Source organism: Heteronotia binoei, chromosome 18 (genome assembly GCF_032191835.1).
Source record: "Heteronotia binoei isolate CCM8104 ecotype False Entrance Well chromosome 18, APGP_CSIRO_Hbin_v1, whole genome shotgun sequence".
Lineage (NCBI taxonomy): Eukaryota > Metazoa > Chordata > Lepidosauria > Squamata > Gekkonidae > Heteronotia > Heteronotia binoei.
Window position 1 is genome coordinate 400,278 of NC_083240.1, and position 60,948 is coordinate 461,225.

The 60,948-nt window shown below is 57.2% G+C and overlaps 5 protein-coding genes across 6 annotated transcripts in view; all 5 read right to left on the reverse strand.

Annotated features, from left to right (window-relative positions):
• Window positions 1–7,650, reverse strand: part of PLEKHM2 (pleckstrin homology and RUN domain containing M2) — a 34,582-nt gene extending 26,932 nt beyond the window's left edge. For both annotated transcript variants that reach the window (XM_060259282.1, XM_060259281.1), the window contains exons 1-3: window positions 7,563–7,650; window positions 629–735; window positions 128–237 (exon numbers count right to left, since the gene is read on the reverse strand). In XM_060259282.1, coding sequence (XP_060115265.1) covers window positions 128–237; window positions 629–735; window positions 7,563–7,622 — 277 coding nt within the window. In that variant the 5' untranslated portion in view covers window positions 7,623–7,650. The remainder of the gene's footprint in view (window positions 1–127; window positions 238–628; window positions 736–7,562) is intronic.
• Window positions 7,651–11,711: 4,061 nt separating this feature from the next.
• On the reverse strand, window positions 11,712–22,123 carry DDI2 (DNA damage inducible 1 homolog 2). The gene is made up of 9 exons (XM_060259578.1): window positions 21,973–22,123; window positions 21,708–21,831; window positions 21,000–21,242; window positions 19,861–19,987; window positions 19,290–19,417; window positions 18,095–18,223; window positions 17,913–18,016; window positions 16,865–17,054; window positions 11,712–13,695 (listed from the first exon to the last, which is right to left on the reverse strand). Exons 1-9 carry the CDS (start codon window positions 22,108–22,110, stop codon window positions 11,966–11,968), a joined length of 2,913 nt encoding a protein of 970 aa, XP_060115561.1. The 5' UTR covers window positions 22,111–22,123; the 3' UTR covers window positions 11,712–11,965.
• Window positions 22,124–24,537: 2,414 nt separating this feature from the next.
• Window positions 24,538–35,432, reverse strand: DDOST (dolichyl-diphosphooligosaccharide--protein glycosyltransferase non-catalytic subunit). Its single transcript, XM_060259579.1, has 11 exons — window positions 35,279–35,432; window positions 34,250–34,360; window positions 31,778–31,864; window positions 30,801–30,904; window positions 30,508–30,602; window positions 30,191–30,284; window positions 29,574–29,722; window positions 29,220–29,367; window positions 28,990–29,110; window positions 25,537–25,643; window positions 24,538–24,779 (listed from the first exon to the last, which is right to left on the reverse strand). Exons 1-11 carry the CDS (start codon window positions 35,430–35,432, stop codon window positions 24,630–24,632), a joined length of 1,320 nt encoding a protein of 439 aa, XP_060115562.1. The 3' UTR covers window positions 24,538–24,629.
• A 1,303-nt stretch (window positions 35,433–36,735) lies between these two features.
• SH2D5 (SH2 domain containing 5) lies at window positions 36,736–41,184 on the reverse strand. Its single transcript, XM_060259037.1, has 8 exons — window positions 41,090–41,184; window positions 40,507–40,581; window positions 40,160–40,306; window positions 39,482–39,733; window positions 38,979–39,153; window positions 38,272–38,377; window positions 37,912–38,071; window positions 36,736–37,279 (listed from the first exon to the last, which is right to left on the reverse strand). Exons 2-8 carry the CDS (start codon window positions 40,525–40,527, stop codon window positions 37,058–37,060), a joined length of 1,083 nt encoding a protein of 360 aa, XP_060115020.1. The 5' UTR covers window positions 40,528–40,581; window positions 41,090–41,184; the 3' UTR covers window positions 36,736–37,057.
• Window positions 41,185–42,951: 1,767 nt separating this feature from the next.
• HP1BP3 (heterochromatin protein 1 binding protein 3) lies at window positions 42,952–54,397 on the reverse strand. The gene is made up of 12 exons (XM_060259370.1): window positions 54,155–54,397; window positions 53,668–53,770; window positions 52,805–52,955; window positions 51,490–51,649; window positions 47,775–47,918; window positions 47,324–47,404; window positions 46,651–46,805; window positions 45,827–45,917; window positions 45,570–45,729; window positions 44,431–44,542; window positions 44,218–44,349; window positions 42,952–44,012 (listed from the first exon to the last, which is right to left on the reverse strand). The coding sequence occupies exons 1-12, from the start codon at window positions 54,239–54,241 to the stop codon at window positions 43,688–43,690; spliced, it is 1,701 nt and encodes a 566-aa protein (XP_060115353.1). The 5' UTR covers window positions 54,242–54,397; the 3' UTR covers window positions 42,952–43,687.
• Between the last annotated feature and the right edge of the window lie 6,551 nt (window positions 54,398–60,948).

Consider the following 60,948-nt stretch of genomic DNA (forward strand, 5'->3'; position numbering starts at 1 on the left):
TCTGTCAGGGCCCTCCTGAGAAGCCACGCTGCCCCTCCTGAAGCAGCAGAGCGGAAGTGAAGCCTTCCCTCGGGGAGGGCTCAGGGGCGGGGCTCCCCTCATGGCTGCCCTCTGCCCACATGCTTACTGCGTCCCAGGTTGGTCGTCACGTGCTGCAGCAGCTCGATCTGCTCGACGGCTTCTCTGCGGGTGAAGTGGACCACCAAGACCCAGTAGCCCGATGGGAGATCTTGCAGCCTTTGGGAGCAGAGGCACGAGGGGGGAGAGCTCAAAGTCAGGCTCTGCACAGGCAGAGGCCTCTCACCACAGAGGAGCTCCCTCCCCCTCCCCAGGCTCTGATTGGCTCTGTGTTGCCAAGCCCCGCCTCCAAACCAGACCGGCTGGTCCTTCAATGGAGGGCAGGAGCAGGCTGCCTCTAGACCAAAGGGGACTTGACTCTTTTGTGTGCGCCACTCTTTCTGTGGCTTCCCTTTAGGCTTTTGTCCAGATCACCCCTTGTGGCACCCTTCCCCAAGGCTGACAGAGTGCCTAGTCCCAGGGCTTGCAAGGGGGGGGACCTTCCTGTCTGTGGGACCACATCACTTGCCCATTAGCTCAAGACCTCTGTGGTTCTGGGCCTGCTGCTCACCCGTACAGCAGAGCATGGTCAATGTGCTCGCAAAGGCGCTGCAGGACTTTGTCGTGGTTTCGGATGGCCGGTGTCTCGTCTTCACACGCTGCGAAGTAACTCTGCAACTGAGCACAAGAGAAAGAAAAGTGGGCCCGTGAAGAAGAATACTAACAGTGCCAAACTGCTCCACGAGTCACTTGGAGAAACGCAAAGGGCCTGTGGCCCATCCCCTGGGGGGTGTCCTGTCAGCAGGATTCTCCTCCTCCTCCTCCTGGTCATCTTTGCACCACCTGACATGGCACCAGAATACTTCTGCAGGGCACCAGTTCTGCATGGCGACACAGCCAGTTTGATGTAGTGGTTAAGTGAGCGGACTCTTATCTGGGAGAACCGGGTTTGATTCCCCACTCCTCCACTTGCAGCTGCTGGAATGGCCTTGGGTCAGCCATAGTGGTGAAGTGAGCGGACTCTTATCTGGGAGAACCGGGTTTGATTCCCCCCTCCTCGGCTTGAAACTGCTGGAATGGCCTTGGGTCAGCCCTAGTGGTTAAGTGAGCGGATTCTTATCTGGGAGAACCGGGTTTGATTCCCCCCTCCTCCACTTGCACCTGCTGGAATGGCCTTGGGTCAGCCATAGTGGTTAAGTGAGCGGATTCTTATCTGAGAGAACCGGGTTTGATTCCCCACTCCTCCACTTGCAGCTGCTGGAATGGCCTTGGGTCAGCCATAGTGGTTAAGTGAGCAGACTCTTATCTGGGAGAACTGGGTTTGATTCCCCACTCCTCCACTTGCAGCTGCTGGAATGGCCTTGGGTCAGCCATAGTGGTGAAGTGAGCGGACTCTTATGTGGGAGAACCGCGTTTGATTCCCCACTCCTCCACTTGCAGCTGTTGGAATGGCCTTGGGTCAGCCATAGTGGTGAAGTGAGCGGACTCTTATGTGGGAGAACCGCATTTGATTCCCCACTCCTCCACTTGCAGCTGTTGGAATGGCCTTGGGTCAGCCATAGTGGTGAAGTGAGCGGACTCTTATCTAGGAGAACTGGGTTTGATTCCCCACTCCTCCCCTTGCAGCTGCTGGAATGGCTTTGGGTCAGCCATAGTGGTTAAGTGAGCGGACTCTTATCTGGGAGAACTGGGTTTGATTCCCCATTCCTCCACTTGCACCTGCTAGCATGGCCTTGGGTCAGCCATAGCTCTGGCAGAGGTTGTCCTTGAAAGGGCAGCTGCTGTGAAAGCCCTCTCAGCCCCACCCTCCTCACAGGGTGTCTGTTGTGGGGGAGAGAGATAAAGGAGATTGTGAGCCGCTCTGAGTGGAGGGCGGATAATAATTCCACTGTGTTCTTCTTCTTCTGGCTTCTGGGTGGCCCCAAATTTCTGCCATCCACATCCTGCTGCCTGTTCAACAAAAGCCCCACCCTGTCCAAGGTCCTGACTCCCCTGGGACCCTTGGAGAAAGGCCAACTAGACAAACTTATAAACCACAGGCTGGCACCAGTCCATTTTGCCCACCAGAGGAGCCCAGCCTACTCTGCACACGCTCAGAGGAAGAGGCTCTGGCCACTGGAGGAGATGCTGCCTACATGGGGAGGGGAGGGGAGGGGGGCAGGGCTGGGGCCCCGAGGGTCCCACTCTCGCATTTATGTTTCAGAAATCACATTTCTCGGCTTTTAATAAACTTTTATTTGTATCCCGCGCTCCCCGCCGAAGCAGGCTGAAAGAAATGCTGAGAGGCCCATGCAGCCTTTGCTGATGCAGAAATGCAGCAGGGGCTTCCAGGAGGCTCCATCAGGTTTAAAAGCTGCTTGGAGGAAACCTCTCCCAAGCCTCATTCACACTGGAAGAGCAAGGACCAACACCCCCCACAGGGAGAACTGGCAGGGCACAAGAGAGCCCACAGAGCCCAATAACAGGAATGATTCCGGGCTGCTCTGAGTTGTGGGAAAGGAAATCACAAGGACAGATTTAGCTAATTAAATCTCATCCTGATTTTCTAGTTCAGCCTTTGGCTGTGGAATGCATTTTAGTTAAACACCCACCTGGGTCCAACAGAGGGGTGGGCAGTTTTCGGCTCTTCTCCTCCTCCCCCGTGGCCCAAGAGCAGCATTTGGGGGCAGCAGCAAGGGGCCCACAGCCCTCTTCTCTGACCCGCTCCAGCTGCAAACAGCCCGGTCTGGGCGGCCGGCCTGAATCTGCGTTGAAGGCACCCCTGCAGAGGAGGCTGGAGGCTGAGTGTGGGCAGGCCTCAGCGCTGGGCCAACAGTGCCTCTCCGCCAGGATGAGCCAAGAGACGCACCTGCCAAACAGGGCTGGGGCACCGCCCTTGCCTCCCCCTCAGGCACTGGGAGAGTCTCCCCAAACGAATCCCTCACTCTGCACACGGGCAGGGGTGTCCCAAGCATTCTGCAAGAGCGGCCTGGGGGAGCCACAGGGAAAGCCATGCTCAGCACCCAGGCACAGCAGCCGGAGGAGCACTGGTGCCCCACTGATGGGGAAGAGAAGCAGGGCGAGGGGGATGAGGCCACACCTCCGGGCGTGGGCATTGCCACTGGTCAGACACTACAGCGATCCTGGAAGCCTGTGTGGCCAAGCAGCCACATCCCTCCTTAGCTGGGAGATCCCTAAACGTTACTGGGCAGATCCATGATGCTCAGTGGGGAGCTCAGAGGCCAAAAGGACACAGAGGCAAACCCCGAGCCCTCGGGACAGGGTGGGCGTCTCGGTCCACAATCCCAGCTGCCTTCCCTACGCTGCGTCTCACAGTGCACAACTGCCGGGAAGAACAGGCCCCATCAGCAGAAGCGGTCATATGACCCAGCAGTTCAAAGTCACCTGGTGGAGCAGCTCCAATGAGCTCCAAGGGTGCAGGACCATGGCGGCCTATAAGTGCCACCCCCCCCCCCCGGTGACCTGGCAGGATACCTGAGCTGCCTGTTTTGGCCCTCCCGATGACACTGGCAATGCCAACCAAGAATGCGAGGTGGCATCGTATCTCCTGGGGGAATGCTCGCTCAAGTCACAGAGCTATTTATAAACCCTGGACAGGGAAAACAAGGAGGCAGCAGCCCTGTCACTGGCAGAGCTCTCCCACCAGGGGACAGAGGCAGGGCTGCCTGGAGATCCTTCCAGTTCTGCTTCACCTTCACTCATGAGGCCAAAGGCGGTTCTTCATTTGGATGAGCATTGCCTGTCTCTGAGCTGGAGCATTCTCCAGAGTTGGGTGGGCAGAAATCCTGGCTTTGGACTGTCAGCCCCCGCCCCCCCCCCCGCAGTACAAGGTACAGCTACATCACCGGGTCCCTGCTCAGGCCAGAGAAAAGCGATGAACTGCTGGGCCCTGCTCCCAGGTTCTGGGCTGGGGCGCTACAGCTTGCTTTAGCAGCATGTCCTCCTCTGCCTGCTGGAGGCCAGATGGACAAGTCTGGCTCAACCAAAGGGAGCTTCAGATGTTCTCTCTGAGTGCCAGAGGATGTGGCGACAAGCTCGGCTTGAATCACCACACTGCAGTCAGATGGGCGGGCAGGCCCCTCAAGCCCCCCAGAACTGCTCAGACGCACCTTCCAGCAAGGCCAGCTCCCTTGCAGAGTCTGGGGACACATCCACATTGCCCAGAGAGCAAGCTGCCCGCCCAGAGCAGCCCAAGGTTTTGAGGGAAAGCAGGTGACCGCTCCAAGAGAGGAGAGGGTCCAGATCCCTCCTCTGCGCAGAAAGAGAGGAATAAACTGGGCAACCCTGCAGAGGAGGGACTCCCTTCAGGGGCTGGTGTGATCATGGACTCCAGCAAGCGGCTCTTGTGCTGATATGAAACTTCTCTTTAGAGGAAGGAGAAGAAGAAGAAGGGCGCCTGCGCTCACCTCCTCCGGTCATGCTGCAACCGAAGGAAACTCTGATAGGGTCAGAGGACTGGGCCACGGCATCACACTGGGGTCAGCAGGGATTTCTCTCCATCCTGGTTTAGGGAGATGCTCCCACCTGCCCTGCTTCTGGCTGCAGAGGGCAGAACAACTCACTTGGGCTCCTCCCGCCCACGCCACGGAGGAGCTGCCCGCCCGCCTGCATTCCCAACAGCTGCTCAGAGTCATGCTGCTCATGTGACTCTGACACGGGCCTGGCTGCTCCACACGTCATGCTGCTGACTGCCCCCAAGCGCAGAAGAGGGCGATGCGGCTTCCCGGCCTCCTCGGCTGTGGCCCCGCACTGCTGAGCAAAGAAGAGGTGGGGGGAGGGCCGGCAGAAGAGCTGTGCTCCAGGCCTCCCCATCCCGTCTCTCTCTCTCTCTCTCTCTCTCTCCCTGCCTGCCTGCCCCACATCCTCCCTACTGGGAGAGGGAGTGAAGTTTGCCAGGAGGGAGGGAGCAGGCTAAGCGGCTTCAGCCAGTCCTCTCCAGGAGCATGCTGGGAGGGAGGGGGAGTGGGGGGGACATGCACACAGCTTTTGGGCCCCACACTTGTAACTTTGGCAGCCAAACAAAGACTTCTGGGAACTGCCACTCTGTAGAGCAGCTCAGGCTGACTTGCACCCTCTTCTAGAAGTGGCAATTCCCAGGATTCCTTTTTGGAGGGTGGGGGTGGGGCAGAAACACATGGGAGCAAAGCAAGGAGCATCCGTGGCCTCCGAAGCCAAGCAGAGCCTTCTCTAGCAGGTTCAACCCACGCTTCTCCATCCAGGGACCAAGTGCTCCAGTTAACAATTCCCCTTCCATTCAAAACCCATCTTTGACCGCAAAGCTGTGCACAGCCCCTTGCTGGAAGGGAGGCTCTTAGAGCGCCCTGCAGGGGCCACAACCGCCCCTCACAAGACCTCACCCCATGGCGGGGTCCCTCGCCCGCCACTTCGCCTGCTGACACAAGGCACTCGCCGGAGGCTGAAAGAAGCTCCTTCCCAACTGGCGGCGGGAGGGATCAGTGGGGGCCTGGGGAGGGGGAGGCCGGGAGATCGGGCGGGGGGGGGGGGCGGGCCCTGCAGGAGGCAGAGTGGCGGGAGGGCGGGCGGGAGGAGGGCAGGAGGCAGAGTGGCGGGAGGGCGGGAGGAGGGCGGGCCCTGCAGGAGGCAGAGTGGCGGGAGGGGAGGCCAGGGAGGGGGAGGGCAGGAGATCGGGCGGGAGGAGGGCAGGAGGCAGAGTGGCGGGGGGGGGGAGGCCGGGGAGGGGGAGGCCGGGAGATCGGGTGGGGGGGCCCTGCAGGAGGCAGAGTGGCGGGAGGGCGGGAGATCGGGTGGGAGGAGGGCAGGAGGCAGAGTGGCGGGAGGGCAGGAGATCGGGCGGGAGGAGGGCAGGAGGCAGAGTGGCGGGGGGGGGAGGCTGGGGAGGGGGAGGCCGGGAGATCGGGAGGGGGGGGCCCTGCAGGAGGCAGAGTGGCGGGAGGGCGGGAGATCGGGTGGGAGGAGGGCAGGAGGCAGAGTGGTGGGAGGGCAGGAGATCGGGCGGGAGGAGGGCAGGAGGCAGAGTGGCGGGAGATTGGGCGGGAGGAGGGCAGGAGGCAGAGTGGGGGGGGGAGGCCGGGGAGGGGGAGGCCGGGAGATCGGGTGGGGGGGGGCCCTGCAGGAGGCAGAGTGGCGGGAGGGGTGGGGCAGGGGGAGGCCGGGAGATCGGGCGGGAGGAGGGCGGGCCCTGCAGGAGGCAGAGTGGCGGGAGGGGAGGCCAGGGAGGGGGAGGGCAGGAGATCGGGCGGGAGGAGGGCAGGAGGCAGAGTGGCGGGAGGGCGGGAGGTCGGGCGGGAGGAGGGCAGGAGATCGGGCGGGAGGAGGGCAGGAGGCAGAGTGGCGAGGGGGGGGAGGCCGGGGAGGGGGAGGCCGGGAGATCGGGTGGGGGGGGGCCCTGCAGGAGGCAGAGTGGCGGGAGGAGGGCAGGAGGCAGAGTGGCGGGAGGGCAGGAGATCGGGCGGGAGGAGGGCAGGAGGCAGAGTGGCGAGGGGGGGGAGGCCGGGGAGGGGGAGGCCGGGAGATCGGGTGGGGGGGGGCCCTGCAGGAGGCAGAGTGGCGGGAGGGGTGGGGCAGGGGGAGGCCGGGAGATCGGGCGGGAGGAGGGCGGGCCCTGCAGGAGGCAGAGTGGCGGGAGGGGAGGCCAGGGAGGGGGAGGGCAGGAGATCGGGCGGGAGGAGGGCAGGAGGCAGAGTGGCGGGAGGGCGGGAGGTCGGGCGGGAGGAGGGCAGGAGATCGGGCGGGAGGAGGGCAGGAGGCAGAGTGGCGAGGGGGGGGAGGCCGGGGAGGGGGAGGCCGGGAGATCGGGTGGGGGGGGGCCCTGCAGGAGGCAGAGTGGCGGGAGGAGGGCAGGAGGCAGAGTGGCGGGAGGGCAGGAGATCGGGCGGGAGGAGGGCAGGAGGCAGAGTGGCGAGGGGGGGGAGGCCGGGGAGGGGGAGGCCGGGAGATCGGGTGGGGGGGGGCCCTGCAGGAGGCAGAGTGGCGGGAGGGGTGGGGCAGGGGGAGGCCGGGAGATCGGGCGGGAGGAGGGCGGGCCCTGCAGGAGGCAGAGTGGCGGGAGGGGAGGCCAGGGAGGGGGAGGGCAGGAGATCGGGCGGGAGGAGGGCAGGAGGCAGAGTGGCGGGAGGGCGGGAGGTCGGGCGGGAGGAGGGCAGGAGATCGGGCGGGAGGAGGGCAGGAGGCAGAGTGGCGAGGGGGGGGAGGCCGGGGAGGGGGAGGCCGGGAGATCGGGTGGGGGGGGGGCCCTGCAGGAGGCAGAGTGGCGGGAGGAGGGCAGGAGGCAGAGTGGCGGGAGGGCAGGAGATCGGGCGGGAGGAGGGCAGGAGGCAGAGTGGCGAGGGGGGGGAGGCCGGGGAGGGGGAGGCCGGGAGATCGGGTGGGGGGGGGCCCTGCAGGAGGCAGAGTGGCGGGAGGGGTGGGGCAGGGGGAGGCCGGGAGATCGGGCGGGAGGAGGGCGGGCCCTGCAGGAGGCAGAGTGGCGGGGGGGGGAGGCGGGGGGGTGCAATGCGGGCAGGAGGGGGGCGGGGGGCGCTGACCTTCTTGACGGAGAGGGAGATGTTGTGCAGGATGCGGTCCTTGACCTCGCCGGGCTCCATGGCTGCAGCGGGGCCCCTCCCGGGCCAAGGCGGCGCCTCCTCCTCCTCCTCCTCCTCGGGCCCCCCCCGGCGCCGCCCCCTCCGCCGCCTCGCCCGCCGCCCCTCCGTGGTCCCGGTCAGGGCGCCGCCATCGCCCCCGCAGCCCAGCACGGGAGGGCCCGGATCCCGCGACTTGCCGCGGCCTTCCCCCGGCCTCGGGCCTGCTGCTGCTGCTGCTGCGGCTCCTCTGGCGGCTTCAGACCGCCGCCCCGCCCCGCCCGCGCGAGGCACGCCGGGACTTGGAGTCCGCCGAGGGGCTCCTCCCCCGGCAAGGGGAGCGCCCGGGCCCTCTGGGGCGGGGGGGGGGGGGCAGTGGGACGCCTTCGAGGCTCCTGGTGGCGCCCGGGCTTTTGGCCACTGTGGACTCCGTGCTGGACTGGAGGGGCTAGTCTGGCTTCTCTGATGTTCTTATGACTGGGGCAGGGATGCTCCGTCTTCTTGGTGCTTGCGGGGGGGGGGCACAGTGGGAGGGCTTCTAGGGTCCTGGCCCCACTGGCGGACCTCCTGGTGGCGCCCGGGCTTTTGGCCCCTGTGTGACAGAGTGTTGGGCTGGATGGTGCCTCCAGAAAGCTCGATCCATTCCTACACCAGTTCCACGCCCCTAGCCACCAGTCTGAGCCGAAGTACTTGCCTGGGGCAAGAGTTGTCCCTCCCCCCATGAACCGCCTCTACAGCCACTCAAGACAGGAGGCTGCTTCGGGAAGGCCCTCCACCCTTTAGCCAGACCCCCTCCCTGCTGGGTGGGCCAACCTCAAGGGGTCTGAACAGGAAATGAGCGGGGGCGGGAGAGGGGTGACTTAACCAGGAAGCAGCCATGCCCTCCGCCCATGGATGACCCCTCCTTCTCAGAAGGGGCAGCCCCACTGGTGTTGCTTGGCATGCCCGCCCTGCTCTCTCCATGGGGGGCGGAGGGCGCTGAAGAGGTGGAGGCAGCAGACTTCTCCAGCCTCTGGGGACTGCATCCCCCCCCCCCCCATCAGCCAGAGGGAGCTTCCAAAGAGGGAGGGCCAAGGGGGGTGCAGATCACACCTCCCAAAGGAAGAGAGCCAGCCTTTGCAGGGGGCCTGCTACGTTTGGTCATCTCGAGGTTGGATCAACCAAGGACCCCCCCCCCCCCTCTATGAGGAGGAGCCGCTTCTTGGGCCCATTGAAAAGAAGAGGTGGGCCCCCGTGGCGAGAGTCATCCTTCTGCTATGAGCTAGGCACCCCCCCCCCCAATGGCAGCGTGGATTTAGGCCCATGCAACAACGGAAGCTCCCAAGATGAACTTAGATGGGTGACCTCAATCCTCATGGGGGCGGGGGGGGGGGCTATCACTGAATATTCTAGAAGTTTCTCACCAGGGATCTGATCTCAGGAGCACCAGCGGCTGGAGTTGCCACTTTTCTTCTTCTGAGGAAGCGGCCCTAAGAGGCAAAAGCCCTCCCCTTGGCCCGCAATCCCAGTTGAGATCTTGGGGGGGGGGAGCAGGAACTTCCCAGGCAGCACGGGGGAGGGGAGGGGGGTGGCAGGCCACCCTTCAGGGATCCTCACTGAACCTCTCTGGAAAGCAGGAAGTGCTGTGGGCCAGACTGAAAAGGGCAGGGGAGGCAACCAGCAGGCTGCAAGCCCTCGGCTGGCCCTTCTAGCACACCCTTCCCCTTCTTTGCAAGCGGGGGCTGGGGGTAGGGGTGCAGAGTCATCCACTTTAAAAAGATACAGATCCAAACTCCAGCAGGGATTGCTGAGGACGTGCCAGCCAGCTAAGCAAACCAAAGCCTCACATCCGCCATGGTGGGCACAGCTGCCAACCTCTCCTAGCCTACCTGCCCCAACAGCCCCTTGGAGCTAACCTTCCCCCCTCGAAGGCCACCACAAGAGTCCCTTCCCCCCTTTGGCTACCTGGCAGCTGGAGTCCGCAAATGCCAATACCAAGTGGTTCTGAAACATTACCCCCCCCCCCAAGAAGGGGCCCCACTCCCACCGGTCACTTGGTCTCCAATAAGCCCCCTGGAAGGTGGGGTTCTCAAGACCCTTGGAGTTCCCCAAGAGCTGAAGGCTGCGGATCTCTCCTAGGCCAACACGGTCCCACAAACTTTCCACGAGACGTGCTCTCTTGGATCAGCCTGACTGGAAACAGAAGCCACTTCTGGAAAACTCGGACACATCCCAGTTTCACAATGCAAGGCCATCGGTTCACAGTTCCCCCAAAGTGCAGGGGCTTCTAAAAACAGCTTAGCTCTTTCGGCAGGCTTTCAGCTGAGGCAGCAGACGTCACTTGTCACTGGCCTCCCCCCTTCATTCCACCCCAGGGCTACAAGACCACCTGGACCTGGACAACAGGCCATGCTTGGGAGGCAGGAGTTGCCATTTTACTACTTGGCGCTTCTCTGTAATTTTAGATTTTATATATTTTAAAATTGGGGGTTTTTTTACTGTTGTTTTAATGATGTAACCCTCCCTGAACCCGTCCTGCGAGAAGGGCGGGCTAAAAACCCAATGAAATAAATGAATAGGGAAAGACCCCTGCACTGCTCTGGCACTTGGAGCATCCAAATTCCAGAGCCCTAAAAACAAGCATCTGAGCCTGCTTCCCCCCAGGGGGTCTCTGTGCGTCTGCAGAGCCAGCAGCCCGGAAGACCAAAGATCCCATCACCTAAGGAGGCAAACAGCCATCTGCAGAAGTCCTGTGGGAGCGGCCACAAACCTGCCAGCACCTCTCAGGGCGCCAAGGAGGCACACTAAATAGAGCCTAGAGGGCGAAGGCTTCTTTCCCTAGCATTCTAGTAATGTAACAACTTAGAGAAAGCTTGCAAAACACTGTATAGTAAAGAAATAAGGCACTATCAGACTACTGCATGCAAAATCAATAAGACAGTCCCAGAGGAAGGATCATAAGGATCTGAAACGAGAATGGACTGGTTTTGCATCGTTGGACAGTATTGTTTGGAAAGAACCTGATATCATCCTATGGAAAGCAGTGAAGTTGTGTGCTCCGGATAGTATTTGTCACTGAAATTTACAATGCATCTGGCTGTGGCAACTCAGAGGCTCAGGGTGGACGACAAGGACCCCCCCCCCCCCAGGAAATCAGAATCTTCGACTATGTCAATACTGGGGTGTTTCCAGAATTTACGGACTGGTCACTACTGAACGCGCGCACACAACATGAAGCATTCTCTCTCTCACACACAGAGGGCATGATACATTCTGGCAACCCACCCAGCTTATTTCAACAGACTCCTCCCCCAGCCACTAATGCAGCAGCAGGAATGTGTCAGCCAGGGCAGCAGTGCCACAGAGGGGCCCAGCCAGCACACCAGCATCACCTGGGCCACTCCTGGCTCCATCGGCGGGAGGCTGCCAGGCACACCATTCTCAGCGGACGTCAAACCCCCCCCCCCCCCCCCACTTCCAGGCTTGCTGGATCCTGCAGGCAAAGGCTGCATGAGTGGTCTGTGGGGGCAGAGGCCCCGCCCCTTGGGATCCCAGCAAAGAAGAAGAAGATATTGGATTTATATCCCACCCTCCACTCCGAAGAGTCTCAGAGCGGCTCACAATCTCCTTTACCTTCCTCCCCCACAACAGACACCCTGTGAGGTGGGTGGGGCTGGAGAGGGCTCTCACAGCAGCTGCCCTTGCAAGGACAACCTCTGCCAGAGCTCTGGCTGACCCAAGGCCATTCCAGCAGGTGCAAGTGGAGGAGTGGGGAATCAAACCCGGTTCTCCCAGACAAGAGTCCGCACACTTAACCACTACACCAAACTGGCTCTCCGAAGGCCTGGGCTTGGTGCTTGCACTCCTGTCCTGCAAAGCCGTCCATGCCCCGTGCTCCCACACCAGCACCGCTTCTGCGCTCTGCCATTTGCCAAGCCCCACCAGCCCACATGATCAGCAGAGGCATCTCTGGCGCAAGCCCTGTGGACACGGATGCACTGCCCACGAGCACAATCCACGGCCACGCACAGGCCCCACTGCCTTCAGCAGCCCTTGCGCAAAAGGCGCTCCTCCCGAAGGAATAATGTCTCATGGCTCATTCTCTAATCTCGGATCTTGTTTCAAAACAGGGACTTAAATAAAAGATTTATCTTTATTCCATAATGCATCATCTTAATAATAGTAATTAAAAGTTGACGTGTGATACAAGATTTGATTTTTAAAAAGCCCGAACTGAACAAGGAGGGAGGAAAGACAGACAGACAGACAGAAGATACTTTGGCTGCAGATAAAGGGTTTTGTTTTTGAAACGTCTGGCTCAATCATGAAAGCAGGCTATGCGATGCCATTCCGAAGTCGCCAGCAGAAGCCGGGCCCTCCTCCGAGGGTTATGTGGGAACCACAATCTTCTGGGCTAGCAGGAGGAGGAGGGCAAGATCCACATTCCCACCAGCGCGTGCCAGAGCCTCGCTGGCTTCCTGGGGTGTGAAGCCCGCCCTCACAAGCTCATCCGGGTCCACCAATGGAGGCTGAGGAGCGGCAGAATCAATCTCTGGAGAGCAGCTGTGCTGGGCGCCTGTGGAGGAGACGGGCGTTCCAGGTTCTCCCGGAGGGAAATGCAAAACACGCAGAGATTCACCGAGGTCCAGACGAGAGGGAGGCGGGTTCTGCCCCCAAGCTTCGTTGCCTGCAGTTTGGCCAGAGGAGAAACTCAGAGGGAACGCTCCAGAGCACTCAGCACCTGCGGGAGAGTCACAGGAAGCCGTGGAAGGTCTTGGAACCGAGCTCTCCAAACCCAGAGGTGCTTCTGTTATTCGAGCTCCTTTGTGCTCCAATTCTAGTGCGTCCTGCCCGTCCTCTGCTCCGGCCCCAGCCAGTGGCGGGACCCCCACTGAGGCCTCCTCGGGGACACCTGCAGGAAAGGAGGAGGAAGAGGAGAGGCTCCCGCCCGGGCATTCATGCTGCTTCCCTCCAAAGATCTCCCCGCCTGTCGTTTCCTCACCAGGAAGGGTCCCCAGCTGAGCCAGGCTCTCCTCATCCCCCGCAGCCTCCTGGTAGCTGGCCACAAGAAGCTGATGGAGCTCCTTCAAGGCAGAGGCCAGAGACGGGCAGCCCGAGTCTCCCCCCGGACGGCTCAGCTGCCCTTCAGCAGGAGGAGGAGAGCCGGAGAAGCCCCCCGCGGCAGAGGGGTTGGCGGATTCGAGCGCTGTTCTTCCTGACAGCTTCCAACCACTGGCAGAAAGTGGCTCCACAGAGAGAGAAGAGTCGGACTTGGATGGTTCTGCCTCCATCATGGAGCACTCGGCATTGTTCAGAGCAGAGCAAGTGACATTCTGCTCTTCCAGCCGCTCGCCTGCAGCCATGAAGGCCTGGCCGGGGGCCTCCACTTCCATGATGGTTTCGTTCCCAGCAGGAAGCAGGTGTGCTGCAGGCTCTGCTCTCGGAGCCCCCTCCGGGGAAAACCTCACCTTGCCGCCCGGGGCCAGCCCTCCTTTTGTGGGGGGTGGAGGTGCGCCCGGGGCAGACAAATCCTCTGGGGTTCCAGCCGCCTTCTGTTGCTCGTCCAGCGGCTGCTCCAGGCCAGGCTCCTCAGACAGCAGCTTGGGGCCTGCCAGACCCCGTCCCAGACGCAAGGGAGGCAAGAGAGCAGCAGCAGCAGCAGCCCCGGGCAGCCGCCTCCCTTCCGCTCCTTGCAAAGGGGACTCAAGCCGTGGGCCGCGGCCGCCTTTAGCCCCAGAGGGCTGGGGATCGCCAGAAGCAGCGGGCTTTGCACACGTCTTCAGGGAAGGACTATCTGGACGACCAGGCAGTTCTGTTCCAGCGAGAGAAGCATCGCGGTCAGAAAGATCCAGCAAGGGCAGAGGCAGGTCTTCCCTCCCGGGTGTGGCCGGCCATCCAGGAAGGGACCCCACAGACTTGGCAGCTCGAGGGCAAACCGCCTCAGCCAGACTGCGCTTGGGAGAGCCGAGGGTCGGAGCAGAGACCGAGCGATCGAGTGGCCGGCTGAAGGACTTGCTGATCTCCACACCTGTTTCCGGAAAGCGGACTGGACATTTGAATCCGTCAGAACTTGGTAGCAAAGACATTTCTGGTGAGGTAGCTTCTTTGTCAGTATTCTCTGTAAAGAGAGAGAAGAGCGGCGTAAGACCGACGGGGCTGAGGCCACTTTCACGAGAAGGGGCAAAGCGCATTCAGCAGGCTTACTCTGACCCACATGCAGGGGGGTGGGGTGGGGGGAAGGGACGGCTCACAGGATCCCGCCTGCCTCAGCACCCAAGCAAAGTTCAGAACCAAGAAGTCAGAGAAACGAGAGAGGTCATTTCTCAGGAAACGGCAAGGAGCCACTGACCAGCTCAAACCTGCTCTACGGCCAGCGCTGCTGCCTTGGCCTCGCCAGCTGGGGGCTCTTCCTCCCCCCACCGAGAGAGAAGAGCCCGGAAGACTCGGCTGCAGCCGGAGCACAAGGCTCTGGCCAGCTCCACAGTGGCTGTCCGTGGGGCTCGGGTTCAAGGCAGGGCATTCCTGCTGGCTCCAAAGAAACCTCGCCGAGGTACCACAGGCACACGCACACCCATGAAAGACAGCCCAGGCCACATGTGCGCCCCAGCAACAGCAGTCGCAGCAAGAGGCTATGTTTGTGGGCTGCACCCAGAGCGTCAACTGCCTTGGGGACATTCGGTGGGCCAAGGTCTGCGAAGCCCCCAGCAAGACTCCCAACCCCACCTCTTGGGCCAAAGAGGCCAGGCCAGCCGTTCAGAGAGGGGCATAACCACGGTCCTGCCTGGGACTGGGGCACACGTCTGACATCGGATGGAGAACCAAAGCATCATACAAGAAGCGGAGGCCCGCTCCGTGGAGAGTGTCGGAGCCCCAGGAAGCAGGTGGAATCATCAGAAACCGGGGCTGGGTGTAAATACCTGGTCTGCGGCCCACTCCAGCAGCGGCAAACCCCCACTACATGCATCAGGGCTTCTGGTGCTCTGTTTCGGATTAGGAGACAAACACACCAAACGTGGGTTAGCACACGGCACACGCCCCGTCCTGGCATCGCCCCCTCCCCCTCCGTCGTCCTCAGCAGCATCAAGGCCTTTCGCGTGTTGGGAAGAACTGCCGCTCTCCTGGGCTTCCTGCCTGAGTCGGTTCTGAACATGGCTGCCGGCTTCCGCTCCCTCCTGCAACCGCTGCTCACTTGCTCTGCTCTCTGCCTGGCTTGCAGGTTCTTCCTGCCGTCTCTTCCCTTCTGCTTGAAACTGGAAATACGGCCAGCTTCAATGGGAGCGGCAACCCCTCCTGATGCGGAAACAGGATGGGGCAGCGAGGGGGGCCGAGCAGGACCCCAGCCGATCTCCCTGGTTCTGCACGGGAGGCGCTCCGGCAGGGAACTCCTGGGCTGCTGCTGAGGGCCCTGGCCAGCCTGCCTGGCTGTGCTGGTGCAACGTGACTCTCAGGTTGGGCTCCATTTGCTGCCTGCCTCCTTGTCAGCCACACCTTGCCTCCAGAAAGAAGCACCAAACTTCCTCAGCCATCCTCTCCTTGGAAGTTACATGAGCTGAGCTGGGCTGGGCTGGGCTGGCTGCTTCTGGCTGACTGAACATGCTCCAACGTGCCTGGAACACTTGCCTGAAAGTTTCTCACCAAAGAGGTTTCCTAACGTCCCTTACAGACCTGCAGCAGAGAAATCTAGGCCCAGCAGGAACAGAGAGTTGCATGGGAACTTTCTGAGTGCCTCTGGCTGGACACTCAGCAACACCGCCTAGTTAGAGAGTGGGCCAGCAGTCTGGAAGTCCCTTTTGGGGGTGGGGAATGGTGAGACGTGTGCATCACCCCTCCTCAAAAGACACACCCTGGGTGGATTTCCCCAACAGGAAGCGTCTGGGCTCAGGCTCACGCGTGGGAAGTCCAAATCTAAAGCAGCTTGGGGAAAGGAGACTCCCACGACACGCCTCGTGTGCAGCAGAAGGAAAGCAAGAAAGATCCATTCCAAATACAAGCCTAACGTTGCCTCTGGAAGCTTCATGGCTGAAACGTTTCTATGGCATGGAAGGTGCAATCCTGATCCCTCGCTGGGCGGGGGATGGGAGACCACTGAGAGTTCTCAACTAAGAGCTGGATAAGAAACTAGATAAAAACCTGCCCCACTTGTGCCAGAGTGCCAGCGGCTGGATGGTTTCACCGGACACACCCAGCAGTGGGCCAAGGAAGCCTGGGTGGCAAGTGATCCGTTTCCTTGGGCAATCAGGCACAGTTTTCTGCTTCCCCTGGCCAGGCAGCCTGCCCGTTGCTTCCTGGGCTGCCACCCTGACCAGATTGTGGCCAGGAAGCACTCCTGCAATTGTCCTGTTTGCACTCCCAGCAGTCATGTCCTCATCAGGAGGCACTGAGGCTGCTCTTCCACTGACCTGCAGTCACCATTACGAGGGAGGGAGGGGAAGTGAGGGAGGAGGGAGGGAGGGAGGGGAAGGGAGGAGGGAGCTGTGCTTCAAATCCCTAGAGAGGCCATCTGGGAAGGGCAAAATAAAGCGCAAGAAAGAGCTGGGTCTGCTCAAATGGGAACTTTAATGCTGAAGCCCCATCCAAAGGGCTTCATTCCCCTTCTGTGTCCTGTTTGCCACTTCTCCACGAGAGCTTGGGCGGCTGGCTATGCGAGGATACAGAAGGTCCTGCGGCAGACGGAGTCTACTGAAGCCCGGGCCCAGCTTCTTGTGCTCGCTCTGCCTTCCTGCTCTCTTACTCGGCGCTCTCTGGAGAATCCGACTGCAGCTAACAGTTTTGAAAGGAGCAGGAGGGTGACATTCAATCAGCTTTTGAGTTTTAGCCTTTCTGAGATCTTGTGGCTGCTACTGGCGTGGGGGCACCTCTTGCCTGCATCCTCAGAGGTGGGCCGGCCTGCCTTGGTCAACGGGGCAGACGAGCTGAGGACCGACGGCTCCCATCAGGACAAGTGCCTGCCAGCCAGGCCGAGTGGCTGAACAGGGTGGGCAGGACCTGGGTTCAAATCCCCACTCAGATCACTGGCAGGCTCTGGGGAAGGACCTGGCTGCCTCACTTGCTGCACTGGACTGTGGTTGGATTAACACACACTAATCTCTTAGCGGGATACAAACCTGACCCTAATTCTAACAGAGCAGCCAGAGGGACGGCTGCAACCGGAGAGCACTCTCTGCTGAGGCCTGGGAGCTGCTGGTGCTCCAGCCTCCCCAGAAGGCACGTCAAGCCCAGTCCTGCGGCAGAGCCTCTGAGACCCTGCCTCGGGGAGGGGCCTCCCCTGCTCCCAGTCCCGGAGGTACCTGCTTCCTGGACGGACTTCTGGATGGCCTCTGCCAGCTCCTGGTCCGCAATCTCCTCCGGCCTCACATCCTCCCGGCCAGCCCCATACGCCAGCCTGGCACACTCGGGCAGCTCCCCCTCCGGCAGGAAGGTTGTCTGAGAACCGGTGGTGCCGATCACCAAGACGTTCTTCTTGAGGTCAATGGAACACTGGGAAAGGGGAGGGACCAAGGAGGGAGAAACTGAGCCATTGGATGGCAGGAGCCCCCAAGCACCTTTTGCCTCGGTAGAGTGGGTGGTGAGTGCTACTCTAAGGGGCACAGCCAAATGCAGCACCTCTCTCCTCGCTTCAGTTTGGAGGCTTATTTATCACTGGAACCCAATCTTTACAGTACATTCACAGGAGACCAACAAGGTTCAGAACACGTCTGTCAGATTTCCAGGTTCTCCTGAAAAAACTGAAGAAAGACGGATGAAACGTCTTGATATCAAGAACAGACATCTTTGGAAGGGCTTCCTTTAGTTCCATGAACTAAACACTGGAATATTGTTACTCCTTTGTGATTGGAAAGGCTGCTTTTGAACTGTCTTCTGTGAATGTTTTTTTTGTTACATGCTCTTTTCCATTTGAAGTTCTATGTGAAGCTTGGTCAGAACACCACTGGCCTCTCTACAGTACACTGTCTGGTGTTTAAAGTTTCTAGCATAATGGGGAGGCAGGCGAAATGGCCATGGGCCCAGCATCCTCAGGAATCTTCTGGCCTCGCCAGTTAGGCAGGAGCAACACTCCCTCCTCTCTAAGCTGCGGAGTTCTGTCAGCAAAAGTTCTACTTCGTGAGCAACCAGCATTAAAGCTGCAGGTTACTGCATGATTAAGCTTGCTCTGGGCCCATTTTTCCTGAGCCAAGGCAAAAATCTGTGAGCTAGCTCACACTCACTCAGCTTAAAGGGAACGCTGCGATCAGGAGGCAAGAGAAGAGCACCTGCAGACCCTGAGCCTTCGCTCTTAAGCCCTCCACCTCCCCGAGAAACGACTCGTCCGCAAGCCCTTCCTGACTCAGGCCTCACCTGGTGCCTCTTCAGCATATCCAGCCCCAGCAGCATGTCCATGGGCTGCTCCTCTAGAATGGAGAAGGAGCACGGCAGGAAGTCCCCTTCGATCTGTACCTGGGCTGAAGCAGACGGAGGCCAGGCGTCAGGGCTGGCAGGTTTCAAAAGGCCCACCCAGGCCGCCTCTTGTGCCCACTCACCTAGGTGCACGCGGCCAATGATCTTCTGAGTGCCCACGCCTTTGGCAATGCCTGCCCACCGCCGGTCCACGAGCCGCATGATGTTGCACCTCTCGGCACACGCTTGGCTCATGATTGTCATCTGAGCCCCTGCCAGGGACACGACCGGCAGAGAGAAAACGCTCCAGAGGCAGAAAGAGCAACTAACGTCTTCCTACACCGCGCCCCCCCCCCCCCCCGCCGTGGGGATTTTCGCACAAGGAAAATTAGAGCATCGGGTACAAGCCCCCTCCGCCCCCCTGCACACAAGGATAGGCAAGGACTGCAGCTCCCCCCCCTCCCCTTTGGTGTAGAGCCAGTTTGGTGTAGTGGTTAAGTGTGCGGACTCTTATCTGGAAGAACCGGGTTTGATTCCCCACTCCTCCACTTGCAGCTGCTGGAATGGCCTTGGGGCAGCCATAGCTCTCTTATCTGGGAGAACCGAGTTTGATTCCCCCTTTCTCCACTTGCAGCTGCTGGAATGGCCTTGGGGCAGCCATAGCTCTCTTATCTGGAAGAACCGGGTTTGATTCCCCCTTCCTCCACTTGCAGCTGCTGGAATGGCCTTGGGGCAGCCAGAGCTCTCTTATCTGGGAGAACCGGGTTTGATTCCCCACTCCTCCACTTGCAGCTGCTGGAATGGCCTTGGGGCAGCCATAGCTCTCTTATCTGGAAGAACCGGGTTTGATTCCCCCTTCCTCCACTTGCAGCTGCTGGAATGGCCTTGGGGCAGCCAGAGCTCTCTTATCTGGAAGAACCCGGGTTTGATTCCCCCTTTCTCCACTTGCAGCTGCTGGAATGGCCTTGGGTCAGCCATAGTGGTTAAGTGAGCAGACTCTTATCTGGGAGAACCGGGTTTGATTCCCCACAGAAGGGATGGGCAGGTGCCGATGTACAAGCTGGGCATCTCCTAAGCCAGGCCAGGCCCCACCCCCTGGTTAGCCTCCACCAGTCCCCTCCACTGGCAGCACGAGGCCTTCCTTCCTGCCCAAGCGCTGCTCTCGGAAGCCTTGGTGTTAGAGACAGGGGGGCCTGTGCCCACAGGCCAGGAACAGGCAGGCTCCAGAGCTGAAGGACAGCAGAGGGGCTGAACGTCCCCCACCCCTGCACTGCCTCATGCCCTGCTGTGCTTGGGCCAGAGGGAGAGGAGCGGGAAGGGGACCCACTGCAGCCTCACCCGAGTCCACAAAGGCCTTCACGGGGTGGCCGTTGACCTTGCAGTTGATGTAGAGCATCACCACCTGCCCAAAGCTCTCAGGAGCCTCTTCCATGGCAATCGTCATGTTCTCCTCAATGTTTTGCTGCCTGGATCCAAGGCGAAAACAAGGCTCAGGGCCATAAAGACGCTCGACTGTGCTCCCCACTGCCTTCAGGGCCGCTGAGGTAGCCTGCCCTGCTCTCAGCCCTGGGGGGCTCTACTGGTGGGTGGATAAAACCACAGTGAAGAGAGTACGGGCAGGGCTGAGGGTTCCAGCTGTACTGCCGCACCTTGAAGACCCCTCCCTCCCCCCACCATGGCCCAGAGGTGGCAACCCGTTGCTCTCTGCTCTGTGCAGCCTCTTCTCTGCTCAGGGGAGCCAGCCCCTCCCACTTGCTGCAGGGAGTGCCCCCCCACCAGACAGCCCCCACGAGGAGCAGAGGCCACCCACCTCCTGGGCACCCAGCCCACAGGGCCAGAGCTGCCCTTGTCCAGCTCAGGGCTCCTACTGGGCCCTCCCTCCCTCCCCCCAGCCTCTGGGGTGGGCTACCTAATGTCCTCCTCGATCTTTGCCTGAGCCTCCAGGTCAAAGGGGTCGGCTGAGAAAAGACGGATCCTCTCCTGCTCCCGGCGGGCTCGATCCTGCTGCTGCTCCACCAACACCTGGGAGAACTTCTCTGATGACACAAAGATGCATGTAAGTTGGAAGCAGCGAAAGACACCCAAGAAAGGCCCGCAGTCGGGGCTGCTCAGAGATATGAGGTCCCCTCTGCCGCTGCCACCATCACCTACACAAAGGCTTCCCCCAAAATACAGTCAGGTAGCAGGAGACCTGGACCAAAACTGCCCCCCCCCGCTTGAAAACTGTTTCCCATCTTGTGGTGCTATCACTCAAGCCCATCAAACTGGAGGAAGAAATTCTTGAAGAGGGAACTGCCTCTTGGAGGTTTCCAGGTAGCCACTTTCATCTTAAGCTCTGCTGTCGTAACTACAGGTGATTTGAGGGCCTTCTTAAAAAGAACCCCCCCCCCTCCCCATTCCCCTCTTCCCCTGGCTTGCTTCTTTGTACACGCTCAAAAAAGGCCAACGCTCATACCGCCCCGTCCACTGTTTGCCCTGCAAAGAGGCAGGAAAGCCCTCTCTGCCAAAGCCCTCTTCAGTTGAGTCAGAACTCATTCCTTGCCCCTCCCCCCCTTTCAGCAGTTGAGCCTCTGCTTGGAGCACAGAAGGTCCCCGGTTCAATCCCCAGCAGCACCTCCAGCTAAAAGGGTCAGGGAGGAGGGGAAGTGGAAGCTCTCTGCTGCCACTCTGACTAGACCCTCTGGACTGGAGAGCTGCTGCTACTGCTGCCAGGCTAAGCAGACAACAGAGATGCTGATGGACTGAGGAAGTATTAAGGCAGCCGGGGGGCTGGGACCAACCCTTCCGGGAGGGGCAGTTCAGCTGCCATGGCCAGAGGCTGAGCAACATTCAAGCAGCTTGCAGCAGGCTGAAGCCCCAAGTCCACGCGTGGAAGAGCAGGAAAGAGCTCTGTGTGGCTCGTTGCTTGTCAGCCTCTCGCTAAACAACACTCCAACCTGTGCCATCAGAACAGCCCACCCCTGCGAGGCGGGAGCGGCTGAAGAAGGTCTCCCCTGGCAGAGAGAACCTTCCCGACCGATGTCCCCTGCCCTCCCTGGAGCCTCTTACCCAGGTCTCCGCTCAGCAAGGCTTCTGCCAGGGGCGGGTTGCGTTCCTTCAGCAGGGAGAGCTCGTGGGGGTTGGCCAGCAGCATGTCCCGCAGCAGGGCGGGATTGTCCAAGCCCTGGGGGATGGGGGGGCCTTCGGGAGGAGAGGCCCGGGGGGGCGGCGCAGGCTGCTGGGGGGGCAGCTGGGCTGCCTGGGCAGACGTCCCGGGCACTGTGATGCTGCTGAAGTCTATCCTGGGCAGGCCTAGGGAGAAGGGGAAACCCATCAGCACATCTGTGCCACAGCAGCCTCTAGCACACCGGTGGCCACACTTGCTTAACATAAGGGCAACAAAGACGGAACGTCAGACGTTTGGGGCAGGCGGGCGGGCGGGCAGGAAGGAAAGCAAATAGATGGCCGAGGGAGAGGTGGGAAAAGGCAGCTTTACTTTTAAATGCATTTCCAAGCCACCGGCTGTGGTGATAAGTGATTGAAAGAGAACGGCCTCCTCCAGGCCAGCCCGTGGGGGCGTTGAGAGCCGCAGTTTGGCCACCCCTGCTTTAGAGGCCGCAAGGAGCCCCCTTGGTTACCCGCAGGGAGGGGAGGGGAGGGGAGGGGAGGGGAGGCCCGCCCATTCTCAGCTCCAGGGCGAGGGCCTCTCCCCTCCCTCCTCTCCCCCGGTTGCAGGGCCTGCGGCGGGGCCCCCAGAGCGGAGGGGGGGGGTCTCACCCGGGAAGGGGGCGGCGGCCCCGCCATTGTCCACCTGCTGCAGGATCACCACGTCGCCGTCCTTCAGGCCGTAGGAGGCCAGCGAGCGCCGGTTGTCCGTCAGGGGCACCTCCGCGTAGACCAGCTGCGGGGGGGGGGAGGGGGGTGGGGAGGGGGGTGAGGCGGGGGGCAGCCCCTCCCCTCCCGTCATCCGGGCCCCCGCCCCGCCCCCCCCGCGGCGCCTCCCTCCCCCCCTCCCCTCCCCCCCCCCCGGGCGGCGGCCGACCTGGCTCTCCGCGGCGGGGATGCCGGACTCGAGCTCGCACAGGGCGCGGAAGTTCTGCAGCTCGAAGTCGGCGTCCACCTGCAGCGAGAAGGTCACCTCGGAGCGGTCCCGCCGCAGGCAGAAGACGGTCAGCAGCATCCTGCCCCAGCCGCGCTCGACGGCACCGCCGCGCCACGGCGTCGCAAAAGCCCAGGGGCGGGCCCCGCTCTGCGCCTGCGCCGCCCCGCCCCCAACGCAAGAAGAGCACAGACACGCCCAGTGGGCGGGGCGAGGGAGAAGGGCGCTTTTATTCAGGGGAGGAGGAGGAGGGTACAGGGGCAGGCAGGCAGGCCTCTGCTGCAACAACCCCCCAGTCCGACTTCTCCTTCTCCTTCATGTGCAGGAAGACGATGCTGAAGAGGAAGAGGCCCACCATCATGGGAAAGGCGCTGGCGTAGTACGGGTAGGCCGAAGGGATGAAGCGCTCGTACTGCGTGTGCTGCAGGGGCCGCACGGACACCTGCCCCGGAGAAGAGAGGAGAGGAGAGCTCAGAGCCCCCTCCCCAAACAAGCCTCACTCCCGCCCCCCCAGGAGCATGTGGGTGGAGGGGGGAAGGTCCCTTCTCTTCTCCCCCCCCCAGCTGTCTTGCACTTTGTACCCTTCAAGGCTGGGGGGGGGCAGCTTTAGCACACAGCATTTGCACTGCAAGACATGGCCAAGCCCCCCAGCAAAGGGGGAGGGGCTCTTTCTTCTAACTGTTTTCTGGACCCTTCTGTCCTCTACCTCACTGGACTTCACGGCTGCCCCAAACAGCACTCCAGGGAGGCAGCGTCTACACCATCTCACAGCAAGTGCCAGGCAATCCCTCACAGCTCAACACCCCCTCCGGCCTAGAACTCCTCCCGGCTGTGGCTCTGCTAGTGGCAAGGCCCGACCCCGGCCAGATCAACCTTCAGGGATACCAGAGACATTCTGGCAGATGATCACACAGTGCTGATTCTTTAACATGTAGCTCTGCATTTCAGCTATTCTACTGATGCAATTCTAGGGCAAGTGGCAGCCAACGTGTGTTGTGGTTTGCCATTGCCTGCCTCTGCAGAGCAACCCTGAACTTCCTCAGTGGTCTCCCTAACCTTGCTTAGACTGGTGTAGCCTGGGATATTCAGAGTTTAGCCAGATTTTACGGAGACTCGAGCTCGCACAGGGCGCGGAAGTTCTGCAGCTCGAAGTCGGCGTCCACCTGCAGCGAGAAGGTCACCTCGGAGCGGTCCCGCCGCAGGCAGAAGACGGTCAGCAGCATCCTGCCCCAGCCGCGCTCGACGGCACCGCCGCGCCACGGCGTCGCAAAAGCCCAGGGGCGGGCCCCGCTCTGCGCCTGCGCCGCCCCGCCCCCAACACAAGAAGAGCACAGACACGCCCAGTGGGCGGGGCGAGGGAGAAGGGCGCTTTTATTCAGGGGAGGAGGAGGAGGGTACAGGGGCAGGCAGGCAGGCCTCTGCTGCAACAACCCCCCCCCCACCCCCTCAGTCCGACTTCTCCTTCTCCTTCATGTGCAGGAAGACGATGCTGAAGAGGAAGAGGCCCACCATCATGGAAAAGGCGCTGGCGTAGTACGGGTAGGCCGAAGGGATGAAGCGCTCGTACTGCGTGTGCTGCAGGGGCCGCACGGACACCTGCCCCGGAGAAGAGAGGAGAGGAGAGCTCAGAGCCCCCTCCCCAAACAAGCCTCACTCCCGCCCCCCCAGGAGCATGTGGGTGGAGGGGGGAAGGTCCCTTCTCTTCTCCCCCCCCCAGCTGTCTTGCACTTTGTACCCTTCAAGGCTGGGGGGGGGCAGCTTTAGCACACAGCATTTGCACTGCAAGACATGGCCAAGCCCCCCAGCAAAGGGGGAGGGGCTCTTTCTTCTAACTGTTTTCTGGACCCTTCTGTCCTCTACCTCACTGGACTTCACGGCTGCCCCAAACAGCACTCCAGGGAGGCAGCGTCTACACCATCTCACAGCAAGTGCCAGGCAATCCCTCACAGCTCAACACCCCCTCCGGCCTAGAACTCCTCCCGGCTGTGGCTCTGCTAGTGGCAAGGCCCGACCCCGGCCAGATCAACCTTCAGGGATACCAGAGACATTCTGGCAGATGATCACACAGTGCTGATTCTTTAACATGTAGCTCTGCATTTCAGCTATTCTACTGATGCAATTCTAGGGCAAGTGGCAGCCAACGTGTGTTGTGGTTTGCCATTGCCTGCCTCTGCAGAGCAACCCTGAACTTCCTCAGTGGTCTCCCTAACCTTGCTTAGACTGGTGTAGCCTGGGATATTCAGAGTTTAGCCAGATTTTACGGAGACTCGAGCTCGCACAGGGCGCGGAAGTTCTGCAGCTCGAAGTCGGCGTCCACCTGCAGCGAGAAGGTCACCTCGGAGCGGTCCCGCCGCAGGCAGAAGACGGTCAGCAGCATCCTGCCCCAGCCGCGCTCAACGGCACCGCCGCGCCACGGCGTCGCAAAAGCCCAGGGGCGGGCCCCGCTCTGCGCCTGCGCCGCCCCGCCCCCAACACAAGAAGAGCACAGACACGCCCAGTGGGCGGGGCGAGGGAGAAGGGCGCTTTTATTCAGGGGAGGAGGAGGAGGGTACAGGGGCAGGCAGGCAGGCCTCTGCTGCAACAACCCCCCCCCCACCCCCTCAGTCCGACTTCTCCTTCTCCTTCATGTGCAGGAAGACGATGCTGAAGAGGAAGAGGCCCACCATCATGGAAAAGGCGCTGGCGTAGTACGGGTAGGCCGAAGGGATGAAGCGCTCGTACTGCGTGTGCTGCAGGGGCCGCACGGACACCTGCCCCGGAGAAGAGAGGAGAGGAGAGCTCAGAGCCCCCTCCCCAAACAAGCCTCACTCCCGCCCCCCCAGGAGCATGTGGGTGGAGGGGGGAAGGTCCCTTCTCTTCTCCCCCCCCCCCAGCTGTCTTGCACTTTGTACCCTTCAAGGCTGGGGGGGGGGCAGCTTTAGCACACAGCATTTGCACTGCAAGACATGGCCAAGCCCCCCAGCAAAGGGGGAGGGGCTCTTTCTTCTAACTGTTTTCTGGACCCTTCTGTCCTCTACCTCACTGGACTTCACGGCTGCCCCAAACAGCACTCCAGGGAGGCAACGTCTACACCATCTCACAGCAAGTGCAAGGCAATCCCTCACAGCTCAACACCCCCTCCGGCCTAGAACTCCTCCCGGCTGTGGCTCTGCTAGTGGCAAGGCCCGACCCCAGCCAGATCAACCTTCAGGGATACCAGAGACATTCTGGCAGATGATCACACAGTGCTGATTCTTTAACATGTAACTCTGCATTTCAGCTACTCTACTGATGCAATTCTAGGGCAAGTGGCAGCCAACGTGTGGTGTGGTTTGCCATTGCCTGCCTCTGAGGAGCAACCCTGAACTTCCTCAGTGGTCTCCCCAACCTTGCTTAGCCTGGTGTAGCCTGGGATATTCAGAGTTTAGCCAGATTTTACAGAGATTCTTGAAAAGGCAAGAATGCCTGGGGCTGAAGGCCATCTCGCCTCCTTTCCGGGGAGACCAGACCCAAGCCGTGCTTGCTTACCTGCGTAGATGAGTAGAGGTGGGTGTAGCCCAGGCGGTTGTAATCCACTTTGAACTGGAACACTCCGTAGACATCAGGCAGTTTGAACTGGACGCTGTATTTGCCTCCTAGGAGCCAAAGAAATGGCGGCCTTTATAGTAACTTCCAGTGGCAGCAGAAGGAACCCAAGCAAGGCCTTGGAGCTTCCTCCTTTCCAGCCCCTTCGACAAAACCCGCTCCCAGCTTGCCCAGCTCTGGGCTTCCCAAAGCAGAAGGTGGCAGTGGCAGCTTCAATAGTTACAGCTCCTGCTGCCACCGCCTCTCCTAATCCTGAGGCTGTTTTACAGCTAAGCAACCTAAGGTCGTGTTCCTGTATGAGACAGGGCCAGTTTGCATGGTGAACACAGAAACTGCAGCTCTTGACCTCAGCTACAAGTTTCCATTTGTGCCTGTTTGCTCTTGCCCTGGCAGCAAACAGTATAAATAAGGAGGCTGTAATGATTTGAACTTATATATCTGTGTTCATTTAACTGTTGGTAAGTTGCAGTAGGAAAGGGCGGTGAAAGGGGGGGATGAGTGAGCGAGGGCATTGGTTGGGCAGAGCTAGGAAGGGGTGGGGGTGGGGAGGGGAGAGAGGTCTGCAGTGAACTCTCACTTTGGGTGTCAGCCGTGGTCCAGCAGCAGCCTCTGCAGAGTCTAAGGCCACAGTGTCTTCTGGTCAGAAACCCATTTAGTGCTGCTGCATTACAATCTCTAAAAAGAGAGACTGATAATACTAAGAGGCCATATTATTGGCTAAAGAGAGCCCACCCGCAGACTGGCAAACTACTCTGAGTGTGAGAGAAAGCAGCTGATAGAAACTTGAGTTTACAAAGGGATGGAGAGTGAGGAGAGGCAGTGGAGTAAAGTGAAGAGGAGGACACCTCAGTTAGTAGTTATTCATTCCCGCTGTTTTACCCACTGAAATTATAAGCAGTTATACATCCTGAACCCAACACGCTTCACATACAAATAGTTTTACTTTGTGTTATTAAATGCTGGATTCATATATTAGAATAACATAAGAGTCTCATTTTCAGGGCCACACAATCCAATGAAAAAGCCTCAAAGCTTGGGTACAACGAATTTACAGTCTTGGGGAAGGGGAAAGCTATACGTAGTCAGACTTATAGGTTGGACTTCAGAAAGGCAAACTTTGATAAACTTAGAACTATGCTGGGTAAAATCCCATGGTCAGAAATACTTAGCAGGAAGGAGGTTAAGGAGGGGTGGGAGTTTCTTAAAAGCAAAATACTGAAAGTGCAATCACAAACTATTCCTATGAGAAGAAAAAATGGAAAAGGCTAAAGCCAAAGTGGCTCCATAAACAGCTCTCTAAAGACTTGAGAAATAAAAAGACTCCTTTAGGAATTGGAAGGAGGGCCTTATAACCAAGGATGAATATAAACAAATCACCAGTGCTTGTAAAGAAAAAGTTAGAAAAGCTAAAGCTCAGTATGAGCTTAGGCTGGTCAAAGATGCTAAAAACAAAAAAGGGTTATTTTCTTATGTTCAGAGTAAGAAAAACAGCAAGGACATGGTAGGCCCATTGCGAGGGCAAGAAAGTGAAATTGTAACAGGTAATGAAGAGAGGGCGGAACTGCTCAATTCCTACTTTTTCTCAGTCTTCTGAGGGGACATGGCAAAAACAGAACATATAAGGAGAGTATGAAGTTCCAACCTAGGATCAGCGTAGGGGTAGTACATATACACCTAGTTTCTTTAAATGAAACTAAGTCCTCGGGGCCAGATGAATTGCATCCAAGGGTTCTAAAAGAGCTTGCGGATGTAATTTCTGAGCCTCTGGCTATTATTTTTGAAAATTCTTGAACAGGGGAGGTGCCGGAAGATTGAAGGCGGGCGAATGTTGTCCCCATCTTCAAGAAGGGGAAAAAAGAGGATCCGGGTAACTACCAACCCGTCAGCTTGACGTCTATACCTGGAAAAGTTTTAGAACAAATCATCAAATAGTCGGTCCTGGAACATTTAGAAAGAATTAATGTGATTACTAAGAGCCAGCATGGTTTGCTCAAGAACAAGTCATGTCAGACTAACCTGATCTCTTTTTTTTGAGAAAGTGACTACCTTACTGGATCAGGGGAATGCTGTAGACATCGTTTATCTTGATTTCAGTAAGGCTTTTGATAAGGTTCCACATACTATCCTTGGTAAAATGTGGTTTGGATCCTGTTACCGTTAGGTGGATCTGTAACTGGTTGACAGATTGCACCCAAAGAGTGCTTGTGAATGGTTCCTCATCCTCTTGGAGAGGAGTGACAAGTGGAGTGCCTCAAGGATCTGTCCTGGGACATGTTTTGTTCAAAATCTTTATCAATGATTTGGATGAAGGAATAGAGGGAATGCTTATTAAGTTAGCCAATGATACTACATTGGGAGGGGTTGCAAACACAGAAGAAGACAGAAACAGGATGACCTTGACAGGCTGGAAAACTGGGCTAAAACCAATAAAATGAATTTTAACAGGGATAAATGTAAAGTTTTGCATTTAGGTAGGAAAAATCCAATGCATGGATATAGAATGGGGGAGACTTGTCTTAGCAGTAGTATGTGCGAAAAGGATCTAGGGGTCTTAGTGGATCATACGCTGTACATGAGTCAACAGTGTGATGCGGTGGCTAAAAAGGCAAATGCAATTTTGGGCTGTATCAACAGAAGTATAGTGTCCAGATCACGTGATGTGATGGTGTCGCTTTACTCTGCTCTGGTAAGACCTCATCTGGAGTATTGTGTTCAGTTTTGGGCACCACAATTTAAGAAGGATATAGACAAGCTGGAACGGGTCCAGAGGAGGGCAATGAAGATGGTGAGAGGTCTGGAGACCAAGTCCTATGAGGAAAGGTTGAAGGAGCTGGGCATGTTTAGCCTGGAGAGGAGGCAGCTGAGAGGTGATATGATCACCATCTTCAAGTACTTGAAGGGCTGTCATATAGAGGATGGTGTGGAATTGTTTTCTGTGGACCTGGAAGGTAGGACCAGAACCAATGGGTTGAAATTAAATCAAAAGAGTTTCCGGTTCAACATAGGAAGAACTTCCTGGCCATTAGAGCGATTCCTCAGTGGAACAGGCTTCCTCCTCAGGAGGTGGTGGGCTCTCCTTCCTTGGAGGTTTTTAAACAGAGGCTAGATGGCCATCTGACAGCAATGAAGATCCTGTGAATTTAGGAGGAGGGGTTTGTGAGTTTCCTGCATTGTGCAGGGGGTTGGACTAGATGACCCTGGAAGTCCCTTCCAATTCTATGATTCAGTGGGGAAAATTAAATAAAGTGATTGGAATTACATACATCAAGAGAGAAGTCGTGACAGTGGTTTTAAGTTTGGGGCTGCCAGAAAACGAGCACCGCAGGGGCCCAGCAGGTAGCTGATTTCTTTGTGAGACTGATCTTTGGGATAAAGGCAGGCAAAAAGGCAGCTCACCGTTCCTCTTCAGGAAAGTCCTGACAAATGGGTCGATGCGAACAAACTCGAGCTGAATGTCATCCCCATCAAAGGGGACCCACTTGCCATCAGAGAGCTTTTCAATCACGATGCTGTACTCCTGCAAGACAGAGGAGAGCCATGTGGGAAAACCCTCGGGAAGCTCTCCCCTGACCCCAGAGGGCGCGCGCACACACACACACACACACACACACACACGGGGAACTCACCACTAAGTCAGTGACAGTGTAGGCACTAGGGGGCGCCGTCTCCCCCACCCGATGGTGGGACACCTCTCCAACCCGAAGGACGCCCTCTTCCTTGAACACCCAGCGCGACAAGGCAACAGCCAGCTCGAAGTTCCCAGTCTGGGGGGACCTGCGTGACACAAGAGGAGAGGAAACCTCAGCACGGCACAGCAGCCTTCTTCCCGCAGGAGATGTGGCAGCTGCAGACCCTTGCTCCCTCCCACTCAAGAAAGGCTCTACCGGCAGAGCAGACTGTTCCCTCCCCCCCCCTCCACCCATGGAACTGGGCCAGACTGTCAACACACTTTGTCGGTACAGAAGACAGCCCTTCCACACCTTTGGGAGCCTGGCGTAGCCTTCTGAACAGCAGAGTTGAAGAATGCATCACTGAAGAAATCCAGGGAGCCGCTGAAAACGACGCGGGCATTATTTCGGGCCTGGAGACCAGCTATCAGGAGCGTGTTCTTCCCTACTGCGTGAGGGTACTAAAGAAGACGACAGGGGCAGTCACTGGACGGCAGCAGCACGCTCAGAGAAAGCAGCCTCTGCCCCCCGTCTATTCATAAGGAATGCAGGGCCCACGTCCTCCTGCTGCTGGGATCTGCACCACATCCTCTCTTAATAAAATGAGACACCGGGGTGGGGGGGGAGGAGAGTACAATATTGCTACACTCAACCCAAGAGGTTCTTGGAGAACCTTCAAAAACCCAGGAAACAAACATCTTCAGCAGTACACTCATGAAGTGACAACCCCAGTGATTAAACGCAGCAAGAGGAGTTACAAAGAGCCCCCACGCGTGAGGGCTGCACTGGCTCAGGGTAGATCTACTTGCAGCCACCAACCCTGGCAGCAGCGCAGGATCCTGCCAGAAGCTCCCACCGCCCTTCTCCCCGGGGAGCAGCACCCTGCCTGAGCAGGAGCTCCCTTCCCAGGGCCCCCGTCTGTGCCGCACCTGTGTGATGGGCTTGTCTGGGAAGAAGGAGTAGGAGGTGGAAGAGCCCGTCAGGATGTCCAGCACCAGGGGGTTCTCAGGGTCAGCCACCATCCTGGGCAGAAAGCGTCCCTTCAATGAATGAATGAATGAAAGCGGCCCCTGGCTGCCGCACAGGGCCAAGCCCACCCCAGCCCTCCCGTGGGGATGGATCGAGAGCTCTTGCAAAGCCCAAAGGGGTCCTGATGGAGCAATTAACCCGCAAGTCCCAAATGGAATAGGGGCCAGGCCTGCCTTCCAGCGGCAGAAAAGCTTCAGCTTCAGGCCAGGAAACTCACCCAACTCCCCGGAAGAGGATGGGGTTCAGCGGCCTTTTGCCCACAATCGTCGGAGCCTTCAGGAGATTGTCAGAGTCTGCCACAATAAGAGTGTGCTGCGGGCAGGAGGGGGTGCTGCTTAGAGCCGACATTCCACACAGGGGCCTTCAGCCAGGCTCTGGGGGGCCAAGCAGCAAGCCCTCCCATGCTCCAGCCAGCTTCCTGCTCCTTCTGCCAGGTCTTCACGTCTCTAGTCAGGTCTGGCAGAGCAGCAGCCCTGGGATCCGCATAATGCTGCCATGTAAAGCACCTACCTGGCCCAGATCTGACACATCATAGTTGTGGTGGTCTATGGCAGCTGTCTTCTCCTCATCAAACTCTATCCCACACTCGCTCCCAAGCTCTCGAAGAGGGTCGCCTAGGAATTAGAGCAGCAGACCCCAAAAGGGGGATTCACTGACCACCACCCCGACCAGCTTCCCAGAAAAGCTCTGCTCAGTGCTCTTCCATGCAGAGGTAATTGAGGCAGAGCAAAAAACCCCCAAAACACGAGGGAGAAAAAGAGCAAGCATTCAACCATTTCATTATTATTCATTTACAGAATTTGTATCCCTCCTTTCTGCTCATTCTGCGACTAGGGGAAATCTCTGGATGCTGCAGGCCCCAAAGTCGTGTCCAACCAAAGACTGGGACTGTTTTCTCTCCTAGGAAAGAAACTTTGCACACAATAGCCCCAGTACCCGTGAAGGAGTAGGAAAGCACTCTGGAAGCACAGGCACACTGTCCTTTAGAGACCCCGGCTTGGCCTCCTCGGATCAGGGAGTTCTCAGTTCTCTGGCTATAGAGCCTGAGGGGGAAAAGGTAACATCCATGCTTGCATTCTGTGAGCATGTTTTGCATCAGCAGCCAAGCTTTATAGCTTTGGTAATCCCAATTCAACAAGATCCCCAGGAGAAGGGCAATAAAGGAAGACTGGCCACACCTGGCCATCTTCTAAGGCTTCCATCCAACTACAACAAAATGCGAATCAGCCAATGAATGCCTCTGCCTCTGAGGGCTCTAGCGCTGGAAGCTCCTGGGTCCTCACGCCTGCCACAGGACTCCAGTTCGTTTTCACCACAACAACTGGAGTGACATCTCTGCCCACAACAGGGCAAGATGGAAACCAGAAGAGCCATTTCCTGGGAGAAAGTCCCACCAAATAAAATGGGGTTCACTTCCAATCAGGCCTGCTTAGGACGGCTCCCTAAAGACCCTCTTCTCCATTTGAAAAAACAAATGTGGTACTCACCAATGTCTGAACTGGCAGCCACAAGAACATTTCCACCTCCATCAATAAAAGCAGCGATAGTCTCCACGTTGATGTTGCCACCAAACTCTGAAATGAAGCATCTGAGGTGCTTAAAGGTGATTACACAAAGTTGCCAACATGCACATTATGCAGACTGCCCACGCATCTGCCCCACAGATATAAACAAATTCCAGGGATTTGGCATATGGACACAGTAAAAATCACAAATTATGAAAAAACAGAGACAAACAAACCTTTTTCCTTCAAGCGTTTGGTGGAACCTCGCAAGCATATTTCAACACACTTCCTAAGCCAGAGGTATCAAACTCATTTGTTACAAGGGCTGGATCAGACATAAACGTCACTTTGTAGGCCAGACCATGCGTGCCATAAAATGTAACATGAGATATAGGAGATATAAACTTTATAAAGGTGATATCAGATGTTGAATGGCAATAGCAGGTGAATGGCCATAGCAGACTTAGTTGCACCAGATATGATATGTAGAGGAGGAGTAGACACAGAGATACTAGCATTGATAATGAGACAGGAAACCCAGGTCTCAATTCCATCCTGGGGAATTCAGTCCAGGAGGATGCAAAGAACAAATGGACATAAGTCTGACAATAGAAGCCACAACATTCAATTGCTGACCTAAGAGTAGCAGTGCTCTTTTGAAGGAATTTCAAAGGGAGATTAGAAAGAGAGACTGTTGAATTCCAATTGATAATGAAGTTCAAGACCAGGCACCCACCTGGACTGAATCGAGAGCTTGTTTTCCTGTCTCACAATGTGTGCTATAATCATTTGCCATCTAAAATCACTCCACTGTCCAAGATATAACGACCAATTCAGGTGTTCTAATTTTTAATCAGGTCTTTTTGAAAGAAAGTAAATTCAGATAGAAAGAGAAATCCAATTTAAAAAGCAACTTTTCAGAATAAACCAGTGTACATTGTGCTTGTCAGAAGAATCCATCCACCAACCTGCCCTCCATCCAAAGAAGAAAAGTGCTTGCACACAAAAGCTTATACCTCGAATAAAACCTTGTTTGTCTTGAAGCTGTTTTTTCTTTCTCTTTCCTTCCCCTCCCTCCCTTCTCAAAACAGGAGGAGCAGCCCCAAAGAAGGAAGTACAAGCCATAAGTGTGCAAGCGTCATGGTAGATAACTCACTGGAAATGTCCAGACAGTGTGCAATAAAAAAGGCCAACACTATGCTGGAGATTATTAGGAAAGGAACTGAAAGCAAATTAGCTTGTATCATAATGCCCCTGTATAAATCAAAGGTGCAGACGCATTTAAAACGCTGTGTACAAAAAAGATACAGGACTGGAAAAAAGAGCAAAAAAGGGCGATTAGAATGATTAAACGGTTGGAACACTTTCCCTATGAAGAAAGGTTAAAGCGCTTAGGGCTCTTTAGTTTGGAGAAACGTTGACTGAAGTTTTCAAGATTATGCATGGGATAAAGAAGGTATTTATTTATTGGATTTATATCCCGCCCTCCCCGTCGAAGCAGGCTCAGGGTGGCTGAGGTAGAGAAAGAAGTACTTTTCTCTTTTTCTCACAATACGAGAACTTGCGGACATTCAATGAAATTGCTGAGCAGTTGGGTCAGAATGGATAAAAGGAAGTACTTCTTCACACATGGAATTCACTGCCACAGGAGGTGGTGGCGGCTACAAGCACAGATGGCATCAAGAGAGGATTGGATAAACACGGAGCAGAGGTCCATTAGTGGCTATTAGCTACAAGGTATAGATGGAATTCTCTGTCTGGGGCAAGTGATGCTCCGTATTCTTGGTGCTTGGGAGGGGGGGGCAAAAGTGGGAGGGCTTCTAGTGTCCTGGCCCCACTGATGGACCTCCTGATGGCACCTGGTTTTTTGGCCACTGTGTGACAGTGTTGGACTGGATGAGCCATTGGCCTGATCCAACATGGCTCCTCTTATCTTCTCATGTGTGTGTGAGAAGGTATGAGAATCTCTCCTGAATGAAGCAGCTACAGAGGTGTGTGTGTATGTAAGTATGTAATGAGAGAGGGGGGGGGATGGATGGAACAGGCAGGAAACAGAAGGAAGGGAGAAAACAGCCACTGAGAAAGCTGGGGGGGAAGCAAACTATACTGCAGCTGCAGCAGCAGCCTTGGAAAAGAAAGCAGAAGGAAGCAGCTTGGGGGCAGGATTTGAGCCCTGTGCGGGCCAGACTCGTCCAAAAGACTGCATGTTTGATACTCCTGTGATCTAAGCGGGATTATGCTCCATATGAGCAAAGAAAACCCCATGCAGTTCCTAGATGCATAATGTGCGGGCCAGACTCGTCCAAAAGACTGCATGTTTGATACTCCTGTGATCTAAGCGGGATTATGCTCCATATGAGCAAAGAAAACCCCATGCAGTTCCTAGATGCATAATGTGCATTCAAAAGCTTGGCTTTTCTACATCGTTTTATTCATGAGAACATTCTGCCTTACCTTCTACAGATGGAGAAAATATGATCAGGTTGTCGTACAGAAACTCTCCATATTTGATGAGAGACAGGCCTGGGTCATCCGCAGTCTTGAAGGTGAGATCAAAGTCTCTGTCTACATATAAAAAGATGGGAGAAAAACACATGGTCAGTATTGAGCAAGGAGGGAACAGGCAGAAAACAACATCAGTCCGCTTGCTTTCCACACCGCTAGCCTGCCAGAGACCATATTGAAGAAGGCATTAAATAAATAAAGCTTATACAGTGCAAAACACTGAATGGAAAATCTGTCTACATAAGCCGGAGTTCTGTTTCCTCTGGGATCCTGCTCTTCAGGAGAGTCAACTGAGTGGAGGGCGAAAAGTACTGTCTGCACAGGCACAGAAAGCTGGTTCAAGTGATGGGGGCAGGGGAGTGCAGCCTCTGTCATGGGTCTGTGTGACACCTCCTGGCCCCCAACTGGGTCTAAAGGGCCTCAGGCAGTGGGTGAAAAACCTTGGCCTGCCTAAGAACCTGGAAGGGCACAGCCAGGCAGAGGGGGCAGGCAGACCAAGGGCCTGTCTTCCTGGCAAACACCAGAGCTCAATGAACGGACGTCCGGTTCTGTGTACAGAAGGCCGAAAGCGCTCTCGTTGGAGGCGGCAGGAATGGCTCAGGAGAGGCACCTGTACAGGTGGGCCAAGGGGGTGAGGTAAGCTTTCAGACTTCTGGGAGGCCAACTCAAAGGCACTGCACTAGTTTTCAGTCCGAAAACCCCGAGTTCAGCCTCTGCGAAGAGACCGTGGGCAGCCAGCATTACGGGGCTCGACTCAGGAGGGAACCGGGAGGCTGAGACCCCGCCTGGCCTGCTGTGGGCTCTTCTGGCCGCCACGTGTCAAAAAGGGCGCTGGACAGCGAGTGGCCCCGAGGGCCGCAGGGCGGGGCTGGCGGCACGGCCCCCTCGGCTCCTCTTCTCCACCGAGCACCGGCGGCGGCCCTCCCAGCTGCTGCCCGCAATGCAGCGGCGCCTCCACCGCAGGAGCCCCGCGCTCACCGGCCAAGCTGCGCAGGAAGAGCGAGTGGGTGTCCCGCAGGTTCGTGTTCTCCAGCAGCACCAGGGTGCGGCGAGGCCCACCGCCCGCCCCCGCCAGGCCCAGCAGCGCCGCCGCCGCCACCAGCAAGCCCCGCACGCCCGCACCCGCCGCCATCTTCCGTCTTCCCTCTCGGAAGCGCCGCTCCTGGAGCCCACCAATCAGAAAACAGCACCGCCCGCCCCATCCTCTAATCAGGAGACCCCGTTCCTACGAAGCCCGCCCCTTGCATCACCGGGACCAATCATAGAGAGACAGCTCCAGCACCGCCGGCCCTCAGGGGAGGTTCTTCAGCCAATCCTGGCTCGCTTTGCCTGGGACCAATCCCCGCTCTCTGCCGGCTTCTGGCGACCAATTAGAGCTGACCAAACGGGATCTGACGTTCAAATCACCCGACGGCCTGAGCGGCTGTTGTCTCGGCAACCGAGGCGCCCAGCGGGATCTTTTTAACCTCTGCGGCGAAACCCGCACCCTCCCCCTGAGCGACCACAGAGCGGCGGAGACGGAGTGGCCGGTGGGTGGGAGGACTTTATTCCTGGCACAAACAGAATTCCAACTGCGAGACAGCGGCGAGACCCCGCCCCGGAAGCCGGGCTGGAAGAGGGGACCCCCCCCCCTGAGTGGGAGGGAAGGGCTCTCCAGAGTCATCTAGTCCAGCCCCTGCAGGAGGCAGGCAGTGGGTCAGGCTCGGGGACACCGGGCGTATTCCCCTGCCCCGGCGACTGCGTCACTTTCCGTTTTTCTAATTCCATACTTTCTTGCATTGTTCATGTCGCTTTTATTTTGGATTTTTTTGCATTGTTTCTGATTTTTGTCATTCTAGTCCTATTGCATGGTTTGACCGTACATAATACGCCTGAAGTCCCTGTGAGAAATGCCGGCTACAAATAAGCAAACATTTAAAATATAATTATTTTAAACAGCAGCATTAGTTAATATTATTAATAAATATGAGCATTCTCTCATGACATTTCTTTCAAATAAAATCTGACAGCAGGCAGGCACCTGTCAGCCTCAAGAGGCCAAAAGAAAATAAGCCACAAACATGTCCTCTTGCAGGTAAGCAGGCACTGGAATAGAAGTGATTCTTCATAGCATCCTTTAAACTTTCCTATTTGAATAGGGAGGAACATTTCTGCATTTATCCAGAACACTCCCCCCTCCCAGAAATGGCATCTTACAAATCTACAAGATATCACAAGCCTCATGTTGTTTTTCTGCAACAGACAAATCTGAATACCTTTTAGAACTGATGCTGTAACATATTTTAATTTACAGATTGTATTTCATTGTTCCTTCTCATACCTCAATTTAAAAATAAAAAGGTAGGAGTTAAAGGCAAATGTAAGAACTGGCTGAAAGCAGCATGCTTACTATAACCACAAGTTTTGAGAATTATTCTTACCAAAAGATTAAGCAGTGATGAAATGATGGACTTTCTACAACTGAGGTTAACATGACATCTTTCCCTGAATTACTAGAACAATGAAGAGGGTGTTGGCCACTGCTGACTGCCCAGAGATGGTAGTGGTGTGCTAGAAGCCTTTGGTTAGAAAGGTTAAGACAAGTTTGCTATGGACATTCATATTCTACTAAGCTGAAACAAGACCCACTCCATGGAGGATCAGAACCACAAGGCTAGCCAGAAAGAGTAAAGTGACGCAGCTTGCATACCACAAAACAGTTTGTACAATTCTATGTGGATGATGCAAATGGTTAGCCAGGAGTCTCTTTGCCAAGCATTAGCCCAGCTCTGGCTGGACTGCCAGAGACTTACTGGCACCACATAACCACGAGGTCTGCAGGCGACTCTGCTCTCCTCTCCACCCATTCTCTGTGAAGGAATCTTGTTCCTCATAACAATGGTTTACCCGGCCGGCAGCCAAGGAGCAGAAGAGGCCCCCTTTCATCCCAGAGTAATGATCCAGCAGTGCTTCCATAGTAGGGAACTCCACATTCAAGTGCTTTAATTAAAAAGAGGGGGCGGGGGAAAGGGAGAAGAAATAACAGATCGTAAACTTGCTGTCCATCTGTGGTCAAGCTGTGCTACTGGTTGAACTGCTATGATGTTAGAGAGCATCTGCATGCTCTAATTGCTGAAGAAGAACATTCAGCCATGGAATTCTGAGACGTCAGCTGAATTAGATATGAGAGTTGCTTGGGGGAGGAGACAAGGACCCCAAAGGAGGCGAGAACCTAAATTTCATCCTTTGGACGCACACACTGCCTGGTCTCAAGGGTACAATCCTTCATTTTCTCCATTTTATCCAACTCCTGATAACTTGGGTCAAGGTGAGCATCAGAAGAGCCCTTCGAGAGCAGGCTAGCCATCCATCCATCCACCTCCTCCAGCATCCTGGGCCAACCAGCTGCCCGGGAGGGCCAAGAGACAGGCCACCAAGGCCAAGGCCTCCCTGAAGCTGCCTCCCCATCCTGGCGCTCAGAGGTTTCCTCCATAAGACCCACCCATCCTCCCTTGAACCATGACCGTGGTCGCCTCACAGCACAGGGCAGGGATTGCCAGCAGCACCTGGTTCTTCAGCCCACGGAGTCTTGATGGGAGCCCAGTGCTGCCTTCCCACCCCTCCAGCCTTACCTCAACAGAGTACTTCCCCAGCTGGTTCCTGTAGATCTGGTAAGGGATGACTCCACACCTCGTCCTCACCATAAGAGACCACTGGCTGGAGGAGCCCAGCTCTGCCCAGAGCAGGAAGGCACCCAGGACGTCCTTCCTGAGCAATGCCAGCCCAGCCTCCCTGAGGAAGGGAAGGGAAAGAGGAAGGCAGGGCCTAGTCCTGTAGCACCACCCCAAGAACGCTGTTAGGAAGTCAAGAGAGCGTGGCAGATCTTCCTCTGATCCCCAGCAAGGGGCTGCCCCTTACCTTAGATCAACTCAGCCGACCTCAGGGCCCCCTGGGAGCGGGGGGTGGGGCGCACAAGGGCAGACTCTGCTCACCTGTCGATCCCAGCAAAAGACCAAACGTTTTCCATCAAGCTGCTCTCACTATCCGGCAAGTGAGCCAGGCTGCCTCTGCTCGCCTTGCCGTCACAGCTGGTGTGAACTGCAGCCGGGAGAAAAGCAGGCAGGTGGCTGAGTCAGGATGGGCGGCATCCAGCAGGCACCGGAGGGAGGGAGCCGCCCAGGGAAAAGCAGCTGCCCTTTCAAGGACAATCTCTGCCAGAGCTATGGCTGACCCAAGGCCATTCCAGCAGCTGCAAGGGGAGGAGTGGGGAATCAAACCCGGTTCTCCCAGATAAGAGTCCACGCACTTAACCACTATGGCTGACCCAAGGCCATGCCAGCAGGTGCAAGTGGAGGAGTGGGGAATCAAACCTGGTTCTCCCAGATAAGAGTCCGCACACTTAACCACTACACCAAACTGGCACCAAACGAGGGTCAGGGGAGGCCTGATCTGGCAGGGCTCTTTTTCTGTATTGGGGAAGGAGGGGTCAGAGAGCAGCTGCTGCCGAGAAGCACAAGAAAGCAGCCAGCCGATCTCGCTGCCCACCGTGCTCACAGCAAACAGGGCACACTGAGAGACTCATGACCCCCGGGTGGTCAGCACTTCCAGCGGGGGGGGGGGGGGGGGCTACTAAGGCAGAAAAGCAAGAGTAACTACAACAGCCACCTCCCTCCTCTCTCTCCCCTTTCCGCCTACTCACACATCTCCCAAGCGCTCTGCTGCAGCTGAGCTTCAAACGTGCAGCCCCGATAGGCGCCAGAGCGGAGGACTTTGCTGCGGATGGCCTTCTTGCGCACCAGGATTGGGGAACAGAACGGGTTGCCAGGGCGAGAACTGCCCAGGCTGCTCCTTTCCTCCAAATCCAGCCTCTCTCTCTAGACAGAAAGGGAAGCTGCTCTGAGAGTGGAAGAGGGGAGGTCTTTACACACCCTCCGAACGCCTCAAGGGAGGGAGCTGCATGTTTCCCATCATTCCCCACGGCTTATTTTAGGTGTGTTGCTAACCAGCCTTTGGGCCCCTGGTGGCTCACAGGCCCCCAGAAACGCTGCTTCCAAGCCCAGCTGTGGTCTCCGGCTCACCTGTCTTCCTAAAAACCAGCAGGGTTCAGGTGCCCACTAGGGTGCCCGTCAGGGCTGTGGGCGGGAGGCCATCCCAGACTCAGTTGGCAAAGGACACTCCCCAGAGGGCACCCTCCCCCCTTACCACACTGACGAAGGAGCCAAAGTCAGCTGGGCAGGGCAGCCTCCGGAAGGACACCAGAGCGTTGACGTTCTGCGACACCTCCTCTGGCCTGAGAGACTCCCACACCACCTGGCTCTCTGGGAAGGAGGCTTCCGGCAGCCTCCCCGGCTCCCTCGGGGCAGGGCCACTGGGGGCCCAGTCCTGCTCCTCGGGGTGCAGCAGGAGGTAATGGAGCTGGAAGGAGCGGCAGAGCAGCAAATGCAGCATCTGGACCTGGGGGAGGGGCAGGAGAGGCCTGTGGGGGGCATTGGCAATATGTCCCCCACCCCAGGCGCAGCTGAGATTAGCCTTCCTGCTGTGGGGCAGTGCTCTGCTGGAGAGGAGAGGGGCACTCAGCATCTTTCCCCATTAGAGAGAAAAAACAGTGCTTCCCCGCACCCCACCCCCAGAGAACCTTCTTCCTATCATGGTGCTACTTGTAGCAGGGAGCACGGCGACCCATCCCGCTTTCTTGTGCTGTTGCACCTGCCTGCAGGACAGGCTGAGTTTCTTGAGAGCGAGAAATCCCTGCCCACCTCTCCTCTGGCACCCCAGGCGGCGGCAGCACACAGAGATGGCAGGCCAAGAAACCCCGGGCAGGGCAGGGCAGGGCATGGGGGCATTTGCCCACGACTGCCTCGCAAGCCCCAGGTTGCCTACCTCACTGGCCTCGCTGCCCACAAAGAAATGGCAGAAGAGCTTCCCGGGAGAGCTGAAGGGATTGCGAGCCACAAAGGCGAACTGACAGCCAGCAGGTGCCCACGTGCTGTAGAGGATGCGCTTCAGAGCATGGGCCATGAGCAGAACCTGAGGTGGGGAGAGACTGAGAAGCCAGCTACGACCACAGCAGCAGCCGCTTCCCACCCCCAACCTCCACTCAGGGGCCTTCTCTCCAGGCTCCCCCTGGATCCTCCCCACAAAACTGAGAAGCAGCCTGGCTGAGACCACGAGCCCCGTCAAGGATCTCTCTCCTCCCTTGGCTCCTGGGGGGCAACGACTCCACCTACCTCTCCCTCTGCACTGTACATCTTCAGGCCCTGCAGGCAGAACTTGAGAATGACGGACCTTCGTCTGGGGCACTCCTGCATCCGGCGGGGTGGGGGGAGAGGACAGGGGTGAGTCAGGGGCCTCTCGCAGAGGGGGCTGGGGGGTGAACTGCCTCTGGGGTGGTGCACAGCAGCTGCTGGCAAGAAGGCAGTCCAGGGGTCAGTGGGCACAGCTCCCAGCCGAGGATGGCTGCCAGGCAGAGTGGGCAGTGGTGAGCTCCACGGGCCAAGGGCTGGCGTCTGCTCACGGGGCCTGGCTCTGTCTTAAGGGTGGCATTGCTTGGCATACAGAAGGTGACACCTTCAGTTCTGGCATCTTAAACCATGCCAGGCTAGAAGCCTTGGAGAAGACCTGGCTCTGCCAGGGAGCCCAGAGAGCGGGAGGGTCACCAGCTGAAATCTCCACCCCATCCCCCCATTCGAAGGCTCACGGCATGCCTCCCCCCCCCGCTCCGCCCTGCTGCCACATTCAAGGGCAAAGCTCTGCCGCTGAAATATGGGCACTCTGCACCTGCTCAGAGGTGCCAGGGCACCCTGCTCTCACCTTCAGGCCCTGAAGCTGCTGCTGGATGGTCTGCACCTTCTGCTGAAGCTCCAAGTCCTCCACAAGGAAGGAGCCCACATACTGTGCGCACAGGGCGGAGGAGGGCAAGAGTCAACCACACCCCAGGAAGCCCCAGTCCCCCCCCCACTCCCACCACCTGGCCTTGAGGAAGGAAGGGGATGCCCGGGAGGGAGGGAGGCAGCTTCTCTCAGCACCCCCTGGGGGGCGCTGCCCTCCCCCCACCCCCGCCCCCTTGGCCAGGGCCCGCCTTGCTGCTAGCCCTCCCGGGGTGGGTGCCGGGAAGCCAGGCGGGAGAGAGAGAGCCCTTCTGTGGCCCACAAGCCTGGAGTGGAGGGGGGCAATGCCCGAGCAGCCCCCGCCCTGTAGCCCGGAGGGGGGACGGGGGAGGCAGCAGGCAGCCCTGGCTGGGGGGGGGGGGCACGCGGGATGGAGGTGCGGATCCCCCCCGCCGGAGCTTGGAGGAGGGAGCCCAGCGGCGGGAGGGTGGCAACCCCAGGGAGAGGATGGGGAGCAGCTTCACCTCCACCCGCTTGGCGATCACCCGCCCGCGCTGCAAGGGGGGCCCCGCCGCCGGCTCCGGAGCCCGGATGCTGCCCCCGCCGCTGCTGCCCCACGGAGGAGCCGCCGCCGCCGCCGCCTGATGCTGCTGCTGCTGCTGCTGCTTCTTCATGGCTGCCGCGGGCGGGCGGGCGGGCAGGGGAGCCGCGACGGAGCTGTGGCGGCGGCGGCTCCGGAGCCCCGAAGGCGGCCGGGCCGGTTAGGCGGAGAGCGCCGGCTGTGGCTGCCGCCCCGGCTCTCCTCCTCCTCCACTCCGCGCAGCCAATCGGCGCCCCCGAGCTCCGCCCCGCCCGGGAGAGGGAGCCCCTGCGGGCCCAGCCCCAAGAAGGCCCCGCTCGCCCCCCGCTCAGGAGATCTGCCTGCCCGGACATCCACGCGGCAGCCAGGAGGCGGCAAAGAGCTTGGCCCCAGCGAGCCCCCCCCCCACCCCGAGCGCCAGAGGCAGCCGAGCGCTTCTCCAGACCCTTTTCTGCCCTGCAGACCCCCGCTTGACAGGCTGGGGGGGGGGGGGCAGCTGCAGCTCTCTAGGGCTGAAGTCCTGGGTCTCTACTCTGGGAGAACCGGGCCTGATTCCTCCTCCAGCAGCAGCTGGGTCCAGTTCTCTGAGCTCTCTCAGCCCCACCTCCCTCACAAGCTGCTCTGAGACTCCTGTGGGTAGTGAAGGGCGGGGCACACAACCGCATCTGCTTATCCCCACCCCACCCCCTTCCCAAAGGAATTCCAGGACTTCATTGGTCAGCGGAGCTCTTGACATACCCTCCTCGCCCCCCACCCCCTGCTGGCCCCCAAACCAGTTGCTGCCAAGTGCCCTCCAAACACCAAGGGCCTCTTTGAGCTCCCGGCCCAGGCTGCTCCCCCAACCTCATATATGAACATATGAAGCTGCCTTATACTGAATCAGACTCTTGGTCCATCAAAGTCAGTATTGTCTTCTCAGACTGGCAGCGGCTCTCCAGGGTCTCAAGCTGAGGCTTTTCACACCATTTTGCCTGGACCCTTTTTTGAAGATGCCAGGGATTGAACCTGGGACCTTCTGCTTCCCAAGCAGATGCTCTACCACTGAGCCACGGTCCCTCCCCTGATTGGCAGCAGCTCTTCAGGGTCTCAAGCTGAGGTTTTTCACGCCTACTTGCCTGGACCCTTTTTTGGAGATGCCGGGGATTGAACCTATGACCTTCTGCTTCCCAAGCAGATGCTCTACCACTGAGCCACCGTCCCTCCCCTCCCTCCCTCCGTTCTGTGTTGCAGTCCAGGCCCAGCAAAAGACACAGCCCAGTCAGGCCTTGAAATCTCATTTTTATTTTAGCAAACAGCAAGTTCCTTACTCAATGGCTCTACGTCAGCAATCAGATAATTCTCTGACATTTCTTATGCTTTTTTGTCTTTAAAAAAGGGGGCAACAAGGGACAAAAACTCAGATTTCTCACCTCTCTCTCTTTAAAAAAAAGTTTCAAAAGCTGGCTTCAAGACCTTTTCTTTGTGTATATATACGCTTGGCTTTTAAGGGGGCAGGGATTCCGGGGGGGGCAGGAGGGCAACTAAGCTCAACAACAAAATGCGCTAACTAAAGTAACAAGGGCAGCACCCGCAGGGGCCCAGGCCCTGCATCAGATCCTTGGGGGGCAGCCCCTTTCCGGAGGACACCTGTCCCTAAACAAAACCGGGGGGGGGGGGAGGGCCTCCCTGGCCGTGGCTTCTGTCACCCCAGGGAGTGTCTTCCATGTCCTAGAAATATAGAAATCTTCTTTGCAAGCAGCTTTCAATGTCCAGCTGCAGCCTGTACAGAAAAAGGGGGCTCCTATGTCACTTCCCGGTGATTGGTTCTGAGGGCGAGGGGAGGTCCTGGGCTCATGGGAAGGCTGAGCCTGCTTTTCTCCCCGGCTCAAGGAGGAAGGGAGGAGAAAGGAGAGAGAGGAAGAGGGAAGCATTGAACTAGGATACAAATGTGTTTTGACCATACAAAGCAACTTGGAGGTGTGCAGGGCAGGGGGGCAGCCCCTCTGCCCGGTGGAGGAGAGCTCACTTCTTTGCCCTCAGGGATTTGCGCATGGTGGGCTTGCTCTTCTTGGGGGGGGGCTTCACTTCCTTCCTGGGGCTGAGCACCGGCTTCTTGGGGGCGGGGCTGCTGGTGCTGCTGCTGGGGGCTTTCTTGACGGCAGCCCGGGGGGGTGCTGCCTTGGCCTTCTTGGCAGGGGCCTTGGCCACGGGTGGCGGTGGCGGCGGGGGCCTGGCTTTCCCACGGTGCGCCGCGGGGGCCTTGCGTGGCTTGGGCTTGGCCTCTCGCCGCTTCACGGGAGGAGGAGGGGCCCTGCTCCGAGCTTTGGGCGGGGGCCGCTTCTGCATCCTGCAAGAGGAGCAAAGGCACTCAGCCCGGGGGGGGGGGGTGTCTGGTGTGCCCCACATCTCCCCCCATGGCTCTTGGATGGAGAGAATCCAAGGGCAGCCTGTTGCAAGGGCTTGCCAGTCCCAGAGGCTGATCCCACCCCCTTCCGGTGGCTGCTGGGAAGGAAGGAAGAAGGCGGCAGCAGTTGCCTCCCCCCGCCCCCTACCTCTTCTTTGGAGGCGGCTTTTCCTCCTCGGACTCCTCCTCCTCGGACTCCTCCTCCTCTTCCTCCTCAGACTCCTCCTCTTCCTCTTCCGAACTGTCCTCTTTCTGCTTGTCTGGGAACAGGACTCCAGGGCTGGGGGAGGGGCACACTGCCATGAGTGGAAGCTCTGGTGGGGAGGCTCCCAAGTCCCAGGGCTGGGGGCGTGGCCCTCACCTGGGATAGTAAGGGAAGCAGAGCTGGAAAGTGCCGCTGAAGCCCTTCCCGGAGATCTGCTCCATCCAGCCGTTCTTCTCGCACTTCTGCAGGGTCTTCTTCAGCAGGTGGACTGCAGGGGCAGAGAGGGCAGCAGGGGCAGGAGCATGACATGACCAGACCTGCGGGGGGGGGGGCAGCTCTTGCCCTGGGCCAAAAAGGACAGCAGGGAACGCAGAAGGTCCAGGTTCTGTGGCCCTCTTGAGAGCTGGAAGAGCCCCAAAGGATCAGACAAGCCAGACTCTCCCCCCCCCCCCCGTTCACTCTGGGCAGCATTTCTGGCTCCTCCTCCAGAGCCTCTCTGCAAGGGGACACCACAGCATCAGAGCGGGAAGGGACCTCAGGGCCCAGCCCCTTCTGCTCAGAGCACAAACTTCACAACTGCCCCCCCCCCCGACCCCTGCAGGCTCCAGGCCCAGAAGACGGCCAAAAAGCCCCCCAGGAGCCCTGGGGCCAAACTGGCCGGGAGAACAATGGCTGCCTGACCCCAGAGTGGCCAGCAGCATTTCCCTGGGCGTGTCAGGAAGGGCCACGAGAACGAAGCACTGAGGCAGCCCTTCTTCTCAAACTGGGCAGACCCCTCCCTACGTCAAGCCTCTGCCTCCTGAGCTCTCCTGTCAGCAGACATGGCAGGCTTTGGGCTCGGGGCCTTTCTCCCTGCATTCCTTCCTCTTCCTGCCTCCCACTCCTTTGCCAGGCAAGAGCCAGGCGAGCCTCCTCCAGGCACACGCTGTGCTCTGAGCTGCCCACAGGCCTCGTGCTGCAAACAAAAGAGACCACGCTGGAAGGGCTGCGAGGAAGGGGCTGGTGGCCTCCAGAATGCTGCAGGGCTTGCCAGCAAACTCTCTCTCGCACACGGTTCTCACTGCAGGAGCAGGGCACACACAGCCAAGCTATTTTAAAACCCCAGCCTTGGGAGGTGCAGGCGGAGCTGTGTGCCCGAGGGGGGCAGGCACCAGCACTGGCTTCTGTGCTTCTTTCCCAGCACTGTTCAGATCCAGCAGCTCCTGATCCTGGGTCGTGGTGCAGCGATGCGAGGCCACAGGGGAGCCAGAATCAGGCCAGGGGGTGGGGGAGAGCGGGGAAGGGAGCCTTCCTACCCTGGAAGCTGGAGTTGGTCCCCGGGTGCTTCTCCAGGACGTACTTCTTGAGGGCAGTGGTGGAGCAGGTCTTGGGCTCGTTCATGGCCGCGATGGCCGAGAGGATGGCGTCCTCCATCAGGCTCCCTCCCAGCAGTGGCTTCTCCCCGGATCTCTTCAGCTGGATTGCCAAAAGAAAGGGACACGGAGCAGTCAGCAGGCCTGGCCTCTGACCCAGGAGGCCGATGAGGGAGAGCAAGTGCAGCCTGACTCCCAACCTGGAATGTCCCAGAAGCCCCTTTGCCCGTGATCTGCTCCAGCTGGCCTTTCTCCACCGCTCTCTGCAGGGCGTTCTTCAGCAGCTGGGGCCTGCAAGAGAGGAGCAGGGATCAGACCCCCACTCCAGCTGGGAAAGCTGGAAGAGAACCTTCACGCAATGCACAGGAAATCTGTGGCACAAGATGTAGCGACTGCCCCGGCTGCGATGGCTTCAAAAGGGGACTAGATACATCTCTAGAAGAGGGTCCATCAGTGGCTGATCTGAGGCAGAACGCTTCCAGTCCTAGCAGGCGGGGCTCATGGGAAAGCGCTGACCTCCGTGCTTGGCTTACGGCCCTTCAAGAGTATCAAGATGACCCCTGTGCAGAGGCAGCAGGAGGTGGGCCATCCAGCAGAGCTCGCTAGCCCTGCCCCACCCCAGAGTAAGTACCAGGAACCTGCCCCCCTCTAGGCCAAAAACAAGCCTCTCCATGAAAGGAGCGTCTGCAGAAGCAGAGTCCCAAACGGAACTGCTTTGAGTACTCTGCCTTTGTGAAGGAGCCCGGAAGTTCCTCTGGGGGAAGGGAAAGAGGATTTGCATCAAGCAGGGGCACTTCCCTCAGCCCAGGCCACTCTGCGCTAGCTCAGAGGTGCTCTCTTTCAGCACTACGGCCTCCAGTGCAGGTGCCAATGTGTTGGCAAAGGAAATGGCTGCTGGAGCCAGTATGAAATAGGTACAAGCGCAGCAATGAGTGAGTGCCCCCCCCCGCCTGCCTGAAGAGCTGGGGGCCCCCAGCGATGCTGTTCCTCCCTGGCCACCCCCCCCGGCCGCCTCCCCACCCACCTCACGTCCACCTTCAGCTTGGGGAAATACTGAGAGACGTATTTTTTAATCAGGCTGTAGGAAGCCTCCTTTGGCTCACAGAGGCGGGTGAAGGCCAGCGGGAGGACATCTTCCAGCTTCACTTGCTGCTCTGGACCGGAGGCTGAAGCGCTCCTCTGGAAGAGAGGGAAAAGCCCCAGCTGCAGAGCCTGCTCCGCACAGCCCAGGAGGGCCCTGCACACAACAGGGCAGCCCTTGGCTTGGCTTGGCACAGAAGGGGCCTGGATGCTGCAGCCAACTAGAAGGAAGGGAGCCACACCCCAGTGCCTCTCCTTCGCCATGCAGGCACACAGGGGGGCAACAGACACGAGCCACAGGCACTGCTGGCCAAATGCCCCCTCCCTCACCTGACCCCCCTAGAGCCAGGCAGACAGCTGGGGAAAGCAGAAGCCAAGCAAAAGGGGGAACTGTGTGGTTGGGTCAGCCCCCCCTCCCCCCAGCTCTGACGCTCTCCTTCCTGTGGCTGGCCAGTGCCCTCATGGGTCAGAGAGGAGGGGGGGACAAACGTCAGCTGTTCTCCACCCCTTCCACAGACGGCTTCCAGAAGCGACAGGCCCTCGTGGCCTGCAAGCGAGAGGCCCCTGACCCAGCACCTTCCCCGGACAGCTCTCTGGCAGAAGGTCTTCAGCCTTACCTTCCGGTCTCTGGATTTCGGAGCCGTTTTCCCTGAGTTTGGGGTCACCACAAAGCTCCCAGAGGCCCCCTTGCCTTTCACCTAAAGGGGAAAAGAGAGGAAGGAAGGAAGGAAGAGCTGTCCAAGGAGGGTCAGGAGAGCCGTGGAGGAAGGTGGGCCTGAACTGGGAGCCAAACAGGGCACTGAATGGGCGCAGGGCCTTTCCCCTCTTTGTCCTATGCAACATTTCATGCTTTTGATGCCAGCCACGGCCTTTGCAGCCAATATGTACGTGACCAATGGCTGCATCTCCCTCTGTCTCCCAGACTGCTTTGGCCCTCTTTCAGACCTCCCTCTGGTCTCAGCCACGATATCCTGCTGCACTGACAAGCTGGCCCCCTCCCCGCCCCCCTTAGGTATGATCAGTCCTCTCTGTCCTTCCTCGTGGGCCCGCTGGATGCTCTCCGCTCACCTGCCGGATGAGTCCCCGCTCCAGCTCTCGCTTCAGGGCCTGCTTCAGGAGGTAGCCTCTCCGCTCCAGCTCCAGTGAAGGATACTTGTGGATGATGTACTTCCGAACGGCCACCACCGAGGCCCCGCCCTTCTGGTAGCACGCCTACAAGAGACCCGCAGAGAACAGCCAGCCTCAGACATGCGCAGGAGGAAAGGGCAACCAACATGACACCCAAATGCCTCCCCGTTCCTCAGAAGCAGAGGCGCTGAGCAGTCCAGAGGAGGTGGCCGCATGCCGAGGGATGCCCACTTGAACTGCCTCAAGGGCTGTTGGCCTCCACTATAGCTGCCCCAAGGCCATTCAAACAGCTGTAAGGGGAGGAGTGGGGAATCAAACACGGTTCTCCCAGATAAGAGTCCGCACACTCAACCAGTATGGCTGCCCCAAGGCCATTCCAGCAGGTGCAAGTGAAGGAGTGGGGAATCAAACCCAGTTCTCCCAGATAAGAGTCTGCTCACTTAACCACTATGGCTGACCCAAGGCCATTCCAGCAGGTGCAAGTGAAGGAGTGGGGAATCAAACCTGGTTCTCCCATATAAGAGTCTGCTCACTTAACCACTATGGCTGTCCCAAGGCCATTCCAGTAGCTGCAAGGGGAGGAGTGGGGAATCAAACCCGGTTCTCCCAGATAAGAGTCCGCACACTCAACCAGTATGGCTGCCCCAAGGCCATTCCAGCAGGTGCAAGTGAAGGAGTGGGGAATCAAACCTGGTTCTCCCATATAAGAGTCCGCTCACTTAACCACTATGGCTGTCCCAAGGCCATTCCAGTAGCTGCAAGGGGAGGAGTGGGGAATCAAACCCGGTTCTCCCAGATAAGAGTCCGCACACTCAACCAGTATGGGTGCCCCAAGGGCATTCTAGCAGCTGCAAGTGAAGGAGTGGGGAATCAAACCCAGTTCTCCCAGATAAGAGTCTGCTCACTTAACCACTAGGGCTGACCCAACGCCATTCCAGCAGGTGCAGGTGGAGGAGTGAGGAATCAAACCCGGTTCTCCCAGATAAGAGTCCGCTCACTTAAGCACTATGGCTGCTCCAAGGCCATTCCAACAGCTGCAAGGGGAGGAGTGGGGAATCAAACCCGGTTCTCCCAGATAAGAGTCCGCACACTCAACCAGTATGGCTGCCCCAAGGCCATTCCAGCAGGTGCAAGTGAAGGAGTGGGGAATCAAACCTGGTTCTCCCATATAAGAGTCCGCTCACTTAACCACTATGGCTGTCCCAAGGCCATTCCAGTAGCTGCAAGGGGAGGAGTGGGGAATCAAACCCGGTTCTCCCAGATAAGAGTCCGCACACTCAACCAGTATGGGTGCCCCAAGGGCATTCTAGCAGCTGCAAGTGAAGGAGTGGGGAATCAAACCCAGTTCTCCCAGATAAGAGTCTGCTCACTTAACCACTAGGGCTGACCCAACGCCATTCCAGCAGGTGCAGGTGGAGGAGTGGGGAATCAAACCCGGTTCTCCCAGATAAGAGTCCGCTCACTTAAGCACTATGGCTGCTCCAAGGCCATTCCAACAGCTGCAAGGGGAGGAGTGGGGAATCAAACCCGGTTCTCCCAGATAAGAGTCCGCTCACTTAACCACTATGGCTGACCCAAGGCCATTCCAGCAGCTGCAAGGGGAGGAGTGGGGAATCAAACCCAGTTCTCCCAGATGAAAGTCTGCTCACTTAAGCACTATGGCTGCTCCAAGGCCATTCCAACAGCTGCAAGGGGAGGAGTGGGGAATCAAACCCGGTTCTCCCAGATAAGAGTCCGCTCACTTAACCACTATGGCTGTCCCAAGGCCATTCCAACAGCTGCAAGGGGAGGAGTGGGGAATCAAACCCAGTTCTCCCAGATGAATGTCTGCTCACTTAACCACTATGGCTGACCCAAGGCCATTCCAGCAGCTGCAAGTGGAAGAGTGGGGAATCAAATCCGGTTCTCCCAGATAAGAGTCCACGCACTTAACCACTATGGCTGACCCAAGGCCCTTCCAGCAGTTGCAAATCAAACCCGGTTCTCCCAGATAAGAGTCTGCTCACTTAACCACTGTGGCTAACCCAAGGCCATTCCAGCAGCTGCAAGGGGAGGAGTGGGGAATCAAACCTGGTTCTCACAGATAAGAGTCTGCACACTTAACCACTGTGGCTAACCCAAGGCCATTCCAGCAGCTGCAAGGGGAGGAGTGGGGAATCAAACCTGGTTCTCCCAGATAAGAGTCTGCACACTTAACCACTGTGGCTAGACCAAGGCCATTCCAGCAGCTGCAAGGGGAGGAGTGGGGAATCAAACCCGGTTCTCCCAGATAAGAGTCTGCACACTTAACCACTGTGGCTAACCCAAGGCCATTCCAGCAGCTGCAAGGGGAGGAGTGGGGAATCAAACCCGGTTCTCCCAGATAAGAGTCTGCACACTTAACCACTATGGCTGCCCCAAGGCCATTCCAGCAGCTGCAAGGGGAGGAGTGGGGAATCAAACCCGGTTCTCCCAGATAAGAGTCCGCACACTCAACCAGTATGGCTGCCCCAAGGCCATTCCAGCAGCTGCAAGTGAAGGAGTGGGGAATGAAACCCGGTTCTCCCAGATAAGAGTCTACTCACTTAACCACTATGGATGACCCAAGGCCATTCCAGCAGCTGCAAGGGGAGGAGGGGGGAATCAAACCTGGTTCTCCCAGGTAAGAGTCTGCTCACTTAACCACTATGGCTGCCCCACGGCCATTCCAGCAGCTGCAAGGGGAGGAGTGGGGAATCAAACCCGGTTCTCCCAGATAAGAGTCCGCACACTCAACCAGTATGGCTGTCCCAAGGCCATTCCAGCAGCTTCAAGTGAAGAAGTGGGGAATCAAACCCAGTTCTCCCAGATAAGAGTCTGCTCACTTAACCACTATGGCTGACCCAAGGCCATTCCAGCAGGTGCAAGTGAAGGAGTGGGGAATCAAACCCGGTTCTCCCAGATAAGAGTCTGCTCACATAACCACTATGGCTGACCCAAGGCCATCCCTGCAGCTGCAAGTGGAGGAGTGGGGAATCAAACCCGGTTCTCCCAGATAAGAGTCTGCTCACTTAACCACTATGGCTGACCCAAGGCCATTCCAGCAGCTGCAGGTGGAGGAGTGGGGAATCAAACTCGGTTCTCCCAGATAAGAGTCCGCTCACTTAACCACTAGGGCTGCCTCAAGGCCATTCTAGCAGCTGCAAGGGGAGGAGTGGGGAATTAAACCAGGTTCTCCCAGATAAGAGTCTGCACACTCAACCACTATGGCTGCCCCAAGGCCATTCCAGCAGCTGCAAGTGGAGGAGTGGGGAATCAAACCCGGTTCTCCCAGATAAGAGTCTGCTCACTTAACCGTTACACCAATCTGGCTCTCAAGGGAGCCTTGAGCCTTCCACTCCATGACTGACAGGCGGGGGTGGGGGTTTCAATTCACCGGGGACCAGCTTTTCACAAAACACAGTCCTGTGATCTGGCTCAGTCCTCATTAGACCCATCTGTGGGGCCAGGGAGGCAGGAGAGGTGGAGAGGCTCGAGGGGGGAGAGAGTCCCGCTGATGCTCTTCCAGAGGGAAGGCTGCATTTCCACACAAGAGGGACTCTGCAGAGGAGGCTCAGGTGCCCCGCTGCACCGTCCCTCTTCTCTCCGGGGCCTGGCCCTTCTCCCGAGCCCCCAGTGCAGCCCAGACCCGGCTTGCCTTCATGGCCTCGAGGAGGATGGCGTCCATCTTGGGGCGGGAGGAGGCGGCCATCTGCGTCTGCTTCTGTGCTCTGGCGAGCTGGCTGGCTGAGAGGGTGGCCCAGGGCGGGATGGTCTTCTTCACCTTCTTCTCCTTCTCTCTCGCGGGGTCCTTCTCCCTGGCGGGGGAGGCAGACAAGACGCTGCTGTGCGGCAGAGAGGCCCGCCCGCCCTCCCTCCCCACCCCCAGCCTGGCCATTCCACACAGGAGGATCGAAAAGTCCAAACTGTTGCTCTCTTGAGGATCTCCAAAGTGTGGCTTGGAATGCCAAAAAAGTTACAGTAGCCAAAGGATTTAACAGAAATGTTGCAAGTATACTAAACTGTACAGGAAAAGGACTGGGGATGCTCTGCTCCACAATGGATGCCATCTGCACATCAGCCGGGAGTACACCTGAAGCTGCCTTCTCCTGACTCTGCCCAGGCGGGCCTCCCAGGTGTGGGCAGAGGGCTTTCAGAGCTTCTCCTTTCAGCGTGGAGCTTCGTGGGACCTTCTGCACGCCAAGCAGATGGCAGGGCCCCTGCCCCAACCCCCCCCCCCTACAAATCACATCTATTCAGTCAAGATAATCGTATTCTGACGCTTGCCCCCCAAACATCTCCACAATGACTAAAGCGAGATGCCCAAAACCAAACGGCAGCATGCTGCCTTGTGCCCAGAACACCAGTGTCGGGGGGGGGAGGACAGCTGCAGCTCAGTGACACTCCCCCCCGCCCTCGTCACTGCTTGGGGAAGCCTGGGCCCAGGGATCACAAGGTGCGCTGGGGAAATGCAGCAGACAGAGGCAGGCAATCTGGCCAATGGGCAGCGAGGAGCCAGCCCGGCCAGAGGCCCTTTCTGAAGGAATAAAGGCCCAGCAACAGTGGCTCCAAGCGGCCAAGGCACCCCCTGCCCCTCAGCCTTGGCCTCCCGGAGGCTGCAGCCCCTTCCAGACTGCCCCCTGGATGGGGGAGAGGAGGACCAAGGCCAGGCTGCCGGGGTCTGAGCAGCGAGAGGCCTGAATTCTAGCCCAGGAGGCGCCAGAGGGAGCCCACTGGAGGCACCGCTGAGCATCCCCGGGGGCATGCATGCGCCTGCACAGGGCGAGAGGAGCGGAGCTGTGGCTGCAGATGCGGTAGGGCCAGCTCCGGTCCCCAAGGGCTCTGCTCCCCACCCCGCCCCTTGAACTAAGGGGGAGAGCTGGCTTTCTGCTGAGGGGAGTCTCATCCATGCTCTTGGCAAAACCTCTGAGCCCCCCGGCCTCCCCCTTCGCCACCTGCCCCCTGCTCCTCACTCCTTTGGGGCTTCCTCGGCAGGCTTCTCCGCTGCCTCCTCTCCAGCCTCCGGCTCCTTTGGTGGTTCTGCCTCACTCGACGTAGCTGGGGGGGTCTCGTTCCCTCGCTCCTCCACGGTGGAAGCAGACTCCTCGGAACTGACATCCGGATCTGTGGGCCAAAAGGGCAATGCACAAGGGGCGTGCCTGAGGAACGAAGGAAGCAGCACTCCTCAAGAACACCCAGAAAGGAGGCCCAGGCCCTCTCTCTCATTTCTATCCCGCCCCTCATCCAAGAAGCTCCAGCCAGCAGGCACGGACCTCCCTTCTGCATTTCAGCCTTGCAACAACCCTGCAAGGTAGGGTCGGTGAACAGAGGGAGAAGAAGATTAGAAGATGATATTGGATTTATATCCCGCCCTCCACTCCGAAGAGTCTCAGAGCGGCTCACAATCTCCTCTACCTTCCTCCCCCACAACAGACACCCTGTGAGGTGGGTGGGGCTGAGAGGGCTCTCACAGCAGCTGCCCTTTCAAGGACAACCTCTGCCAGAGCTATGGCTGACCCAAGGCCATGCTAGCAGGTGCAAGTGGAGGAGTGGGGAATCAAACCCGGTTCTCCCAGATAAGAGTCTGCACACTTAACCACTACACCAAACTGGCTCTCCAGAGGACCTGAGGAACTATGGCTCCCTCACCCCCAGGTGCAAATGGAATCCGATCTGCAGAAGCCACCGGGAGATCGCCCTGCCCCATGGAGGTCATTCCTCACCCTTCCAGGCATCACAAAGTTCCCCTCCCTGCAGTCCTGGCCCCCGGCAGCCCCAAGGAGGTGAGAACGGACCGGGGCGGGAGGCCCTGCCTGCCAGGAGCTGACGGCCATACCTGGCTTGGCCTCTTCTGCTTCGGCAGGCTTGCTTTTGGGAGGGGTTTCCCGCGCAGAGGAATTCACAGCCCTGCGGATTGGCATGGTGCCGTCCTCAGCCTTCTGGGAGGAAGGGAAACAGGGTCACAAGTCAAGTCAAGGAAGTGGGCTCCAAGGCCAAAGGCAGAGGGCTGGCTGGAGACCCCCTGCCGGCAGCCCCCTCCTTCCTTCCTCAGCCCCAGAGAGACAGAGAGAGGGGAGGGAGACAGAGAGAGAGAGAGAGAGAAAGAGAGAGGAACCGCATCTGAGCTCCCAGCGTCCCGCTCCGCTCGCATTAGCCAGAGAGAGAGGCCATTTGAAGCTTCAGAACGTTCAGAGCCCCACCAGCCAAACAGCAGCAGCAGCAGCGGCAAAGGGGAGGAGTGTTTGCACCTAAGGGGGGCCCCAGCCATGGTTCCTAGAAGCAGGGGAGGAAGAGGAGAGCAGCCCCCATGGGCCAGCCCCTACCTCGCTCCACTTGTCCAGGGGAGCTCCCATTAAGAGTGGAAGCGCCTTACGGTGTGCAGGATCAGCTTCGGGCAGATCGGTCGCCATTTAAATTAATGTCTAGCCCCACCGTGAGGGTAACACTTTGGAGCCCAGGTTTTAACCACCAGGGGGTGGCCTTCCTAACAGAGACAACCGGAAGTGCAGGAAAGACCTGGTGTGAAGAGGGGAAACAAGAACATGAACCATCTGCAGCTACAGGCCACTCGCAGCACAGAGCTAAACCAACGGACAAGCAAACCAGCTGCTTAGTTGCCAGACAAGCAGCTCTCAGCCACCACAGCCGCAAGCGGCTTCGCTGGCACTGAAGCGTCACCACGCCGGGGGAAGTCCAAGGGCCACTCCTGAGGCAAAGGGGTCCCACATCCTACTGGCTGGCCATGGGCAAACCCCGCCCCCCAGTCCTGCAAAAACCCCAGCAGCGCATCCACACCAAGGCCACGAGGCCACAGCCCTCCGCTTCCGCTGGTTGGGAATTCATCTGGGCTTTATGGATTCGATGAAATTGCTGAGCAGACAGGTTAGAACGGATAAAAGGAAGTCCTTCTTCACCCAAAGGGTGATTAACATGTGGAATTCACTGCCACAGGAGGAGGTGGCGGCCACTGTGTGACACAGAGTGATGGACTGGAGGGGCCATTGGCCTGATCCAACAGGGCTTCTCTTATGTTCTTATGTGAACAGAGTGTTGGACTGGATGGGCCATTGGCCTGATCCAGCATGGCTTCTCTTATGTTCTTATGTGACACAGAGTGTTGGACTGGAGGGGCCATTGGCCTGATCCAACAGGGCTTCTCTTATGTTCTTATGTGAACAGAGTGTTGGACTGGAGGGGCCATTGGCCTGATCCAACAGGGCTTCTCTTATGTTCTTATGTGAACAGAGTGTTGGACTGGATGGGCCATTGGCCTGATCCAACATAGCTTCTCTTATGGTCTTATGTGACACAGAGTGTTGGACTGGATGGGCCATTGGCCTGATCCAACATAGCTTCTCTTATGGTCTTATGTGACACAGAGTGTTGGACTGGATGGGCCATTGGCCTGATCCAACATGGCTTCTCTTATGTTCTTATGTGACACAGAGTGTTGGACTGGATGGGCCATTGGCCTGATCCAACATGGCTTCTCTTATGTTCTTATGTGACAGAGTTTTGGACTGGATGGGCCATTGGCCTGATCCAACATGGCTTCTCTTATGTGACAAAGAATGTTGGACTGGAGGGGCCACTGGCCTGATCCAACATGGCTTCTCTTATGTTCTTATGTGACACAGAGTGTTGGACTGGAGGGGCCACTGGCCTGATCCAACAGGGCTTCTCTTATGTTCTTATGTGACACAGAGTGTTGGACTGGTGGGGCCACTGGCCTGATCCAACATGGCTTCTCTTATGTGACACAGAGTGTTGGACTGAAGGGGCCACTGTCCTGATCCAACAGGGCTTCTCATATGTTCTTATGTGACACAGAGTGTTGGACTGGATGGGCCATTGGCCTGACCCAACATGGCTTCTCTTATGTTCTTATGGATTCTAATGTCTGGGATTCAGCTGCGTGCTGCATTTAAAGACTTCTATGTCAACTGGTATGGATGGTGTAAAGGCAGGGGAGAAACACCCCCTCCACACACACACAGCTCGAGGGCTCAGGGCAGCATTTGACTCCCACAGAAGACTACTGGCCCAGGAGGGCAGCTTCTCCCATTTCACCTTCTTGGGCTTGCCTTGTTTCAAGCATTCATATGCTGAAGGCAGCCTGCTTGTGGGGCCAGGAAGCCCCCGTGGGGTGTTCAGGGGTGGTCTGCCCTTGCCTGCCTCAGCATCTCCCACCCAAACACTCGCCAGGGCCGGCGCTGCTCAGCTTCTGAGCTCTGGCAAGATTGGGTGGGTCTGGCCTACCAAGGCAGATTGCCTTACCACAAGCTCAAATGCCCTCCCCCCAAGGCAGTCCCAAAGAGGGCAGAGTTTGTGTGCCGCAGCACAGGCCTTGGGCGACTGGGCCGTCCCTGCTCCCCTCAAGGGAGCGGGGGTGGGGCTCATACGGGGGCCTGAAGCAGCACCCAAATGGCCAGTGCTCGGCCCCCCCCCAGCTCATCTGTGCCGCCCTCCTGTGATGGGGGTGCTGGGCAAGGAGGGCTGGGCCCAGGGCAGGAGACAAACCAGCAGGGCAAATTCCCTGCATTCTTTGGACACCCACAGGAAGGGGTGGCCCGCTGCAAGTTCTGCTTCACTGGATGTTTCATGAGCTGCCAGGCTTCCAGCACAGCAGCCTGAAGCAAATTTGGGGGCACTCAGGAGAGGGCACCAGTTGGGTTGCCAAAGAAGACTGCTTGAAATTAAACCTCCAAGAGCAGGCTTTGCTTGGAAGCAGACGTGCTGCACGCTTTGGAGATGCCCGCTTTTTTGTGAGGAGGCCCGAGGGCACCTGAAGCTCTGGGATGGGGCAGCAGGAGAGGCCTTCTCCATCCGCCCAGCGGCCCTTGGAGTTCAGCTGCCCACATCAGGCGACAGCCAAAGCAGCATAGAAATATTTTTTTGCTGTAACAGCACTAGGCAAAATATTAATTCTGCTCAATATTATTAGATGTATTGTTTCAGTCATTTATCTCATCCACTGTACAAACATTCATATATGCCATCACATTCAGAACAAAACATTCATGTAGAATTACGAAAATCTCATTACCTTCACACAAGTGTAACACATACAAAAATCCTCAAGATTCAGATATTATTGCACTAATTCAATTCATAGTCAGCAAGTAATCCAAGGGTATAAATCTCATTCATCAGTGAACCAACTAGGATGCAACAAGCAATTAATGGCCAAAAACAATGCCAAGATCTGTGTGTTTATTCCACAGAAATGATGATTGTTTTCATTAAGCAAGCCACCCTTCTAAGTTTTAAATCACGGCTGAAGCACCTTCTTTCATCATGGTGTAGCCTCGTGCACAGAGAATGAGATAAATGACGGAAACAAGATATTTCAGAACTAACATTGAGCAAAATTAATATTTTGGCTCACCCTCTTACACCACCACCACCACCCCTTCTATACTGCTTGGGCTTGCCAGATGGAATCCTTATTGTACTTTTCACCCAACGGCCAGCCAGCTGCCCTGAGGGGCCAGCAGAGAAGCCAAGGCCTTCCTCCCTGACGGGGCTCCTAGCAGGGGCACTCAGAGGCTCCCTTCAGTCACCTCCATGAGTCTATTTCATACCCTTTGAAAGCCACCCACTGGAAGGGAATTCCACAATTGAGTTACTTGTTGAGTAACGAAGTTCTTTCTTTTGTCTGCCCAGACTGGACTTCCCTGCAACTTTGCTGGGCGTTCCCAAGTTCTAGTATTCTGGGAGAAGAAGCTCTTTCTCTCTGCTTTCTCCACCATGTTCCTCTTCACTGAAATGTCCCAGGCTGTTTAGGTGCACCAACCCCCTCATCATCCCAGTAGACATCTTCCTCTTCTGCACTTTTTGTGGCTCTACACCGCCTTTGAAGACCTGAACCGTAAACAGTATTCCAAGGGCATTAGAGTATCGGCAGTTTTATTTTCATTCCCCTTCCTAATAATTCCCAGCGTGACATTTGACTTTTGCACCACAGCCACAAAATGAATTGACATTTCCGCTGAGCTATCCGCTACGAAATCCAAGACCACTTTCCATCTCAGCTTTGGTCAGTTCAGACCTCATCAACTTGTATTATAAATCAGGACTTCTTGGGCCCACATCTCACTTTACACTTACCGACTTTGAACTCTGTCACAATGCCACCCCCCACCTCCAGCTTGATGATATCTTCCGATACTTCTTCACAATCTGCCTTGGTTTTTATCATTCCAAATAATTTAGTATTCCATAGTAATTTTCATTCCATAAGGGGACCCGTTCTCTCACTCCATGACTGCCAAGTTCACTCATGAATCTTTGTCAAAAGCCTTTTGGAAGTGTCAGGATAGAATGTTTATGGCATTATCCCTACCCCTACTCTTGCTGAACCTTCTCAAAGAACCCCCAAGGGCTGGTGGACTGAGCCCAGGAATAATGGGAATCACACAGGAGACAGGAAGATGTGCCCCGACACCCTGATCCTGCGCGTGTCCTCAGGCCAGACCTTCTCCTCCTTCTCCACAAGCATCACTCACTGGAGAATCTGCTCTCCCTTTACTAAATGAAAGGAAAAATTAGTAGAATTTATTGATCAATCAAGATAGGGAGCCACATTTCCAAGAGCTGCCCCCTTTGAATCCAAGCTACAATCTGCTGACTTCTGACAGGAAGGGTTGCTTCCAGTGTTATTTTCCAACAGCTCTGTCATGGTGGTATAGATAGAAGCATCTCTCTCCACAAAGCAGATAAATGTTTACTGGACCCGGGGAAGGAGCTGAACGCTGGCTGCCCCATCAATGCACGGCCCTGTTTGCAGAAGGGTCCCTGAGAACTGAGTCCCACCGGAGGCAGATCTGTGCCTGGGACCAAGTTCTAAATCTGACCCTCCCAGAGTCTGAGGCAGGAGAAGGTCTTTCTTTGCCCCTGAGCTGCCAAAGACTGAACCTGGGACTCTGCATGCCCAAAGGTGTTCTTTATACTGCCAACTGGTTCCTTCATGGGTTGCACCACTTCAGCCTGCAAGCAAAGCATCATGGGATCACATTCTGGAACACTCCCCGACATTGATAACCAAAAACTGTCTCAGACAGAGCCTTCCTCTCTGCTCTGTAGAGGGCTGCAGAACTCATAGCTTTTTCATTCAGGTAAAGGGGGAGGAGGGGGCTTCCCTTTCCTACTGGTGATGCTAGGCCGCTGGCAATTGAGGCAGGCCTCTGCTGCAAAGGGAAATCTGTCCTAGCCTTGGAGCACATGGTTCACATGGCAGCAACAACTACAGAAGCAAGTGATCTCACTTCTCCAGTGAAGTCTGCAGAGCTCAGCGTTCCTCTGTAGTACCCAGGAGCCCATCAGCAGGGCTGTGCAGCCACCAGGGGCCAGAACCCACCCAGGATCAGACTGGCACGCTTGTCACAACAGTGACACACATGCCAACTGGGTCCCCAAAGAGCAAGCTTGATTCTTCAGGAGAAAACACTTCCTGCTTGCCTGGGTCTTTCAGAAAAAAGAGCCCTGCAACAGTGTGAGCTTGGGGCTCTAGGGGTGGGAAGTGTGTGTGTGTGGGGGGGGGGGAGCCCAGGCAGAGCTGTGGAGAGTCCAGGCTAGACTCCAGCCATGCTGCATCATGATCCCGGACGGAATGCATCTATCTGGGCAAAGCTGATGTGCAAGTATCCTGCAGGATCTCACAAAGGTCAAGCTGGCCACATCACAAGATGTAGGTCAGGTCTAAAAATGGGCACAATCATAGCCTTTCTTTGGTGGCCTAGCCTTCCGAAGAGGAAGTGATACTTCAAGTACATTTTCTGGTTGGAACTGCACATGAGAGAGAGATCAACATAATGAGCCCCATATTGCTGATGGGGAAAGCAGCGGCAGAGAGGTGCCTAAGGTGAGAGGCAAAGGAGGAAACCCTGACTGTGCTAGCCCCACTCTTATTAGAACACTGAACATTTTCTAGTATCAGCGTTGGTGCATGAATGAGAGTTACAGCACTAAATGTCCTTTGGTTCTCTACATACAGTAAACAGGACAAATTCTATGCCAAAGGAAAAATGGACACAAATATGACATTAAGAATCACAAGAGTGAGAAACCTGTAGAACACTTCAGCCTTCTGGGACATGCGATGGGTGACCTCAAGGTAGCTGTTTTATTGCAAAGGAACTTCAGAAACAGACTAGAAAGGGAAATTGCCGTTGCACGTTATTACAACCGTCAGGACAATGGAACCCCAAGGACTACTAGTTACTATCTTGCTATTGATGCTAACCTCATTCAGCCCTCACATCTGCATTCTCACCAATCCCCCAGAAAGGCTCTACCTCCTATCTTATTTCTTATTTGGAATAATAGGTTAGTACACTGTAACATAATGTAATGTTTAGTAGAATGTAATGCAGTTTGGAATGGTAGAGTGGACTGTATTTGGACTACTGTAACGCCCTCTACATGGGGCTGCCCTTGTCACGAATCCAGACTACAGCTGGTGCAGAATGCGGCAGCCAGGCTGTTATTGGGGCTCCCCATGCAGGAGCACATACAGCCTGGGCTGCGGGAACTGCACTGGCTGCCGTTAGTGTACTGGATTCGCTACAAGGTGCTGGTTATTACCTTTAAAGCCCTATATGGCCAAGGACCTATCTACCTTAGGGACCGTCTCTTCACATATGTTCCCCAGAGGGTACTCAGATCAGGGACACAGAACCTGTTATCGATCCCTGGGCTGAGGGAGGCAAGACTGAAGATCACTCGGGAGAGAGCCTTCTCTATAGCAGCCCTCTATTAGGGGAACCGACTGCTGGAAGAAGCAAGAGCCTTGCGGGAGGGACCTTGTTCAGTTCTGCAAGTCTTGCAAGACAGCTTTATTTCAACTTACTTTTAATCGATAGCCACATATGAGGATACTTAAGAAGACTGAAACTGAAATTATTGGAATGTATTATTAGCACCAATTTGTTTTTAAATGTTTTAATTGTTATATTGTTTAAAGTTTTAATTAGTTAATTATTAATATCTGTGCATGTTTTTCCTGTTGTGAGCTGCCTCGAATCTGCTTTGGTGGGGAGGGCGGGATAGAAATCCAATCAAATAAATAAATATTTCTCTGGTCTGGGGACAAGGGATGGCCAATTGCCACACTTCA

Bases quoted from the DNA above. Each gene is read 5' to 3' on its own strand.
- DDI2 (XM_060259578.1), bottom strand. From the start codon at position 22,110: ATGCTGCTGACCGTCTTCTGCCTGCGGCGGGACCGCTCCGAGGTGACC. The intron at 19,988-20,999 runs GTAAGAGGCTCC...TTGTGTCATCAG, and splicing joins CTTGCTGAGCGGAGACCTGG to AGAAGTTCTCCCAGGTGTTG. The intron at 13,696-16,864 runs GTACCTCCGGGA...CTCTCTTTACAG, and splicing joins GAAGTCCGTCCAGGAAGCAG to AGAATACTGACAAAGAAGCT.
- DDOST (XM_060259579.1), bottom strand. From the start codon at position 35,432: ATGGCGGCGGGTGCGGGCGTGCGGGGCTTGCTGGTGGCGGCGGCGGCG. The intron at 30,603-30,800 runs GTAGGTGCTTTA...TCCTGCCCGCAG, and splicing joins ATGTGTCAGATCTGGGCCAG to CACACTCTTATTGTGGCAGA. The intron at 29,723-30,190 runs GTGCGGCACAGA...CGTCTTCTTTAG, and splicing joins CAGACAAGCCCATCACACAG to TACCCTCACGCAGTAGGGAA.
- SH2D5 (XM_060259037.1), bottom strand. From the start codon at position 40,527: ATGTACAGTGCAGAGGGAGAG. The intron at 39,734-40,159 runs GTAGGCAACCTG...CCCCTCCCCCAG, and splicing joins TGGGCAGCGAGGCCAGTGAG to GTCCAGATGCTGCATTTGCT. The intron at 38,378-38,978 runs GTGAGTAGGCGG...TCCCGGCTGCAG, and splicing joins GCAGAGCGCTTGGGAGATGT to TTCACACCAGCTGTGACGGC.
- HP1BP3 (XM_060259370.1), bottom strand. From the start codon at position 54,241: ATGGCGACCGATCTGCCCGAAGCTGATCCTGCACACCGTAAGGCGCTT. The intron at 53,771-54,154 runs GTAGGGGCTGGC...CCTTCCTCCCAG, and splicing joins CCCTGGACAAGTGGAGCGAG to AAGGCTGAGGACGGCACCAT. The intron at 47,919-51,489 runs GCAAGCCGGGTC...GGTCTCTTGTAG, and splicing joins TCCTCCTCGAGGCCATGAAG to GCGTGCTACCAGAAGGGCGG.